The sequence below is a fragment of the Ochlerotatus camptorhynchus genome, unplaced genomic scaffold (genome assembly GCF_037179485.1).
Source record: "Ochlerotatus camptorhynchus isolate MF236.1 unplaced genomic scaffold, CSIRO-AGI_Acam_v1.1 ptg000191l, whole genome shotgun sequence".
Lineage (NCBI taxonomy): Eukaryota > Metazoa > Arthropoda > Insecta > Diptera > Culicidae > Ochlerotatus > Ochlerotatus camptorhynchus.
In genome coordinates this window covers 3,042,690-3,114,778 of record NW_027040681.1, presented here as the reverse complement: position 1 = coordinate 3,114,778, position 72,089 = coordinate 3,042,690, and the positions used below count along the sequence as shown (strand labels likewise).

The 72,089-nt window shown below is 39.0% G+C and overlaps 1 protein-coding gene across 1 annotated transcript; it reads left to right on the top strand.

Annotated features, from left to right (window-relative positions):
- The first annotated feature begins 32,881 nt into the window (after window positions 1-32,881).
- LOC135702295 (mitochondrial import receptor subunit TOM40 homolog) lies at window positions 32,882-43,055 on the top strand. The gene is made up of 4 exons (XM_065223323.1): window positions 32,882-33,211; window positions 33,279-33,607; window positions 41,649-41,873; window positions 42,905-43,055. Exons 1-4 carry the CDS (start codon window positions 32,888-32,890, stop codon window positions 43,011-43,013), a joined length of 987 nt encoding a protein of 328 aa, XP_065079395.1. The 5' UTR covers window positions 32,882-32,887; the 3' UTR covers window positions 43,014-43,055.
- The last annotated feature ends 29,034 nt before the right edge of the window (window positions 43,056-72,089 follow it).

Here is a 72,089-nt window from a genome sequence, read left to right as displayed (position 1 = left end):
TAAAAATTACCACTTTAGTCTGTTGTTTGAAATTAGCATCTTCAACTATTCTGAGACAAGTTTTAGAGAAAAAACCCGAATTTATCCACCTATGGTGTGATCAGACCCTTCTTACTTATTCAAGTTTATTTATTTTATTAACATTATCAGTAACCAAGCCCCCCACCCCCGTGTCATCCAGTGACGCTACACCACTGCCTGGGGGTACCCGGAATATATCCGGGTGTAGTCTATTTGGTGAGGCTACCAATCACCTTATCATCGTATTTTAATGTGATTTAATGGGTTTTAATTCAATTCATATTCAAGCAACTTCCCCGGGGTACCCGGAACATGTCCAAGTGTGTCCAATGTGGTCTGGAACACTTAACACGACTTGCATTGATCTTATTTTTGAATTCTGTAGTAATTTGATGTGTCGCATGATGGTTTTGATATGTTTTCCGTTAAATCCAGCGTGAAGGCCCATATTCACCGGATCTTATTCCGGCCATATCTCCGGAACCGGTACACCGATTCCAAAACCGTTCAATAGCGGACCCCAAGACCTATCATTTGGCGCCGAGTTTGTCCAAATCGGTTGAGCGGTTGCTGAGAAACGTGAGCGCATTCATTTCGTTACATACACACACACACATACTCACATACACACATACACACACACACACAGACATGTTCCGATCTCGTCGAGCTGAGTCGAATGGTATATGACACTCGACCCTCCGGGCCTCGGATCGATAGTCGGTTTTTCAAGTGATATCTATACCCTTCTTTGTAAGAAGGGTAAAAAGTAAAGTTTTCATCTCCCTGCTATGTGAATTAATCATGAAATGGCTAAGCTCAAAAGAAGGGGCTTTAAGTGCACAAACTTCTCCGAAGACATTATATGGCTTAAGGGGAAGTTCACCGCTACGAAAAAAAATAATGAAGTTTTGAATTTTCTAAAAATATTGAAAAAAGGTATCGAAAATCTAAAAAAACAAACACATTTTTTTCTAATTTTTCAAAAAAAATTCACGTGCAAAAATTTTTTTTTATAAGTCATTATGGCATAAAGTTGGACTCAAAAAACCACAAAACAGCGACTTTTCAGTTTTTTTGAGAGTCCAATTTTGTTTCATGATGAGATAGAAAAAATATTTTTAAATGTAATTTTTGACAAAAATCTAAGTAAGAAACTGATTTTCTTGGATTTTTGATAATTTTTCCCAATATTTTTAGAAAAATAAAAATGTAGCGAAAATATTTTTATTTTTTTTCGGGCCGGTAAGCCGGACCGTTTTTACATAAACTAAAAAACGCACGTTTTGGCACTTTTAGACCACTGTGCAATGGCGATAAACAAAAGTGCTGTATATGTGCAATACCAGATATCACAACCGAAAAATGTTACGGGTTTAAATCGTGGAAGTGCGATAGAGCCTTTTAAGCTAAAGGAGACTTAATATAAAAATCCCGGAAATTTATTTCCCGGGATTCAAATATCTCGGGAGTTGTAAACATCCCAGGATTTTTTATCATCCCGGGACATCCTACTCTACTTTGAACCCATGTAATTATTTATTATGATGACGTTCATAACTTGAATTCTCTCTACGCGTAGTCAGTAGAGTACATGGTAAAGCGAACCTCACACGTATCAATATATTGACGTGAACGAGAATTATTGAAAATAATATTGTTAATGTAAATTAATGTAAACAAGCACCACACTGCAAAAAATATTGTCAACAAGATATATAGCATGCTTTGGTCCATATAGACATATTTTAAAAATTTCTGTATTTACACCAAACACGGATAATGTGATTGGAATAAAGCCGATAGGTTGTATCTTTAACGAGAAATCGTTAAAAACGTAATCGCGAAAAAAAACCGTGTAAAAAAACCGTGTAAAAAAACGTGTAAAAAAAGACTTCACTGTATTGTCATTTCATTATTATTGTCAATAAAAGCAATCATGTAGTGTTAACTTAAGAGTATTATTAAATATTTTTTCTTCCTTGATTTGTTTTCCGTCGATCTTGTTTTCCGTGCTGAGTACCAATGCTACCGACTCCAGAGAGGCAGCTCCCTCACCTGGACCCTACCTATCGACCCATCACAACTCATGAGCCGGGGACCAACTGCTTTACTATTATTATTATTTAGCTTTATTTAGGAGGCTTTCAGCCTTAGGCTGGTTCGCCTCCAAACTGCTTTACTTCCCTTCCGAAGGAAGGCGTGATCAGAGATGTTATGCCTCAGAACATCCCGGCGGCGCCGACTGGGATTAAACCCAGGCCTGCTGAGGTAAGAGGCAATCATGCTTACCACTACACCACCGGCGCCGCTTTTTTATTAAGTATATTTAAGTATTTTTTCTAATGTACATGAATGCAAATCGCATCATTGTCATTATTTTAATCTTTAAAGCTGAACTGGATAGGATGAGAACAGGATGATTCTGCACAACTAGAGCGGTCCAACATACTCACACACTTCCAGATACCGTTTTGCGGTAAAACTGTAACCACCCAATTGCAGTATTGCAGATGAGCGCTTATTTGTTATACCTACATATACCTACCTAGATCAAACAGAGGAAGTGGAAAATAAAAATCTGGTCAATTTTGCTTTATTGCCTTGCTTTCAGTGCGGTTTTCCCGGACGATTGTGTGCGGCACCACTGTGACGACTGTAGTCTACTGGTTGTTTGTATACACGGAGTGGTGGTAATGGTGGTATCCGTATTCAGTTATTCCTGCTGACCGACATTCGAATGTAGTCCACCGGATGAATGCTATTGTTGAAAATTTGCGGTTGTGTTCGATGGATGTGAAAAATTCGATCAATTTGAGGGCTGGTTTGTAAATTTGAATAAAATTTAATTCAATATCACTGTGCGACAAACTGGAATATAATTTTCTAGGACTGATCAATTTTACTATATTTGGCTTTAATATGAAATCTGAAATATACTATGCACATCACGTTTTGTAGCTACCGTCATCTTTATGAATAGGGATATTACCAACGTTTCCAACATAAGCATATGAGAGAGATAGCAGGCTGTGCTTGTGAACGAACGTCACTTTTATCTTTGCTGTTCTAATTTTTTGTTTCTCTACTTGGGTGCTGCTCGAGTGAATTTTTTCGAGGATATCAAAACTTTGGCTCTACAACTAGAAGTGAAGCAAATAGAGATCTGAAGTTTGTAATGTGTCTGTGTCTACATCAACACATGTCAAGCTGCCTTCAGGTTCAATTGGCTAAACTTGTAATTTTTTATCTTTTCAAGCCAGTAACGTTGGGAGATCACCTTTTTGTTGTGCGTTACTGGTATAAGATCTACCACCGAACCCAAGTCGTGACAACTTCAATCAGGATTTTCCAGTAATCAAAGGATCTTATTTTATTTCTTCTTACTTTTTATGACTTGATAATAGTGACAAGACTCGGGTAGTGACCACCGCCGTTATGCATTTCTATATTGTATATTTCAAATCAAAAATATTGTTTAAAGGGTGATACGGTCAAAATTTGGTCAAGGGAAAACGCGTGTAAATCGGTGAAATCGTTTATTTAAAAAATCAAATTAAATTTCTTTTTCAAGTTCAATGAGTATAAAATTCAGGAAAAATATTCAGTTAGGCTTCCGCTTTTCCAAATCCGAATTGCCGGGCCTTACGCTTGACCCCTGCCATCAGATTTTGTACAGCCACCTTGTCCACCTTCTTCGCCGTAGAAAGCCAGTTTGCCTTGAACTGCTGCTCGCCCTTAGCAGTTTTTTTGGTCTTCTTTAGGTTCCGCTTGACAATAGCCCAGTATTTCTCAATTGGGCGGAGCTCTGGCGTGTTGGGAGGGTTCTTGTCCTTGGGAACCACCTGCACGTTGTTGGCGGCGTACCACTCCATGGCCTTTTTACCGTAATGGCAAGATGCCAAATCCGGCCAAAACAGTACGGAACAACCGTGTTTCTTCAGGAAAGACAGTCCCGGAAGCTATGAAAATGCTGCTTTTCAAGCCACAGGTACAGATGGCTTGCCAAACCAGATATTTCTTTGCGAACTTTGACAGTTTCATGTGCTTGAAAACATCTGCTACCTTTCCCCTTCCTTTTGCCGTATAAAACTCCTGTCCCGGAAGCTGCTTGTAGTCGGCTTTGACGTAGGTTTCGTCGTCCATTACCACGCAGTCAAACTTCGTCAGCATCGTCGTGTACAGCCTCCGGGATCGCGCTTTGGCCGTCGTATTTTGTTTATCATCGCGATTTGGAGTCACTACCTTCTTGTAAGTCGATAGTCCGGCTCGTTTTTTGGCTCGATGCACGGTTGTAGACGATACACCCAGCTTATATGCGGCATCTCGGAGAGAGAGGTTAGGGTTTCGCTTGAAACTACCGGCAACTCTCTTTGTCGTCTCAGCGGCTTCCGGTTTTCGATTTCCCCCCGATCCAGACTTCCTGGCTGTCGACAAACGTTCCTCAAACACTTTAATTACATTTGTAACGGTTGATTTGGCAACTTTTAGCGATTTTGCCAACTTTGCGTGCGAGTAGCTCGGATTTTCGCGATGCGCGAGCAAAATTTTGATACGCTGCTCTTCTTGCTTGGACGGCATTTTGACAACTGAAGAGTGAATTCCAAAATCAAAATAGGAGCAACATTCTACACACACACACCTTCAAAATGAGGGGTGTTCAGGTTTTTTAAATGCAAAATTGAAAGAAATACGTCAAGTTGATATTGACCAAATTTTGACCGTATCACCCTTTATGTTCATAGAGTTTACATAATCCTTTTCCCTTTGTTCTTCTCCTTTTCCTTTCCCTCTTCTCTTTTCAGAAAGCGAGTAATGGCGCTATAGCCTTAAGGTGTTTCCTTGTAGAGTCAATTTTTCCATCACACCTCGCAATTTCAAGAGCACACAACTCAAGATCTACGAGGTTTATATATCCGCAAATTTCAGACATTGCTTGCTGCTCCGCAGCAAACAACAACTAGTAGTTCCAGCTACGTGCATTCACAGAAAACTTATTATTTTTACATGTGAAATTGCGAAGTGTAACACGAAAAAGGACGCTACAGGGAATCACCTTAAATCATAAAAGGCTAGGACAAGAGTACGACCAACCAATCATATAATTACCAAAATCGGAACGTACGGTTCGAGATATCCACGTTTCATCCATTTGTTGGATACTGAAGCATCGTGTTTAAATCTTCGATTTAAACAGGCCCGATGTTTTTTGAATCATCTTGCCCCTTAAATGCTGCACAGTAGGCCTGGCCGTTTCGATATGTGTGACGCATCTTCGATGGGAAACATATATCAAATAGACTAGAAAAATGATGGAGGTATATCTATCATTTTCCAGGATGCTTTCAAGAACTGGCCGTGTTGGTGTTAGATTAGACTAGATTAGATTATTCCAACATAAGCATATGGCATTATTATTGTTCATTTGTAGAAGATAACCCCGGGATTATTTGACTACACCATTTGAAAACGCTATCTCGATGTTTCGTCCCTCATTTTGGTGATATTTCTATAACTTAAGCGGTGTCTTTCAGAACCTCCGCGTTGCAAACTCGCTAATCTCATAGACGCCAGTAGGGCGATTTAGTCGCGTACATAGAGAAGAACCTTCAAAATATGGTATAATTTTCCTGTTTTAGAAAGACATGCTGTTAAATTAATTGCAAAAGAACATCAACTTAGGCTACAGTCCTGGTATTGCTTCTTCAGCGCTTATGAATTGCCAAGTGCCGGTTTGAATTATTCGACTCTTTTGCAGTCATCTACGTCATGGCTGATACGAGCGAGTTGCTGCATTTCATGATAATCACCTAACGACACTGCAGCAGACAAAACGTGTAAGAGATCACGATTATGGATGAAAGTGCAGTTCAATGCATTACCCGGTCGTGTCATATTATTGTCAAGTTTTTTTTTTTAGTTCGATTGTAGATGCCAAGCATGAAGTATGGTTTGCAGCAGAGTAATATCGCAAAGTAGAAGCCAAGCAGTGCCAGCGAAGAAAGAAGGAGGGAAACATCGAAAAAAAAAAGAAGTTATTATTAATAATCGGAAACAGTTTGGTGCAGAGGACCGTCTGCCGGGAAAATCTCCGGGGTCTCCCATCAAGGGAAGTGGCGTTTTTTTCCATTTCTCCCATCTAGTCATCCGTGTCATGAATTTGGATGGCATGAAAAATTGAAAAGCGCCACTGTATGTACCTATTGGGCTGAACTGAAACAAAAGAAGGGGAAAATAAATGGACGCTATGCTGTGTTGTTCTACTTGCAGCAGCCCTGAAGTACGGATACTCGATCTGAAGAGGGCAAAGGAAAAAAAAAGTATAAATAAGAAAAATGTTATAACTCGGATCCAAATTTTTATCTGCATCCACTTTCAATATGAAGCAAGAAAATGAATTTATTTACGATTTGCCGTTCCCTCTCTACTTGCTTCGGTAGGGGCTTCACTTTTTGGTTTTTGTTCATATTGTTCAAAGTGAAAAGAGAAAAGCTGCTTATTGAAAATAAAATACTGCATCGTTTGATTCAGTATTCTTCACCTGTGCAAAGTGGTCTTTTAACAAAGAAAAGAGAGGTATAAATGATTTGGCTACTGCAATCATAAAACGTAACTGTTTGTCCGAATATTTGTACTTGTAGGTAGAAGGTACTTGTATTGAATTGTAGCTTGAAGTTCTTTAGACCGGATTAGACCTGGTAGGGTTAACTTCCCCTATTTCCGGCCCATTAAGCACAACCCGCTCTTAGTCTTTCTTAATATAGCGCAGTTTACCACCAAACGGAATCACTGATGGCTTTCAAATTTATTTACTTTTCCCCCTAATAAAAATAACCATAAAAGAGAGCTTAACGACGTGTTCGGGGTATCATCCAAACCATTTGTGGGATAGTTTACCCATCCGGGATACAGTTCGTTTATGGTATTTGTTTATTAGGGCCGTACGTACCTTAAGATTTGATAAAGAGAAACCAATTGTTGAGATATTGTCAAAAGTCTAACACTGCTTCTTGACGCCAAACTCGGCCTACGGATTCTAAACTTGGCCTAACGCATTGAAACCCCATTGAAACGCCAATGAAGTCACTTCGGCCTATCGGATGAAGATAAAAAAATGATTCGGTCGGAGCGCTTCTTTTGTTTTTGAGAATAATGGGTGCAAACCTTCATATCACGCGTTCTCATTGACTTCGTTCGGTAGCTTATTAACTAAAGTATCGTACCAAACGCATAACTGACTTGTTAACTATGAAATCATGGATTTATTTGATGTTTTCTGCTCGATAGGCCCAAAATGGGCTGGTTCACTATTACCCAGTCAGTAAAAGCATGGAATACCATACCCATGTTGATTCATCGTCGTTCGAAGCCGGCACCGGTGGTGTAGTGGTAGGCGTGACTGCTTTCTCATTATTATGCCAATGGTGAGAAAGCGGCTAGAAAATTTTTCTGATGGGGCCTGCTGCAATTTTCTTTTTTTGCTAAACTACGGTTAAATAAAAACTCGCGAAGATGCTATTCAATCTAATTGCGCATAGGCAACTTGTTTTTGGGAACATTTTTTCTGTGACCAATAATATGACATTGAGTTTTATTATTATTTTAGTAATCAATAAATTTGATTATAATTATATCATAACAACGATTTGGACCTTGATTAGAGGAGCCTTAAAATCTTGCTGATTTTGAAAAAGTAATGCAAGTTTGTTAATTGTTTGTAACGAAATTACATAGCGTCCGGGTCTCATAAATTTAAGCATCTTAATCATAAGAACATTCTCAGAGTTGGGTCATTTCATGAGTTGTGTAACGAACTTTTTTTTTAATATGTATCTAAATTGAAAACTAAACGAAAATTAAATTCAACGAGTTTGAACTTCATAATTTTCGAAAATTTTGGCTGTGTAACATGATAAAGTGCACACAAAATAAATTTCATACATTTAGGACTTAGGAAAATGTTCAAGACATATATCCATGCACAATTCTTAACATTCTGAAAGTTAAAATAAAAATTGTTTTGAGATCTCAAACCAACATGTTTTCAAGATTTTGTAACTAAAACAATAGATAGGGGAAATGGATGTATTGTTGGCCTAAATGCCCCTAATTTGAGCTCATATATAAATTCAGCAATCGACTAGATTCATCCATTAGTACCGTCCCAATGAAGCGGTCATCTAAACAAATTTGATGAATAGCAGATTTTTAGCAATGGGCCCAACCTTAGATCCATTGGCCCACATTAGAGCCATTTACCCTATCTCTGATACAGATTGAAAGTATAAATTATTCAAATACAAATGTAATTAAGAGTCAACGAAATTAGATCAATAGTTATAATTCTAAGACTAAGATAAAATTGCAAGATCCTTCCTAGACATTCATTACATACAAATTCTAGTACTTGAATAATTATAATATGTTTGACCCAATCAATAGTTTTATAAAAACTCCACAAAATAAATATACTTGAAAAACAATTTTACGAAATTTTGTGCAATATAAATTCCAGGGATTTAAAAAAAGGTTTTGATTACATAGGCTTGGATAAGCTTTAAATCTCCTAGACTACAAAATTCGTTATTCAAGATCTTGGGATCTCAGAAAGTATTTTTCGCGAGGAAAGTTCTTTTAGATAGGAAAGTAAAAAAAATGTAAGATTAAAAAATTTAGAAAAATTTGGGCAAAATTATGAAAAATCGGGTTATAATTTAATTTTATCGGGTTTTGATTGCCATAATTCTGATATTTGAAGAGAAAAGAAAGTAATAAAGCATTTATCCAGAACATTTTTTTTTTCGATGCATCGGACTAACTAACATTCGGAGTTATATATAAAATCAAGCTTTAATCAAGATTTTAATTCTAATTGAAAGGAATGAACTCTTAACTCGAATGATTGTATCCCTGTTTGGAACAGATATTAATTAAATTTGTTTTTTACAAAAGTATTGTGTGTTTTTTGTGGCGTAGCTAATGGATTCCTTTGGTTTTGTTTTTTCCGTCGATCTTGTTTTCCGTGCTGAGCACCAATGCTACCGACGTGCCAGGAAGGCAGCTCCCACACCTGGACCCTACCTATCGACCCATCAACTCATGAACCGGGGACCAACGGCTTTACTTCCCATCCGAAGGAAGGCGTGATCAGAGATGTTATGCCTCAGAACATCCCGGCGGCGCCGACTGGTATTGAACCCAGGCCTGCTGGGGTGAGAGGTAATCACGCTTACCACTACACCACCGGCACCGTTATGCAGGTATTGTTGGCCTAAGTGTCCCTAATTTGGACCCATACATAAATTCAGCAATCGACTAAATTTTCAATAGCAACCAAAAATATCCATTAGTAACGTCCCAATAACGCATTCATCTAGATACAATTGATAAATAGCAGATTTTTAGCGATGGGCCCAATATTAGATTCATAGGCTAACATTAGAAACATTTCCCCTACCATTCAAACTATCCTGCAGCTGAATTCCGGGCATAAATTGCATCTAAAAAAATGAAATTTTACATAATAGGTAAGTAATATAGAAATTTCCATCTCTTTGTTCAGATTTATTCCCGGAATTCATCTGCTGGAGTGCTAATTCTTACAGATATAGTTAAATCTCCAAGGCACGGGTCTTCCCATTAGATAATTTACAAACAGGTCAATACATCTAGATTCATCATTCAAGATTCCATCACCAGGAAAATTCCTGAACATCCTACAGTTGAAAGAATATTTGAATGTTAAAACAGTTGGAGATTCTCAGAACTTGAACTTGATCAACTTGAAAAATATCCTGAAAACTTTACTAATATCTTCGTCTACCTATATCTTTTGAATATTTCATGATGTCTGGTTCAACTTCAACGAAGTTCCTAAATTTATTCCAAATTCCTTATTTTTCCATCTCTCTTAATTCTACGAAAATCTTTGAACATCTTTGCACTTCTGGAGAGACACCTTAGACATCTACAATTATTCTAGACAATTCCTTGAAATTTAACAAAGTTCTCAAAATCTCCATGGAGCTCATGGAGCTTTTTTTTAATTAAGATCTGAACTGCAACGAAGTTCCCTTAAATGAAACGAGGATCCCTGAAGTTCTAAGAAGTTTGTTGAACTATTTTTAGAACTTCCACAATATTCTCTGAACTTTTCCAAAACTTCTTTCAATTATATGAAGTTTTACGCAGCTCCTCAAAATGCTACGAGATTCGTAAAATTCATACAAAGTTTGCTGCACTTCTACTTTTCTCGTTGATTTTCCGCGAAGTTCCACGAACGCAATTTCATCATGAGTTTTCCTCCGCAATCCGATCATGAGTTTTCCTGAAATCAAATAATGTTCCCTTCTACAAACTCCTCAAATTTGGCACTTCTACGCAGTTCTCCGAACTTTCCCAAGTGTCTACGATTTTTTTTTCTGAAGATCTATGAGGTTCCCAGAATTTCTACTAAGTTCCTTAATTTCTACGATGTAAGAAAAATCTTTGGGCTTATGGGCAATTTGTAGCGCCTAAATACGTCTTATTATACCATCGATTAAATATCGATATAATATAATTTCTCAAAATTGTTCCTTCTAGTCCATTAAATAAGAATAGTAGTCAACATAAAGGACTTTAACAAAATCTTTGTTTGTGGAACATTTTTTTAATTCTGTGAGTCAGAAAAAAAACAGCAAAAAATCAGGGGAGGGGGGGGGTCCTAGATAATTATGGAGGGGCCTTGCCCCCTTGGCACCTCCATTAACTACGCCAATGTTTCGTACCCCAATGGGTTTTGGTTCAATCCCAGCCAAGGTCGGTGGGATTTTACTGTGGCATACAAATTCCTTGTCACGACTTCCTTCGGAAGGGTCCCGGCCCATGTGTGTTGTTGAATGGGTGCAATATCATACGCAGGTGTGGAAGCTGAATTTTCTGCACATCCCATTGCCGTCAATGGATGGCAATCGATGTCCGTCGGTGATTGGCACTAGATTGCGGAACAGAGACCGAAGTTAAATAATCGAATTAATAAGAAAAAGAAGGAGAAATGCAATGTCGAAAATGAAAAAATAACATCGAAAAATACCAGGATGGAGCAACCGCGTATGTGAAGAAAACATGTTCCCATAAATGTGGTTACTGCCTCATGGGAACTGATCGGACCTTGTTCTACATACATGCAGATCGGATTCATGTCAATGTTATTCATTTGTCAACTTGTCAATCCCAACACAGTTTACCCATTTTTTGGTAGGTTCAGTTTTGATCGATCTGGGTGGATTCTACCCAAATTTGGGTAGTTTTGAAATAGCGTGTATACCTGATCGACTGTAGATGATGCTCCAATTGAGTAATAGTATCTATATAATAGTAATAGGATAAACCACCAACTCTATCTAAGATGCAGGAAAAATTTTGCTTTCCTTTTGTGAGATGCACTCACGCTTAATAGATAGGAATACAATTGATGATGATTTTGAAGATTTCCTGCAGAAAGATAGAGAACGATGGGAGTGACTGAATTTTGATGCAAAAGATGCAAAAAGATGTGTTGTAGATTGATTCGCTAGCATCATATTTTTCGACCACCAAAAATTGAGATTTAGATGTGTTTTCGGAGTTTTTCGGAATGGATATTTTCAAAAAATCGTCGATTTCTCTTCAAACCTTGCTTCTAAAGGCTGACTAAAACACATAACATATGTGGAACTTCATGCAAAACTGCTGTCTTAAAGGTGACCTCTTTTTCGAGTTGCCTCAGTGGTATAACTGGCATAATTGGACATTAGAGTGATGCAAAATTTGAAATTTTCGCTCCACAATATTTAAACGATTTCAAATCGGATCCTGACTAACCTCTCAAAATTTGAACTCATTTGGTGAGAAACTGAGATGGCACAAACCATTTGAAGTTTGTATGGGAATAACTATGGTAAAACCAAGATTTTTGTTCATGTCTATCTAATAATTCACCATATCGGTCTGCTTCAAAAGTTTTCATCTGTTCTTGTAGGAAATTTTTCCAGCTACAACTTTGCTCCAGACCACTTTTTAATTAAATGCAAGGATCGAAAGTTTTCAATGGTTCAATGCGCTGATGTCTTATAATCATGCTCAATCAACTGCTCAGCAGGCAACATTGGTGTTTCTGGGGCGTTGAATAGGACACACAAATCATGGCTACTATGTCACACTGCAAAATACAGTGTTGCCTACAGAGCAGCTGCTTGATCATGTCATAAGTTTACCAATCTCTTAAATAATGTTACCGTTTGGGTAGTTTACCCTATATCACCAGCACTGAGCAATGAGAGTGAGTGTAGGTATCGGCAATCCATACTGCTATTAAGTATGAACGAGCAAGGCCGACTGTTGCTAGCAATATGCTATTGAGTTATCTATAATATTAATCTATTTATTTAACGGTTATGCCGAAAGTTATTGTTTCTTTACTTAATTTCTATGTTATAAAACTTATTAAAAACAAATGAAAATATGTAAAGAAATAGCAAAACAGATTAAAAATACCACTCCAAAGAAACGGTCAAATTAAAATTATCAGAACACAATTTGTAAAACACAAGGTACACTTCCCATACAGACACCACAACCAGGATCGGTTAACAGAAGAGGGAAATAAATGAAAAGTATGACGGGTGGAAACAGGGAGTATGGTCAAATAGGAGGTTACTACTGGGTCAGATCGAATGGGCAAGTTCTTTTCCACTTCAGCTCTTCTCGAAGGAGGTTTGGATCATAGTTCACAGACTAGTATCGGTATATTTACAGACAAAATCCAAGTGTTCAAACATTTCAAGTCGAAGTGACTTTCCAGTTAAATAAAGTGGAAATAAAAACCTCAGGAACGCGTTAATCAAAGAATCAGGTAACATACCTAACCCAACTGCCCAGTAGTTTCCATATAATAAGACCTCCCATTGTTTTAACCCAAGGACCCATTGTCCTTAGTTTGAGTCTCCGCTGTTCAGCGTTGAGCCACCGAACGCTTTCTAGACCGTCGGAGCGGTCAACCCTCCCAGCGAGCGTGAAGTTCCTCGCAATCACTGGCGATCAACCGAACGCTGTCTAGACCGTCGGAGCGGTCAACCAAGCGAGCGTCGGGAGACACGAAATCGCGTCATTCCTAAACTAGCAGATCATCCGCCAGGTCATCCGCCCAGCGATCCACGATCCAGCACGCCGGCCGGCCATTCACACACCCACACACACCCGTAAGTAACGTGATATCCTAAATAAAAAGTGCCTAAAAGAAGACCGAGTAGAAGGTTATTTGCGCCCTGATCAGCCTCACCATCTCACTCTTTGTCGAGATACGACCTGGGGAAGAGTCGTGAGCTAAGCCAACAAAAAGAGGCTGGTGGAAAGCCCACCCCGTTGGTCCCCGCGGCTCTAGACCAGGGACCTGGGGGATTGCCATAATAGAGAGCTCTGCTCCCTCAGAAGTAACAATAATTAATAACTTTTTCCTGTCTCGTTTTACATAGAAACAATCTTCAGCAAAGTTGTAGCTGAGAAAATTTTCTATACAAATAGCTATCCAACTGTTTCGCATCTCAATATGGGAAAAGACTAGAAGGCAATGAACAAAAAGTTGAGATTTCCCATAGTAATTTACATGTAAACTTCAAATGGCTTGTGCGAAGTCTGTTTCTAACCAAATTAGTTGTAACTTTGAGAGGCTAATCAGGACCCGATTTGAAACCACTTAAGCACTGTGGAGCGAAAAAGTCAAATTTTGCATCAGTCTATTGGACATGGATGTGTCAAAATGAACTTTTCGTAATATTGACACTGAGCGTTCATAAGGACCAATGTCACAAACGTAAACAATGGCTTCTTTCGTAAATTTTTCGTAATTCAACGTCAATTCATGTAAACCAGCAATTCAATCAACCGGTCAGCACTCGTGTTTATTTCAGTTACCGTGGGGACATTATTTGTGATTAGCCCCGGTGCCTTTCAAATTGTATCATTATTTATGTACGGTCCTTATATTTGAAATGACATTTCACATTCATGTAGTGATGGCCGATTTTCATTCGAATAATCGATTAATCGATTATCGAACCGAAAAGTAAAATATTTGTAATCGGTTATATCATGCCGATATAAGCATTAACTTCTCCAGAGGATCATCACCCATCGTTTCAAACATTTGCTGCATTCTCACTCATTGGTGGAAAAATGACAGCACAGCGAACAAAAAATAATCGATTATTTGTTAATCGAGTAATTAAAAAATAGCATATCTCTGACTTTGGTGTGATTGTTTTGATAAAAAAGGGCGCAAAATTTCATCTCTACCGAGGGGGCATCAAATTCACAAAATTACCTTGCATACGGGGGGTATTCATTTGTTGAAAGGGACCGTGAAAGAGGACACTAAAATAGAAAGTTTTTCTTCCGACAGTTTCATCTTAGTATTCTTCTTTGATTTTATCGGCTAGGGGGACTTTCCCTATGCACAAACATCGTGCCGGCTTACTTGAGCGAGTTTTATTAGTATTGGATATTACGTCTATTTTGCAAGATTACTAATAAGGTGTTCCACGTGACGTGTGTTTGACGTTTCACAGTAAAGCTGACAAGTTGTTTGACAGCTCATTTGTTTTGGTCTGGCGTTGTTTTGTTTTTGTCATCGTCGGAAATCTGTTGTTGGATGAAGTCAAGCTGGTAACAATAAAAACATTCGTCCGCGAAAATAAAATGCGTGAAGTCATGTCGACAGTAAAATTGTGGTGCTTTGTGGCGAGCTACGGCTCACACTACGTAAGCAAAGCGTCAAACAACGAACTTTTTTTCCGCTTCCCAGACCCAGCTAGTCAGGACACCTACGTCAGCTAGCTGAAATCCGGATAACTGGTTGGAAAAAAGCTGTTTCTGTGAATACCAAAGAATCAGTGGCAAGCATTTTGTAACGGGGAAGTGGAAACTTTCTTTTTGGTTATCATTATGCACTTTAATCCGCGATTTTACAGGAAAACCCGCACCACTAACGGACACTACAAACGTAGATTGGGTACCCAGTCTATTTTTGATCAATAACTCTAACTCAGAATCTCTACTGATAGCTGGTCATCAAGCAGATTATGGTGAACGTACGTAAACCAAACATTTTTTTATGTGTAAATATTCTTCTTATCAACGTCCACCATTCTATTCCAGATAGCTATCATCAGTTTGGGACCGATCCTTCGTTGGAAATTAAAGAAGGCACTATCAACGAAAAATTTAAACCCCTTTTTGGAATGGGCCGGAGGTTACACGGAGCAGGAAGAAGCATCAGGTAAGAGCTTGTATGGTTTTCTCAAGTGTCAATTCACTAATAACTAGTTTATGTTTAGCCAAAATTCGTGATCTAAATCAATAGTCATCTTGTGAAACCTTAACGGCATCGGAATCTGGTGACCAAGAATTCGACATACAACAACGGAGATCCCGTCGATCCCGCTCAGTGAGAGTGCAAGCGACAGCCTCAGTAAGGAACAACTGGAAGAATTCAAGAAAAGACATAGAAGAACAAAGGTGGATATGAAAACTCTGCTAGATCGTCCGAAAGACGTGAAATTCTATACCGGTCTGGATGACTATATAAGGTTGTTGAAATGCTGTTTAAAATCATTGAACCGTACCTACTGACTCCATTAAAGCAAGTACTTTTGATGACCTTGCAAAAGTTGCGATTCGATTACTTTTTCAAATCGTTAAGTATTTCATATGAAATCAGTCCAACAATAACATTCAACGGTATACACAATTTATACTGGCCTGATAAGGAAATTGAGCAGAAACACACGCCTCAGTGTTTTAAAGATGTTTTTGGAGAGCAGATAACTATTATTATTGACGGCTTTGAAGTCAAAGGGCAAAAATCATCGAACCCAATTGCAGCGGCCAAACAATGGTCAGATTATAAAAAAAATCGAGTACGCTTAAATACTTGATTGGCATAAGCTCTACGGTTTATGTGATGTTTGTGTCACAAGGATACGGAGGCAGGCATTCGGATAAAACCATCACACCAACTTCCAGATTCTTAAACAACGTTGAAGAAGGAAATGTCATCATGGCTTACCGTGGATTTTTGATTGGAGATGATTTAAAAAATAAAAATGCTGCACTGAAAAGAAGAAGGGCAACTCTAAGCGATGGATGTGGAAAGAACAAGAAGAATTGCCACTGTTAGGATCCATGTAGGGCGTGTAATCGGAGTGATGAGAGAAAAATATCAATTGATTAAAAACATGTGCCTATGACACTCATAACAAGAAAGCATAATGGTTTTATGATGATGGACATAATTGTCCATGTGTCAGCTATTTTAGTGAACTTTTGCAAGCCAATTGTTGATTGAGGACTTCCAAGACGAGGATAAATAAAATATATATTTGTTAGGAATCGCGTTCTATATTACATCTTTATTATTCATCACATGTTTTACAGATGCAATGTATTATTAGATCATTACATTAAAAAAATAACATAACAAGTGCTCAGCAAACGGCATTTCAAAATTGCAGAAACAGCAAACTCTGGCAGAATAACCGCTTTGAAAACCTTATTCATAATATTCGTAAGCCAGCCTTTGAAGATGACGCGGGAAGTTGTGGAATTGCATTTTTTCTAATTATATTCATTGGAAAATAAAAGTCGTGTGTATTGGGGTTTCGTGATATGAAATCCAACGGTCTATCAGCGGTCGAAACGAGTTGAGACAGGTGGGGTACTAATGGCATCTGATTAGATGCCTCTTTCTCTCGAGCCCACGGGAGAACCTACATTTTGGATTTAAATCTATAAGTGAACCGAGGAGTGAACTGTTGTTCTGAGTTTCTCTGGTATATTCAATTAGAGGATGGTCCTGGGGGGAGGTAGCTCATCGATTCTTCCGGTTCGCCTCCTAGCATCGTGCTATAAGGTACCAGGCGATAACCAGGGTAGTTGATCGATAGCTCGATGACATCATTTCGTTGGCGTCTGCAATGGGAAATTCTCATAGCAGGCGTTGACGATGGGACGTTGCGAGTTGTTGAATAGCAACTATCGTGGTAACTCACCGATTACCTGTCGATCTGCCAAATTTGGAAAGACGTCTGCATTGAATTGTCTCATATAATAATATTTCGCCCACTATATCACAAGAAATTGCGAGTAGCTGAGTGGAATGGAGATAAGTTAAGCATTGGGTACAGGACCAAGTCTCCCCTGGGTGGTGCCAGAAGATGAGCGCAATAGAATCATCAAGTTGCCATAAGGCACGGAATGAGACTATTGCATGGCTGGGTAGTCAAAGTCTTCCATTCGTTAGTCATTTCAGGTGGATTAGAACAGGTTTGGATTTTTCAGATATAATCCTAAATAAGACCTAGATTATTTAATAAAGGGCGAACACGAAATTATTGCGACACCGAAAATGTCATGCCAATTTTCTTATAATGTTTAGAATCAAACCAAAATTTTAGGGTAGTTTTATACATATATTTACTTCAAAAATCAAAAGAAAAGTTAATCGATGGAGCCTTGAGTGTAAAATTGAACGCATTTTCGCTTGATGCCCTCCATCAAAGTCTTTACAGTGTCATCCGGTACCAGTTTCTCAGTTTTTTTTTCCATTTTATTAACATGTCTTCTTGCTCTTCCGAAGTTCCCGCTTCATTATTGCCCAGTACTGCTCCACCGGGCGCAGCTCCGGACAGTTTGGCGGATTCATGTCCTTTGGAACAAAATGGACAGAATTGGCCTCATACCACTCCAGGACACTTTTAGAATAGTGGTATGATGCCAAATCTGGCCAAAATAGCGGAGCTTCGTCGTGCTGCTGCAAGAACGGCAAAAGGCGCTTCTCGAGGCACTCAGATTTGTAGATCTCGCCATTTACTGTGCCTTTTGTCACGATAGGCTCACTCCTCAGTCCGCAAGAGCAGATGGCCTGTCAAATGAGATATTTGGAGGCGAACTTCGACATTTTCTTCTTCTTAAATTTGTCGTCCACATCGAACTTGCTCTTGCCGGTGAAAAACTCCAACCCCGGAATTTGCTTAAAATCGGCTTTTATATACGTTTCGTCGTCCATCACACAGCAGCTATATTTTGTCAGCATCTTCTCGTAGAGCTTCCGTGCCCGAGTTTTAGCCGTCGATTGTTGCCGCTCATCGCGGTTTGGGAAGCTCTGTACCTTGTATGTATGTAGTCCAGCTCTCTTCTTTGCATTCTGGACGTAGCTCTGCGACATGCCGATCTTTTTAGCCAAATCACGGCTTGAGACGTTGGGATTTGCTTTAATCATCCGCTTCACCTTTCCCTCCGTCTTTTTGTTCTCCGGTCCCGGTTTTCTTCCAGCTCCTTTGCCGTGGTCCAACGTCAACCGCTCCTGGAACCGCTTCAACACTCTGGAGATGGTTGAATGGTGAATGTTCAACATTTTTCCCAACTGCCGGTGCGACAGGTCAGGAAATTCCAGGTGTTTGGAAAGAATTTGTTCTCTCAACTCGCGTTGGTTCACCTCCATTTTCGTTGAATCGAAAAACACGACTTCAAGTTTGACAGCATGTACACAATACACATCAATGAGAAAGTGTGCAAAATTTGGTTGATTTTTACCCAATGGTAAAAAAGTTATGCCCTGTTGAATGTGTCGCAATAATTTCGTGTTCGCCCTTTACACTAGTAACCTCAACTTCTGGCACAATGTTTTATTGTGACTAATCAACACTCAATGGGTAAAATATCAAATTTGCGGTAAATTTAAAAAAAAGGTAACTTGGAGTGTAGAGCGCACTGCCCACTGGACGATTCTGAAGCCTGACCAAGTGAGTGGGTTACGGGTTTATTTGATTGTACGTCATTTCCAAGTTATGTATAGATACATTCATACCATTGGCATTTTGTATTTGAGATAAGACAGAGACAGGATGCGGAGGGCCCGCTTAGGGGGAGCGTAACCCATGTTATGGCTTCCATTTATTAAATAGTTCAGATAGGCTTTAAATGATAGGTTCATGGTGAGAAAATGTACCATATGGTGCCCGTTCTCTGATCAAAATTAGATTCAAATCGTCAGGCCCTGCCCTGTAACATGGGGATTGACGATGATTTGTCAAGTTTCATTTTGCATTTGCATATAATTGTAAGTTTAGGTTTGCTTTTGTAATTGTAAGATAGATAGTTTGGCTCAATTGAAACATTAAGTTGTATAAACTTGACGAATCATTCCTCTATTTAAAATAGTAGTAGTTACAGTGCCGCATTATCTAACAACCACTGCCTGCAACTAATGTTGGAGGGGTCAGCAGGGCTGATTACGGATCAAAACTAACATAACTCTAACACTGACATGATCCTGAAACTAACGCTCATTCATTGCACTTTGAGTCATAAAGTAGTTTTATTTATTTTCCTACTAATCTATCTACACACTTAGTTTTTTCTACCGAGCTCGGCTGTGCGGGTCTCGGCGGGGAGGGGGTTTCGCTGAGATCTCGGCGGGAGTGACATTTGATTGCTGAGTCTCGGATAATGCCTTTTCTAATAATCTGCCTACATTTCTTTTCTTTGTTATCTACTTTATCCCCTTTTTATTTTTCTGCCTTCTTTCCTCTTCTCTTCCTTTGTTTTGTTTGTTTACATATAACTAATACTAATACCTCCTTGTTTTCTCTCTAATTTGTCTACTATGTCCCACCATCACGATGAGAGATGAGCTACATGGTACACGCTCATATACACTCGCAAAATAGTATGCCGCAAGTAAGTATATCACAGAGGCAACTAAAGATCCATAATGAGCTGTGGTGATTTATATGACTATATAGTATTATTTATTTATACTAGCCTAAACACAACGTGGGGTAACCCAAATCCAAACGATCACTAACCAAAATAATAGACTTAATTTTTTTTTCAGCAGGTGTGATTTTGTATAGTTCTGTTTCTCTCTTTTCAGCAAAACAACAACAAAAAAACCTCTATAACTCTTCTCCATTCTTTTAATCTCCTACTATCCCCTATAAATGTATCGGAAATTAGTGGGACTGCCTGTGCAAACAGAAACAGGCCTGCTAGTGGAAGAAGGTCGTTATGCTATACGGTCTAGCATAGGCCTACGGCCAGGTTTCAGTAGGTACACACTCGTTTAACGGCAGATTGGTTTTCAGTGGTCGACCAGGGTGTGTGCTGATAAATTACAAAATTACAATTACATCATTATTTCATACATCAGCTTGAATTACGTTGATCGATATTACATTTTTTTTGCTGTGCACTACACCACCGGAGCCAGCAAAGTTCAACAATCCATCGTTGCTTATGCCTTTGTTGTCGTTTGGAACCAGTTTTGCGAGGTAGGCGACGATTGTGCGTATTTCTCGCGTAACTTTTGAGAAGGGCCTATTTATAGCCTGAACAATACGTAAAGAGCAAATTGAAACATTGAACGTCGCGTGAAAGTGGAACTTAATGAAGGCCTAAGTACTTTTTCGTAGTTTTTAGTTTTCGGATTTGAAAGATCGTCGGTTACAGTGGCCTGCTTACTGAGCAGAAAAACGCGGTCCCAGGTCCTTACATATCAAAGAGATTTATGGTAAAATCGCTTGTGTATCGTGTCTTTTGCGAAACTCGTTGTTGTCGTTGGTTCCGGGTTTGAATGGATACAAAAAGTTGAGCAACGGTATTATGTGATATGAGGGGCTCGGTGGCCTTAGAGCAACCGTTTTTGCTTACTGAGCAGAACATCATGAGTCTAATCTCAGGCCCATCCACATTCAAGATTCGTCAATCGTTTTATTTGTTAATATGACTACATGGTAATAACAGCAACTCGGTGAAAGGTGCTCGTCTGCCTAGTGGCAAACGTTTTTGCTTACTGAGCAGAAGACCGTGGGTTTAGTCCCAAGCTCCTTCGCGTTATATGATCGTTAGGACATCAATTCAGCTTATCGTTTACCAAAACGAACCCTGCTGCAAACCCAACCCTCTTATCCAACATCCCAGTGATTCCTCGAGGAAGTGCAGAGGTGTTCTCGGCTTCCATCAAAGCGAGTGTCATGTCAACACAATCCTTCCCATTCCTTTCTCGACCTGTGTTCGGGCGCGGCCGGCGCTGGTATTGCCTAATTTAAGATCATCAGTTTTTACACATTGAGGATGATTGCTAGTCCCAAGCATCGTCTATTGGTTCTCTGTGTAATTACAGCTGATCTGGCAATAACAGAGTAGCAACCGTGGGCGGTCAATCAAGCTCAAGCTCAAGCTCAAGCTCAAGCTCAAGCTATATTCAATTACAGGATGTTCCTGAATATACAGTCAAATAGCACGTAATGTTGTGAACAACTTCAATGACAGTCCAACAGTGCTTTCAACAAACTGTGCTGAGTGACTTACCCTTTGAGTTCAACACAGAGTAAATTTAACGGGACTGATTTCCAGGCCAGTGTGGGATTTCTTTAGTAAAAATGTATACTTATAATGTATTTTTTAGTTGTTTCCCAGTTACTCACTAGTTCACTGGAATTGTGAAACGTAATTTGTGGTGAAATTGGCAGAAAAGTATGTCACTGGTATTTCAATAAAATAATACATTTATTCACGACATTTTTACAACCCCCTACCCCCCCAGACCGAAATTCTGAATGCACCATTGCAACGTTGTGAAAAGGATGTATATGGTATAAACTCAGCACCGTACTCAGCAGGAGGCCACCAAAAAATCCTAAGGGACGCACAGTGGGGCAGCGAAGCTATTCGCGTGGCCAAAACCTCTAGCGCCGTTGGTTTGCTTTCTACAGCGATACAACGTTCTACAAAGTTGCTCAATACTAAAAGCGCCATCTCTTGAAAGTTTCATATTAGTTCATTTTTACGCCACATAGGTGGCGCTCGACTCTATCTTTTGAACGGAGCATCCTAGCCGAATGGTTTTTAGGGAAAAGTTGTGTAACTTGAAGTGTTGAGAAATGTTGTGCAAGACATCGAAATTCTATGACTCATATTAAGCGAGATATCGGGCAATTAGGAAAACTAACCTCTAAAATTGCGTTTTTTCCTTTCCTCCTATATACGTCAAATGTATAAATTTTATACTCTGATGGTTATCAAAATGGTTTGACTCATCCAATAAATACCCATTACTTTATATATCATGCTTTATTATACAGTTATTACAATAAATGTCTCAAAAAAGTGATGCATAAAAATGTAAATTACTCAAAATATAGCAAAAAGTAGCAGCCAATTTTTTTTACAGTGATTAGTGTAGACCTTGTTGGGTAAAATAATGACCACAGTTCAACAGGCAACTGCAGGCATTTTCATTTAACATCATTTGAATATTGCATATGGTAAATTCTTTCAAATTTGTTGAAATTTTGCTTTGTGTGTAAAACATGATAAGATGTCATTGATCTGAATAGATTACTAGGAGACTTAAAACTGCTGGTTTAAAATGTCCATCCTCCAACGTCCTCCATAGTGTCCTTTCGACTTGTTTTGCGACATTGGAGGCGAACCAGCCCAAGGCTGAAAGCCTCCCTAATAAAGTTAAATTAATTAATTAATTGTTTTGCGACAGTATCGTTCCCGAAATTTTCTGAAGTCTTTATTTCTGGCTTCCTGAGCCTCCTCGCTTAACATACCCATTGGAAGCAATGCAATTTGGATTGCTTGCGATCCGTGGATTAAAACCTTATGGACAGAGGCTGGCATTGGATACCATTTATAAAGGCTATCATAAAGACGAGCAGTTTCTTCGGCAAAATTTCGAAATGCTGTTATGTTGATCGAAAATCCGGAAGACAACGTACGAAGAATTGTATCGCAATGGTCAATTAATTCTTCATTAACACCAGTTATTGCATTTGTTTGGGTTGCATTAGTGAAGAATCTGCGTGCTTCTGTGCTTGTGTTTCTGATTGTTTGTAATCTATTCAGATCAATAACATCTTATAATGTTTTACACACAAAGCAAAATTTCAACAAATTTGAAAGAATTTACCATACACACTTAGAAATAACTAATTTTACACGAGACGGAATCAATCTTTGACATAAAGTATAAAAAGTAAACACAAATTTCATGTTAAATTAAGGTCTCCGAGACTGAAAAGTTCGATACTCGACGAAAACTACGTTTGATTGACTTGAATTTTGCGTCTGTTATGACTCAATTTTATGTCAAATTTGACGCTCGTATATGTCAGTCTCAGAGCATCTAAAATTACATTAATTTTTCTAAGTGTGTATGCAATATTCAAATAATGTTATATGAAAATGCCTGCAGTTGCCTCTTGAACTGTGGTCGTTACTTTACCCAACAAGGTCTACACTAATCACTGTAAAAAAAATTGGCTGCTTCTTTTTGCTATATTTTGAGTAATTTACATTTTTATGCATCACTTTTTTGAGACATTTATGTTAATAACTATATAATAAAGCATGGTATATAAAATAATGGGTATTTATTGGATGAGTCAAATCATTTTGTTAATTATCAGAGTATAAAACTTATACATTTGACGTATATAGGTGAAAAAAAGGAAAAAACGCAATTTTAGAGGTTAGTTTTCCTAATTGCCCAATATCTCGCTTAATGTGAGTCATAAAGTTTCAATGTCTTCGACAACATTTCTTAACACTTCAAATTACACAACTTTGCCTTAAAAACCATTCGGCTAGGATGCTCCGTTCAAAAGATAGACTCGAGTGCCACCTATGTAGCGTAAAAATGAACTAATATGAAACTTTCAAGAGATGGCGCTTTTAGTATTGAGCAACTTTGTAGAACATTGTATCGCTGTAGAAAGCAAACCAACGGCGCTAGAGGTTTTGGCCACGCGAATGGCTTCGCTGCCTCACTGTGGGACGGGAAAATCAGTCTCTTATAATACTTGAACATCTACAAAGTTCCCTTATCTTTACATCTTTAAACTTTTCCAGCTTAATCCAAGTCCCATAATCCGACCAAGATCTCAAAACATCCGTGTCCTTCTCCAAACATCAGGAAGACCTTAAACCTTTTCTACGAAGTTTCCTAAGTACCTGGGTGAAGCTAAGTCCCCAAATTTTCCAAATCAAACCCTGCAGTTCTACGAAGCATTCTGAATTTCTAAAAACTTGTATAAAGCTCACTGAGCTTCTACATTGTTTGAAAAATTCATGTAAGTTTCTGCGAGATATAGCGCACATGAAATTGACGCTAGATTTCGCGTAAATTTACGCGATATTAAGTGTAAATTTAAGCGCAATATCACATAAATTAGCAATATTGTATGCAAGCTTGTAAACGATTTCGCTGTTTCTGCCAACTATTTTATTTCCTCTGTTCGGGACCTAACACTACTGCGACCAGTAATGTGATCTATTGTAGTATATCCCTGTAGTGACCGAGTTTTGTCACCAAAACACAAACACGTCCATCCGTCCAAACAATAGTCAACAGAATAACGATTATTTTGCTTTCCCGTCGTTTCATCCTCATCATGGAGCAGGTGCCAGCCTGCTCTCACAGCAAACGCAAGGCTATCTCTATCTCCCTCACTCCCTCATGGATCTGAGCCTGCCTCCCGATATTATCGCCTCACAATCGTGTCTTCGAGAGCACGCTCGCCTCCTGACACGCATCATATTCGTGCTTCCGAATGCACGCTCACATTCAAGCAGTCAACCTACTTGTTTATATCGATCAATGTCGACTATACGCTAAATATAAACTACTTAAACCTTGTTTATTGTATGTCATTTTCGTAACCAATTTAATAGTTTTCTATGAGCAGGTACAAAATAATGGCTTCCTAGATAAGACGTATACTGAATCAACTCAACTAAATCTCTCATATTTGTCCAAGTAACCAACTTCCAATCCTATACACTACAATCCCGTGTCCTTAGTTTAGTGCATGTCGTATTACTCCATCACTATTGAGAAATGATGAAGTATTCGATTTTTTTACAGTTGCCACTCTTGCATTTATCGCAAGGATCCGACTCTAATTGAAAGGTCCCGCTATTTATACCCTTCGGAGTGTTGGAACACCCTCCAAAGGCACGCCCGTTTGTCAGTCAAAATTGAATTCCTTAGCAACAAAATTAAGGTATGACACCGATAATGACCATGCATCAGAACCCTAGTCTTAACCACTTAAAACTAGGGAACAACGAATAGAAGATTAGGAATCACATAGATGAAGACAACTAACTCATTGTTTTTCCTTGTTTCAAGATCATCCTCGGTAGACAAAGCCGAGTATTGTCACTATCAACAAGGCATAAAAAGTAACAAGGACTAAGATGTGTTCCTTGGATTACTGAAAAATCCTGTTCCCATAGTTTGAAGTAGTCAGGACTAGGAATCGGTGGTAGATCTAACATCCGTAACGTACCACGAAAAGATGATCTACCCACGTTACGGGGCCAACTATAGCTCAAAATTAAACGAAGGGTGATTTTACGCGATACATAAAATTCAGAATTTTTTTCTGTGTACAATTTTGGCTAAACTCCTTAGCAGATTCTTGAAAAAAAAATCTATGAAGTTTGCAGCACTCCTATAATGGCTGAATTTTTGCTAAAATGTGAATGATTGCTCATAACAAATAAAATTCACTCCGGTGGCACAAACGTCATCCACCAATATTTAGCTTGAAGCCAGAGTTGTTGATTCTGTGGCTCGATTATCTGCCAATCTAAGACAGCTGATGCAAACATAGAGAAGTTATGCTCCGTCCACATATATGTTTGATTTGTTTTGCGGCATCATCATCTTTGTAGTATGGCGTACAAAGTAGTGTTTTTGTTGAGTTGTGCTGTGAAAATAAATTAATAATTTCGTGTGAAATAGTGGCGTGTGCCGCGAAAGGATTATTCCAACGCGTGCCCGTGGTGTTTTTCTAACAGGATAAGTAGAGGAAAGGTTGCCTAGCAACTAGTTTTTGTTTAATTTTGTATTTTCCCCCCGGCGCGCTATTGATTTCTATAGTGAGCTGTGGCGGTAAAATTTTATTTTGTGTTCTCCTCCCCTGTATATGTCTGCTGCTAACAGTGTTAGCGTTTAATTTGGTAGAATGGATGTGTGTAATGTATGCGAGCAGTCTATTGCTATGAGTGGGCTCCCAGTTACGTGTGTAGGTCCGTGCAATGGAACGTTCCATTTCGCTTGTGCGGCACTCACTAAGACTGCGGCCAGGCTTATAGCAGATAATGCAAATATTCTGTTCAAGTGTGATAGTTGTCTATCAGATCAGAGTTGTGACGAGCAGAATGATCTGATCTCGCGTGTCAAAAGGATAGAGGAAGAGATGAAGAAGGTTTTTCAACTATCGGACTCGATCACTGACATGCGAGATCACATTGCTGCTCAGGTGGACATCGCGGTTAAAAGCGGGATGGCAGATATTAGAATAAATGTAAATGGTCTTGAAAATTTGATTTGTGAGAAATTGGATAATATGAAAAGTTCATTTTTTTAAATTGATGCGGAAAACCAATTAGCTGTAAAGAATGATCCGTGCAGTTCATCTAGGACGATTCAGTCGGAATCGGACAAAAATACCAGACGCAAAAAACGTAAATTAGTAATTAGTAATAGTGATCATGATGATGATGTTGTTTTTCAAGAAAATGCGAGTTTTGCGGATGTTGTAAAAAGACATAGTCGTATTAGTCAAAGTAAAACTAAAAGTAACAGTAATAGTAAAAGTAACAAACCAGAAAATCGTAAGACTCGTCCAGTCATTGTGATTAAACCGAAAGAGTCCAAACAACCTTGCGAAGATACTCGTAAGTTTTTAAAAACTCAGTTGGATCCAAAAACACACAAAATCAGTAATTTTAGGAATGGTAAAGATGGCTCCATTATTGTTGAGTGTGCAACAGGAGCAAACGTAAGTGATGTGAAAAATGGTATTGAAAGCAATCTGGGTGAAAAATATAGTGCTGTTGTTCCCACTTCGGTGCCAAGATTGAAAATAGTGGGCATGAGCGATCAGTTTTCCTCCGATGTCTTTATTGACTACTTAAAAAGTCAAAATGAAGACATCGCTATTAATGATGTAAAAGTAGTGAACATGTTTGAAAATCCACGCTTCACTTATAACAAGTTTAGTGTTGTAATTGAAGTCGATGTCGATACTTATAAATGTTTGTTATGTGCGAAAAAAGTAAATGTAGGGTTTGATCGGTGCTCGATAGTTCCCGCGATTAATGTGTTGAGATGCTTCAAATGTGGAGAATTTGGGCACAAGAGCATGGATTGCAAAAATTGTGAGAGATGCTCTAGGTGCAGCCAACAACACAAAACGTCGGAGTGTACGTCAACTGTATTGAAATGTATTAATTGTTTGAAAATGAATAAAGAACGAAAAATGAACTTGGACGTCAACCATGCCGCATTTAGCTCGGAATGTTTGCTCTATAAAAGACTTTTTGATCAGAAGAAAAGCAGCTTGCGTTTCAATAAATAGCAGCCAAGTTCCAGGAATGTGAATCAATTCGATTTTTTATATTTGAATATTGCGGGGTTGTCAACAAACTACGTAGCATTACGTCAGATTGTTGAGGAAAAACGTCCTCTTTTAGTTTTATTATCTGAAACTCATATTGTAGAAACTGAAGCTTTTGATCAGTATAGTATTCCGGGATATATTGTTGCTGCTTGTTTATCACATTCTAGACACACTGGCGGTGTTGCTATTTATGTCAAAGAATCAGTTCAATTCAACCTTCGTACCGACGAAGTTATTGATGGCAACTGGTTCTTGGGCATTACAGTTGTACGTGGCATGAAGATGGGTAATTATGGTGTTTTGTATCATTCTCCCAGTTCTAGTGACCAGCGTTTTGTTGAAGTTTTAGAGAACTGGCTCGAGACATTCCTTGATTCTAGTAAATTAAATATATTGGCTGGTGATTTTAATATTAATTGGCGTGATAACCATAATTCGAATCATTTGAAGCGTTTAGCTGAGTTTTTTAATTTAAAGCAAACGGTAAATGAATAAACGCGTATTTCCAGGAACAGTAGAACTTTAATTGACCACGTTTATTCCAATTTTGATTCCATTTGTTCAGTTACGGATACTGATTTGAAAATAACCGATCATGAGACTTTAGTGATTAATGTCTTAGACCATGTTAACTATAACGATAATTTTGTAAAATTGAAGTGCTGGAGGAAATATTCGAAGCAAGCTGTTTCAAATCTTGTTGAGAGAAGCCTGGATTTTCCATTCGCGGCCGGTAACTTAGATGAATCTACAGCTGTTCTTAATAACGCTTTGAAAACGTGTACCAATCAACTAGTTGAGCAAAAGTTTGTTTCTTTGAAAAACTCGAACAGCTGGTACAATTTGGATCTTTTGCGTCTTAAACGGAAAAGGGACAAATGGTACAAAAAGTTTTGTAGATCTAATAATGACAATCATTGGACTAGGTACACAATCGCGCGTAATAAGTATTCACAATCGATAAAGAAAACTCGTTGTGAATATGTTCAAAGGAAGATTGATCAGCATCAAAACAACAGCAAAGAGTTATGGAAAATTTTGAAATCTTTATTAAAACCTAGTAATTGCAAACCGCGGTCCATAACTTTTAATGGCACATTAGAACAGTCAGAACAAGTAATTGCATCTAAGTTTAATGATTATTTCGTAGACAGTGTTTCATTGATTAATCAATCTATTGAATTGGTCGATGAACCTGACGAAATAAAACAGCCAGTTAATAGTAGTTGCAGATTTGAAGTTTTTCACCCAATTACATTAGATGAACTTAGAGTTATTTGTTTTTCATTAGGAAAATCGGCTGGAGTAGATAATGTTAATGCTAGAGTTATTCAAGATTGCTTTCATGTCATTGGCCACATCTTTCTGGACCTTATTAATGAATCATTGCAGAATGGACATGTGCCACAAATTTGGAAGGAATCCTTAGTGATTCCTATTCAAAAAGTTGCTGGAACGATTAAAGCCGAAGAGTTTCGTCCCATCAACATGTTGCACACATTAGAGAAAATCTTAGAACTTGTTGTTAAAGGCCAGCTGTTGGAGTATTTGAATAGCAACTCTTTGTTGATACCAGAACAATCGGGATATCGGGAAGGTCATTCTTGTGAAACTGCATTGAATTTGGTGTTAGCAAAGTGGAAAGACAACTTGGAGCGTAAAGATACGATTGTTGCTGTTTTTTTGGATCTGAAACGCGCTTTTGAAACAATTTCTAGGCCCTTACTGTTAAGTACAATCAAGCGCTTTGGAATTACGAGTACTGCATATAAATGGTTTGAAAGCTATTTGTCTGACAGAACTCAACGGACTGTTTTTAATGATTCTGTTTCCAGTCCCGTGGGGAACAACCTTGGAGTGCCCCAGGGAAGTGTATTAGGGCCCCTTTTATTTATTATGTATATTAATGACTTGCGACGTGTTTTACGGTTTTGCGACATTAACCTTTTTGCAGATGATACTGTGTTATTCATTGCAGCTAAGGATTTAGAAGTTGCCGTCTCACACTTGAATGAAGATTTGCAGTATCTAAGTAGATGGTTGAAGTGTAAGCAGTTAAAATTGAATACAAGTAAAACTAAATTTATGGTAATTTCGCGGAATCGATTAAATGAGAACGTCTCTGTTGTAATTGATGATGAGAATATTGATCGCGTTCAGGAGATTAAATATCTTGGCGTGATTATTGATGACAAACTTAAGTTCAACTCTCACATTGACAATGTCATCAAGAAAATTGCCAAGAAGTATGGAATTCTATTGAAGTAATAAAATTGGGTTGTTAGCGGAATGCTAAATAAAACAGCAAAAAAGTTTATCTTCCATTTAATTCCACTTAATTAATTTTGGTATCCATGACAGATACGTATTTCGACTACAATGTGCAGTCTTCATCAGTGTCATTCCCACTAAAGAACTTATCAAAATCTAACCCCCTTAAGTACTCATCCCCTAGGTAAAAAAAGTCATTTTTATACCTATGATCTTGACTTTTTTTACCTAGGGGATGAGTACTTAAGGGGGTTAGATTTTGATAAGTTCTTTAGTGGGAATGACACTGATGAAGACTGCACATTGTAGTCGAAATACGTATCTGTCATGGATACCAAAATTAATTAAGTGGAATTAAATGGAAGATAAACTTTTTTGCTGTTTTATTTAGCATTCCGCTAACAACCCAATTTCATTACTTCATTATGATGGCTACCAAGCCTTTGGGGATTTTCCTTATTAGAGAGTTGTATAGATTTTTCTCCTTTAGCTTACTTAAATCTTTGGTTTTTATTAGTTAGGTAGGTTCCGATTCAACACATTGTAGTTTCATTTTTATACCTATGATCTTGACTTTTTTACCTAGGGGATGAGTACTTAAGGGGGTTAGATTTTGATAAGTTCTTTAGTGGGAATGACACTGATGAAGACTGCACATTGTAGTCGAAATACGTATCTGTCATGGATACCAACATTAATTAAGTGGAATTAAATGGAAGATAAACTTTTTTGCTGTTTTATTTAGCATTCCGCTAACAACCCAATTTCATTACTTCATTATGATGGCTACCAAGCCTTTGGGGATTTTCCTTATTAGAGAGTTGTATAGATTTTTCTCCTTTAGCTTACTTAAATCTTTGGTTTTTATTAGTTAGGTAGGTTCCGATTCAACACATTGTAGTTTCATTTTTATACCTATGATCTTGACTTTTTTTACCTAGGGGATGAGTACTTAAGGGGGTTAGATTTTGATAAGTTCTTTAGTGGGAATGACACTGATGAAGACTGCACATTGTAGTCGAAATACGCATCTGTCATGGATACCAAAATTAATTAAGTGGAATTAAATGGAAGATAAACTTTTTTGCTGTTTTATTTAGCATTCCGCTAACAACCCAATTTCATTACTTCATTATGATGGCTACCAAGCCTTTGGGGATTTTCCTTATTAGAGAGTTGTATAGATTTTTCTCCTTTAGCTTACTTAAATCTTTGGTTTTTATTAGTTAGGTAGGTTCCGATTCAACACATTGTAGTTTCATTTTTATACCTATGATCTTGACTTTTTTTACCTAGGGGATGAGTACTTAAGGGGGTTAGATTTTGATAAGTTCTTTAGTGGGAATGACACTGATGAAGACTGCACATTGTAGTCGAAATACGTATCTGTCATGGATACCAAAATTAATTAAGTGGAATTAAATGGAAGATAAACTTTTTTGCTGTTTTATGGAATTCTATGTCGATTGAAAAACGATTTAACTATTGCCAGTCAAATACAGCTATACAAATCAATCATCTCTCCTCATCTAGACTTTTGCCCATCCATTTTATTTCTGTCGAATGCAACACAAATATCGAGATTACAGCGCTTGCAGAATAAAATAATGCGTTTGATTTTGAGATGTAATAGATTCACTTCCTCAACTTTGATGTTAGACGCCTTACAATGGTTGTCGGTGAAGCAAAGAATTGTATATTTGACTATGGTGTTCATTTTTAAAGTAGTTAACGGTTTGCTGCCTCGATATTTGTGTGATCGAATTGAAAGAGGAAGTGACTATCATAGATATAATACTAGAAACGCGGTTGAAATAAGAACACCTCATTTTTTGACTTGTGCTTCACAAAATTCATTATATTATAAAGAAATAAATGTTTTCAATTCGATGCCTAGACATATCAAACGTTTAGCAACACTTACAGAATTTAAAAGACACTGCATTTCACACGTTAAAACTGTATTTTGAACAGTTACCCAGTGATTTTTTTATGAATTGACAAATTATGTATCTTGACGAAGTTATTTTTAACGGATTATTTTGTATGGATAGCTGTTATAACGACTTTTTAATAATTATTGTAGCACTGCAAAAACTATTTCTGTTCGCCACGAGGGTGATGATGGATTTTAGATATTTGATTTAATAGTAGTAGTAAAAAAAATAGTAGTCTACAAAGGTTTGAGCCTCGCGCGCGTATTACGGATATAGAGGACTGAATTTAACATTTGATAAAAAAAAAAATGCAATTTTGAAGCTTATTTGGAAGATACCTTGAGTTAGTAGTAAGTTTTCTGGCAAATGTTGGGGGTTCGTGTGCATTCCTGACATTGCTGAAAATTATGATAGCATCAGATTGCGGGGTTACTAGTGTAATAGGATGCTTTGTTGTTCATTAACTCTTGATTGCTTGTTATACTTATGAATATTTTAGGTGGACAAAAAGGCGAACTAAGAGGTGGACGCCTGAGCTTTTCAACATTTATATCGCTGTGAAGCAACTGTAAACTCTAGAGGGAATTTATATCTGTAACTGAAACCAGTTCGATTTTGTTTGCCAACCTGGTTAAAATGTCATATTTAATTATCTTAAAGATAAATCGTCCAGCTCAAACCTTTGTAGGGGTAAGAGGTGGGACCATCATCATCATCAAAATAATCGTGATAAATGTTCAACAAACATGTTAGAGTTAAATATTTATTATATTAATTTTTAAATGAGGCAAGCTAATCATAAAAAAATTCAATTATCATTAATGATTATTCACATAAGATTTTTTAACGCATACGTGTCGTCAATGCTCAATAAACATAGCATAAAAACTGTGGGATGCAGTGCTGACACCACCAATGGTGAAATCTTCAGCAACCCTCCTTCTTGGCAGATGATTGTTAAAATTATGCAAAGTGTAACGCAAATCGAGAAGGTCGAGTTTATCCAATGCGTCCAATGTCGTGGAACTGGTCCACTAACTCCGTTACCGAGGTTATTACAGAATTTACCGTATTCCGGTGTCCAGTCTTGTCAGTCTCCCTGCAAAACATCATCAAAGCAATCCGGCAGCGCATCTCCCTCAACTAAATACCATCGAAATGTCACCTCGTCATCCAGATCCTTGCTACGAAGAACCATGCTTCCCGAAAGCCCGCCCAGGCAAACAAAGACCCCATTTCCCGAAACCTCTTATAACGGTCGATGGTATTCCACGGGTTGCGCTGAATCCTGGAGACTTTGCAAGCCTTCACCAGCGCGCATACGATTTGCGGCCGGAATGGTTTGAGGGTTTCCAGCTGAACACCTTCAAAACGCTGACCGTGCATCGAATCATATGGGCCAGCTGGAATCTCAGTCACATAACACCGACTGGTTTTCGTCTTGGAGCCCAAGTGCAGCGAAAATGCAGCGACACCGTATTGGTAAGAAGTGCTTTGTTAATGCTGTATTTTGGATTATAATCTTTGTTGTTCTTTGTTAATTTCTCAGAAGACACCAGTGGTCGCTTTTGATTTGAATCCAGGCACTTTGGCATCCAATCTCTTCTTACTGTACCGCCCGGTTGCATCGATCTGCAGTGAGATAAGTATCCAGCTGAAACCGCAAACCCAATCGTCCCCGGTAATAGATAGACTCTCGCTGCAGCATACTGGTACCAGCACAACTACTACCTTGCGCTGCTACAATCCCACCAGGCAATCCTGCCGCATGACACTGGACCACTTGGTGAGCTACAACGATAGATTGGCATTCGGGGCGGAGCTGCTGTACGAGTGGTATCGGGACACAACTAATGCCCAGATGGCAATCGCCGCAAGGTACGTAAATAGGTTGATTTTGGTTGATGTTTCGCAAAAGTGATGACCGGATGTTTACATGCCATGCCTTTCGTGTCAATGACATGTCCATCCTTCAGGGCATTGGGTCTGTAACTTGAGGAGATGATGCGATAAGCATCTGTATTTGATTGAAATGGCATAAGTAGCTGCACCGCGGTAGAGCTTCAGTGGGTTATTGGATTACATTCTGCAACTTTGATGTTTATTTTGGAATCTCAGATGCCCTATCGCAACATGTAAGTCATTCCTATTTATTTTCAGAGCTTACCACTGGCCAATCTTTCTAGTTCATTAATATTGTTAGCGTTGTGGCTATCAACATTCATTTAGTAAGGTGGGAATTGTAACATATTTTTTTAATGAAGTCGAGTGCAGGACTCAAGTATCCTGGATCAAGGTGGATGATGCTAATGGAGCCAAAGTTATTTGGATAGCAGTTTATTTTTATTTTTATTTATTACTTTATTTGATTATACTCAATTGAATAAACCTTACTGAGCCGAAGTTTCCTTTACAAGAAAATAAATGCAATAAATTTAAAAACTATTTGCAGCAAGTGGTTTCCAAGTATGGCAATATCGACAAAGAGGGACATAGCGCTTCGATTCAAGAGATGAACAAAAATTGTGGTCTTCACTTAAACACTCATCACGAAATGTTTGTTGCGGGCCAGCCTTCCGGTGACCCTATGCCTTGAACAGAAAGTATTTATTATTATTCCCCAAGTAGAATATGTTTACCTTCCGATTGGGGAAATTAAGCGAGAAAGGAATCTCCTTTTCCACGTCTATGTAAATACAGCTATCCCCCCAAAGAACTCGTTACCCACTGAGTTGCACCCACCGCTATTTCTCGGCGGGGTTTCAACCAGTCGGTCAGATTTGTTACATGTGAGTAGGGTCAATGGAGAACCAAATTGATATTTTAAAGCAACCATCAAAATAAACAGAATATACATGAAAAAGGCTAGTTGCCAGTTGGTTTAAAGGCTAGTTGCCTCCCTAAGTGGCCCTCCGCATCCTAACTCTTTTGTTAATCTACTTAATGTTATAAGGCTGTCTAAATTTTCTTATTTAAGTTCGTTTGATGATTATGATATCTCATTAGCCTTATTTAATAAATAATTGAAATCTCTAATCAACCTAATCAATTATAACCCATGGTTTATTAAGTATTTGCACTTGTGCATGTAATCTAATATTTAACGTGTTTCAAGTTGTTTATGACTTTGACCTATATTTATTATATATTATTTCGTCCCAGGTGACACCTTCAAAAGATTAAAATGCCTCACTTTGAAGTTAGTTTTCTAACTGATTTTTAAATTGTATAGGGTATATGCTCCAACTACGCTCACACGTTTCCACTATGTTGTCCCACAAAATTACGTATGGATATGTCACAATAGAAGCACGCCACAGTGAAATCCCGAGCCACAGTTCAAACACTTATCCCAAACCAAAATGAAGCATATATAAGGTTAGTTACAATACCATGTACGAAAATTGTGTTCAACATTGTTCCCTGAGTAATGCGGCAATGAAAACAACAATGCAAGCTTGTCACGCAAATAGAAGAATCACTGTTGGGCACTTACTGAAATATAATTCCCGTGCAAACCCAAATAAATCTATCAGTGTAAAAATAAATAAAATAAGAGTGATTTGCGGAAAAAAAACCCACCAGTATCGCATCCAACATCAGTGCCTATACGTAAGCGTACTACGACGCGGCTCTCAAACAAAGGAGTAACAATTGTGATACTATCAATGCTAGACTAGATCTTTGGTTTTCTCATTCCCACGGCATGAGCCAACGATGCCGGACCTAAACTAACCGTCTTCAACGCTCCACTATGAAGCATAAGATTAGGCCCGGCCACCAACGTCCAGGTTAAAAACTAGCCAAGGGGATGTTAATAACTCGCTAGATTTAACGTTTATCGGTGCGTTTGCTGTTGGTTTTGATAGCCAATACAACCTGTTACTACTCTGCATTGAACAAATTCTAGAAAAATGTTTCACTTAGCTGTAGCAATGCAAGGAGAAAATCGATGAAGAGAATCGATCATGGCGTATTCGCCCTTATGCATGCTCACTGTCGAACTGTATATGTGACTTGTTACAGATAAGACAATTTTTAAATTGCTGCCGAAAACATCGTTGCAACGTTTTGGAACACTATTATAGGAAGTGGTGGTTTTTACATTAATTATAATTATCCTGAATTAAATTGCTTAATCAGGTACGGCCCGTATCAGCAAACCCAAGACGGTGGATTTAACTAATGTTCATCTAACGCCAAATTCAATTTATGGATTTACTTCAACATTCTTTAGGGAGTCTGACCACTTGCTCTGGGGTACTTGTACCCAGTATCTGTTTTTATCACTTACCATCACACGCAAGGAGAAGCGCTTCAACCCACTGTAGATGAATTACGTTCATTTTGAATATCTTCGCTGTGACGTACGAGAGAAATGAACAATTGAGTTCATTATACATCATCGAATACGCGTTTGTTGATATTCACCAATACTTGATTATTCATCTCAACATTTTCAAAATAAGAAGCAATTCCTAAAAGCAAAATAATCAAATTCATTTCAGGCAAAATGATTATTTTGAATATCGAACCTCGATATTATCATCAATTCTGCATGAGGCAAAAATTTCCAATAGGTCTGTGCGTAAAAATCAAAATTATAACAGCAATTTATAAAATAACGAACATTTTGGATGGCTCGAGGGACACTTGCCTTTGATGAAAAAACACGTCTACTGGGGATTCATATTTCTAAAAATATCATCTTTCAATGAAACAGTCATCATTGAAAAGCAATGCAACTATGTTCTATCAATCTAATTGAAACTTTTATTGGCTCTGTTGTCTTGTGAATTTTAGCTACATATAACGGCCTCTTTTCTGATTTTTATCTCTCAATCTATAAAATCTACACGAAAACTATGTTTGAACGAAATTTCTAGAACAGTACACTTCTTCTTCTTCTTCGCTTTTTAAGCTTATTGCATATCGCATATTAGCTTGTTGCGTGCTCTCAACTTAGTGTTCTAGATGCACTTCCACAGTTATTAACTGAGAGCTTTCGATGCCTGTACCATTTTTGCATTGGTATAATTGTGTGGCAAGTCCAATCATACTTCTATGCCCAGGGAAGTCGAGAAATTTTCCAACCCGAAAAATTCCTATACCGGACCGGGAATTGAACTAAGCCACCTCCAGCATGGTCTTGCGTTGTAGCTGCGCCTTTACCGACTGAGCTAAGGGAGGCCCCAACAGTATACTGGAACCTCCATTTACGAACCAAAACGGGGGTTCGTAAATCGAATTAGTGCGTAAAAAAATCTCGTTATTTGGGATTTACTTCGTAAAAGAAAACTCGTTATTTGGGATTTACTTCGTAAAAAGAGGTTTTTGAAAATATTGTAAAATACCCCACAATATGGGTATTTTTGGAATCAGGGTGACGTGTAGGGAACGGAAATCGATGTCTGACGCCTTTTGAAATCCAAGATGGCGGCTTCCGGTTACATAAAAACTTGGAAATTCTGCCAAATAACCCACAATATGGGTATTTTTGGAATTGGAGTGACGTGTAGGGACCGGAAACCGATGTCTGACACCATTTTGAAATCCAAGATGGCGGCTTCCGGTAACGTAAAAACTTGGAAATTCTGTCAAATAACCCCACCATATGGGTATTTTTGGAATCGGAGTGACGTGTAGGGACCGGAAATCGATGTCTGACGCTTTTTTGAAATCCGAGATGGCGGCTTCCGGTTACAGGAAAACTTCGACATTCTGTCAAATACCCCACAATATGGGTATTTTTAGAATCGAAGTGTCGTGTAGGGACTGTAAATCGATGTGTGACGCCATTTTGAAATCCAAGATGGCGGCTTCCGGTTACAGGAAAACAGAAAAATACCGTTAAATACACAACAATATGGATATTTTTGCAATCAGGGTGACCTGTGAGAACCAGGAATCCATGTCTGACGCCATTTCGAAATCCAAGATGGTGACATCCGGTTACAGAAACACTAGAAAATACAGTCATATACCCCACAATATGGGTTTTTTTGGAATCGGGGTGACTTATTAGGACTGAAAACCCATGTCTGACGCCATTTTGAAAGTCAATATGGTGACTTCCGGTTACATAAAAACATAAAAATAATGTTAAATAACCAACAATATGGGTATCTTAAGAATCGGGGTGATGTGGTGGTATTTGCCAATTTTTCTGTAACTGGAAGCCGCCGTCTAGGATTTCTAAATGGCGTCAGACATAAATTTCCAGTTCTTACACGTCACTCCAATTCCAAAAATACCAATATTGTGGGGTATATGACAGGATTTCCAAGCTTTTCTGCTACCGGAAGCCGGCATCTTGGATTTAAAAATGGCGACATACATGGATTTCCGGTCCCTAAACGTCACTCCGATTCCAAAAATACCCATATTGTGTGGTATTTGACAGAATTTCCAAGTTTTTATGTAACCGGTAGTCACCATCTTGGATTTAAATATGGCGTCAGACATTAATTTCCGGTCCCTTCACGTCACTCCGATTCCAAAAATACCCATATTGTGTGGTATTTGGCAGAATTTCCAAGTTTTTAAGTAACCGGAAGTCACCATCTTGGTTTTAAAAATGGTGTCACATATCGATTTCCGGTCCCTAAATGTCACTCCGATTCCAACAAGACCCATATTGTGGGATATTTCACAATATATCCCAGATTCCCAAAATCACAAAAAAAAATTCGTTATTTGGGATTTACTTCGTAAAAAAAAATAGTTATTTGGGATTTACTTCGTTAAAAGAGGGACGTAAATTGAATACTGCGCAAAAAAAGACTTCGTAAACGGAGGTTTCAGTGTACACTGGAGTCGCTTTTGACGCGAGGGATACGTGCCGCGTAAAAAAAACCGCGTAAAAAAAAAACTACCGAGATTATGATTTTTCACATGCTTGAATATTTTTTATAAATCGCCATTCGTTATTATAGCATGTTATGGTCCATATAGACATATTTTAAAAATTTCTGTATTTACACCAAAAATTGTGATTTTTTTAAAAGTATGCCATTCGATTACCTATAGTTTTAAACGGATAATGTGATTGGAATCAAGTCGATAGGTCGTATCGTTGTCGAGAAATCGTTAAAAACGTACCGCGTAAATTGCGACTCAGTGGATTGTCGGGATTTTTTTGCGATAATCTTCTGTCAGCGTTTTGGCTGGTGGCGCTACGCCATCCGGAAGAATTTTCGTTTGAATTATTTCCAAATGTATAGTCCAGTTCAGTTTTTACGTATTCAGTAACCGTGTTGTGCCAGTGTTAGTGATTTAGACCGTGAAATCAGCATGGAAAGAAAAGATTCCCATTGGTTAAACCCTGTTAAGCCGTGCCGTTCTTTTCTGGATACTAATTTGGTGAGCTCGTTCCTTAATTTTTGTAATTTTTTTAATCATTAAATACGCGTCAATCAAATTTTGCGCTACTGTTTTATAGAAAGTTTCAGTACATTATCAGCATCGATACTGTACCGGAGCGGGGCTTATTGTAAGCAAAATCTTCGGAAGCATGCGATCTTGAAATGGGCTAATGGGTATACGGTAAAGCTATCACCTTCGAACTCCAGAGTTCAAACTTTTTGCAGTCATAAAAAAATGGTTACAGGTAGATTTTATACATAATACCACTGCCAGACCACTGCCAGACAGGAGTGTGATTGTAGATACATACAGTACATACAATAAATGAACGAATGAAAAATTGCATCAGTCAAATGTGTCAAAATTAGTCTGTTTTTTTTTTATAAAATCTTTGTCTTACAAGCTAAGCTATTCTAAACTAATTACAGGCATTTATTTCTAAGAAGAATTTGAAGCTAGGCAAGGAGATCATATGTCGTTCTGTTTCCAAAATATATTGACTAAACTGAACAAATTTTCTTAGAATCATAATTTTGTCATCCCTGCTAAACTCTTCTAAGGTTGGAGCTATCAAACTGGAAAAGGTTAAGAAGCGCATTAAACGAGGATCAAATCTGTTTAGTAAATGTCTAATAAAATAGTTCCATGACTGATTGACCGAAAAACGTTTACAAAATATATGCTCAAGATCTTCGAGGAATCCGCATGATAAGCAATTAGGGTTGTCAGCAATACCTATGCGATACAAATGAGCTCTGTGATCATTTTTCCTATTATAAAGTAAATAAAGAATAGATTTTTCATTTGAGTTCAGGTTCTTTAAGTTAATATTATTCCAGACACGTGGCCAATTGTTTTGTTCTTTAATTTCAATAGTTGGTCTAGGCAATGATCCAATTTTATCAGAATATAGTTTTGTCAAAGAAAAAGGTTGTGTTAGACCATGTTCGTAAAACAAATTCATGAAAGAAGGATACATATGTGGTAATATAGTAACAGGTTTCCTTATGACTACTGACTACTGATATTAGGCAGAATATAATTTTTCAACAAACACGTGTCGGTCGAATTAGGATTTATCCCAGGCTACTATTGTAGAAAAACGTAATTGATTGATATTGGGCGGAACGCGTCGGAATGTTTAGAAAAATAGGGCGCACGCTTGATCCGGTTTAAGATACATTGTTGACTGCTTTCGGGAACGTGATTTCATTTTAATAACTTGTTTACTTGTTTAACCATTGAACGTCGCGTGAAAGTGGAACTTAATGAAGGCATCAGTGCTTTTTCGTAACTTTTAGTTTTCGGATTAGAAAAATCATCGGTTGCAGGACAGTGTTACCGATTTATATTGGATAATCCAAAGCTATGTTGATCATTATAACATTAAATTTTGAATAACAAATGATAAAACAATCTTATTCAAATGTCGTAATAATACCTCTGACCAAGGAAAAATGATTTATATAGTTTTCATAAAAGTTGACGATACAAATACTAATGAGGAAAGGAATTCCGCATTTCCTTTTCCCAAGTCCTTTTCCTCTCCTTCCCTTCCCTTCTTCTCTTTTCAGAAAGCGAGTAATGGCGCTATAACCATATGCCATAGGACAAGAGTTAGTGCTCAGGTCCCAACCGCTAGAAGAAAATGGTAGCGAGCAAGGGCGCTATAACCTAGGCGAATACAGCATTCCCTCCGTATAGGTAACGTCCGCACACCGCTCTCTGTTGTCCTTCGACTGAGGTCGGCTGGATCGATTGAGGGATGGCAGTGGGTTGGCGGTGCCGTCCACGCTTGTACGGAAGGAGGACTGTACGCTCGAACACAAGGGGTAAATACCTGTGTTCCATCCCAGGAGATCGGACAACCAAGGAGTGTACATTAACTTTCTTAGCTCTGTCACTCCCAACGATTTATATAGCCTATTTTCAAATCCTGCATACGGAGCGGCTGGTACGGTATGTCCCCGCTCTTTGCTTACCTGTGGATTAAATGTTAACCACTGTCTATACTTATTAAGTAGACATGGTAAACATTCACTTCCACAAAAATTAACTAAACGCTACACAGTAGGCCTGGCCGCTTTATTGTTTGTTTCACATCCTTGATGTGCAGCAGGTATTTATAATGACAAGAAAAATGATAGATGTATTATTTTCCAGGATTCTTTCAAGTACTGGCTGTGTATGTGTAGACCAGACTAGACTAGACTAGACACAGCAAAAAATAAATTTTAATATTATATCCAAGAGGATGCACTTCAATCATGCCGAAAATCTCATGGCCACAAAAAATAAACAAATACAGTTAAAGCATCGTAATGTCAGTTCATGCACTGCATTAATGATAATTTTGTCCTTAGTCATATTACACCATATTTTCGACACGATTGAAGTGCATCCACTTTGATGTGATCTTAAAATTATGTGCTTGCCGTGTTTGTTTTAAAGGAATGCAGATCGTATGACTGCTTTTGAATTTCTTTCAGAATTCGTATAGACAATGTATTTTTAGAAGCCGAAGTTAACATTAAAGAGATGTTTTTTTTTTCAGATACACCGGCGACAAGTATTCTCTTGCCATAACCGGCTCGAAGGAAGCCTTTGATCTTAGCTACTGGCGAAAGGTTAACAATCAGCTGCAAATCGGTTCATCACTGGCCTGCAGCCATCGAGAGGGCAAAGCCATAGGTACCATCTATTATCTGATGGAGCGGCCAGATTGCACCATCCGGGGTCTGTTTGATTCGGATTGGTCCGTAGGATTCACATATCAAAGGTAAGCTTCTTGTTTAGTACCGTAATCTGGGGACAAATTGACTACCGGGGTGAAATGGATCAAGATGGCTTGCAGGTCCTGTATAGTTGTGGCAATAGCTATCTATAGAAATCTTGATAGTATAAACAAAACAGTATATTTTGATGTAAACATTTCAATCTAATTTTACTGGTGTTCCTAAAATATCATTATTCAAACAAACGATTCAAAAGCTGGAACAACTGTTGTCATTAGCTTCTAAGTGGTTTTTTGACTCAACTAAGTGTCTATGAATTTAAATTATTTAAAATACAGTAACTCTCTAAAACTCGATATTGAAGGGACCATCGACTTATAGAATTTTCGAGATATAGATTAATAATCCCATACAAAACCACTAATCAAAAAATCATTGTTATTATGGTTATATACCTCAATATCGAGTTAGTGGACATCGAGTTGTGAAGAGTTGACTGCATTACAAAAAAAAAGTTTTCAATATCAAGAAAACATGGGATTTTCGACAAATTTCTAAAAAATTTCAAGAAAGTACCTACATTTTGGTGTGAATGCGAATTTAATTAAATGAGTTTTGGCATTGCTTAAATACACTTCGCACAAGGACTGCTTCGGGTTCAGGGGACTCAAATTCTTAAAAGACATGTACTAGGTATATATGCTCTAGAAAGTTTTTTGAATGGTTGAGCAATTTCAACCCTAGTAGAAATTTAACAAAACCTCCAATATGATAAGTTGTCATGAACACTCGTTTTAATTTAGTATTCTTTTTTTGTAGAAATTTTTATCGATATTAACGCTACAAAGTGATCAATTTCCCCCCGGTTTACGGTAGTAAAAAAAATCGCCTCAAAAGTCCATCCAGGCTTATGAAGATCCGTTCGTCCCTTCCAGTTTATCAGATCCGCTTAAAACGGATTGAATGCTGAATTAATTCTTCTCTTCTTTTTTATTCACACGACTCTATTTGCATACTTCAAAATCGGATTTGCACTTTTTCCCCCGCAATGGCACACTCTCAAAACCGAGCACAGGAAGCTGTCGCAGATGCCAATCGGCACCGGTATCAGTCTATTATTCTGCATCCCGAAAAACACATTCCAGTGCGGGTTCAAAATTGATTTGGACTCAAATTTGCTTTAATCGGATATCGTTGATGGCAGCCTTAGTTTAAATTCATGCGAATTGACGGATCATCGAATCAACAAAAGAAATAATGAAACCAAATGAACGGATGCTGATGAAAACTAACGATACAGGAATTTCGTTGCAGTACCCGGATGGCTCTCCACTGATTAACCGAACTACCGGAATCGTCAACCAATAAATGTCAATTTCATGTCCGCCATGCGCCTACCAACCTCGTTATGGAGTCCATCAACCCTTTCGTTGTTTAAATTAAATGCTCACCGAAATCCATGAGGCGTTTCATTGAATATTCACTTTTGAAAATGCCTCCGCTGACAGGTTGAATAGTGAATTCAATAAGTACCGCTCGATCGCTTTCGAAGCAGATGGGAAATGATGCAGGGTGCGTGCACTATTCAATCGACTGTGACGCAAACGTATGTGTGTGTGTGTGCAGTAAGAGAGTGCTGTTATCGATTTTTAATTCATTGGTTCGCTTTGCATTTCTAGGATATTGCAGATGAGAACAAAAAATAAGATGCTACACTAGTAGATAAGTGTGTGATGCTGTATCTAGTACTGTTATATTCCCAGAAAAAAACACACATTTTTCCTCAGACGAATGGCCGCAGCACTCAATACACACGGCTGATAAACAAACTAAAACTTTTTGTTCCGTTCACTCAAATTCTCAAAAACGTAGGTTATTCAAGGACTGAGTAAAACTTTCTTCGATTACGCAGGAAAATATTTTCGAATATGGGGAAAATCGAAAGTCTATTTGTATACTTCTTAGACTAAGTAAAATTCTCATCAATTTTCCTCATATTCGAGCAGAGTGCTGAAAATTTCACTCAGTCATGAGTCACCCACGTTTTTGCGATTTGAAGTGAATAACCACTTTATTTTGAATTGATCTCTTCCGCCGTGCACCGCGTATTTCTTGATTTTTATTAATCAAAATCATCAAAGTCCCTCGTGAGATACGGCCGTTCGTTTGAGGCAAGGGGGTGCTGCGATGTTTCTGAAACGCAGCACTTCTAAGGATATTTGTTAATATGCCTTCAGAATTCTTCTATCTTCATATCGTCCATGTGAAAAGCCACGAACCCAAAACTCATGGCCTCATTCAAGTTCATATATTGAATCATTGGCGATGGTCAGGCCTTACATACGAAATGTAATTTTTCCCGGCACCTTAAATAACTAACCAAATCATTCCTCGCCGATAGCTTGAAGTAGCCGGACGTAGTTTGTTCGTGTCTCCGTTGCGGGTATTGGTTTCGTAGCCGGTGGAGTTTTTTTTCCCACCACAGTGGTTTTTTATATCGCGCGTTATTCCTACCGTGGACGAAGTTCAGTGCCCAAGGCAACCGCAGTCAGCAGAGGAAGTAGCCACCTTTAGCGACGCTATAGGTGGACTATCATCTCACCGTCATCATCTCATCACCACTCCAAAGCAGCAAGCAACAACAACAAAGCAGCAAACGGAGTGGCTGCATCAGCTCACACAGCCGGCACCGGCCGGTGTTAAGTATACCTACTATACAATAGTCTTCTCTAGCCCATTGCCGCGCTTTTGTTATTCAATTTTGCGCGTGGCTTTGCCCTCTCCCCTGATAGGGTTGTGAGGGCTATAGTGGTGTAACTTCTTGCAACTAATAAAAAGTTTTTTTTTTGTTTTGTTTTTTTTTTTTTTTTGATAATTTTTTTATTGTTTTTTTTTGGTTGTTCATACACTGGGCAACAAAATATTAACAACTAGTAGTTAAGTAGATTAATTGGTGAAGGTTTTTTTTATATATTTTTTTTCCTTTTTAAGCGGTTGTGCACCGCTTTTGCGCAACACTTATGGCGTCTTCGGATGCCTACGTTGCGCGAACCAGGTACTACCAACCGTCTTCGAAAGGACCATGGGTTGTCTTTTTTCGGCCCAAAAATAAACCTTTGAAAACTCTCGACATTTCGAGAGATTTGCTGCGTAAGTATCCGGGAATCTTGGTACATAAAGAGAGATTCAATAAACTGCGTGTAGAAGCACCGACTTATGATGTGGCAAATAAAATTGCTGAACACGAGCTGTTTAGTGTCGAGTACAACATCTACATCCCTTCTCGAGATGTGGAGATAGAAGGTGTGGTCTCCGACGCGAGTCTGAGTGTCGAGGACTTAAAACGAGCATCGGGTTGGTTCAAAAACTCGAAAATCGGAGAGCAGGTACAGATACTGGATGTCAGGCAACTGCATTCAGTATCTTTGCAAGATGGCAAGAAAGTTTATCAGCATTCAGACTCGTTTCGGGTGACTTTCGCTGGTTCAGTTCTCCCAAACTTTGTTAAAGTTGATGGGGCTTTTTTCCCGGTGCGGTTGTTTGTACAGAGGGTATATAATTGTACCAACTGCAAAAGGCTGGGACACTCGGCCAGCCATTGCGGCAACAAAACTCGTTGTGGCAAATGTGGTGAAAACCACAAAGAGGATTCTTGCCACAAAGAAACAGTAAAATGCGCATATTGTGGCGAGAATCCTCACCCCTTGCAGGAGTGCCCGATGTACAAACAGCACTCCGATAAAGTGCAGCGTTCAATCTCTGGACGCTCCAAGCAGTCATATGCACAAATGGTGAAGGCTGCATCAGCCGTCCAAGATGAAAACCAATTTTCGATTTTGTCAGCTGAAGAATCGGACTCTGACTCATCCGATGAGGGTGACTCTACGGTGGTACACGCACCTTTGAAAACAAATGGATCCTCAAAACGAAAATGCTCCTCCCCGAAAGTGCGCCGTAAGAAAACTAAAGTCACTCCCAGAGGATTGCAAAATTCCCAGGGTAATGGGGATGAAAAAATTAAATCGAAGGCTCCCACTGCTCCACTTCCTGGCTGCAGTAAGGATTTTCCGCCATTACCCAACAAAGATAAGAAAAACAAAAAAGCTGCTCCTCAAACTTCTCAAAAGAAATCCAAGTCCGAACGAGGTTTGCTAGCTTTTTCGGACATTGTGGAATTCATATTAAATATGTTCAACATACAAGACCCTCTTAGAAGCTTAGTTTCTGCCTTGCTTCCAACACTAGAATCATATCTTAAGCAATTGACTGTTTCATGGCCCCTCCTTGCATCAATCATATCTTTCGATGGATAATTCGTCGAACAAGGTTGAAGATATGATCACTGTGCTACAGTGGAACTGCCGTAGTCTAGTGCCTAAACTAGACTCGTTCAAATTTTAACTTCACAATTCTGATTGTGATATATTTGCTCTCTGTGAAACATGGCTTTCTTCCGATAAAGAACTCAACTTCCACGATTTTAACATTATTCGCCTGGATAGAGACGATTCTTATGGAGGAGTACTTTTAGGGATCAAAAAGTGCTACCCTTTCTACAAAATGTCCCTTCCTGCTCTATCAGGCGTCGAAATCGTCGCTTGCCAAATAAATGTGAAGAACAAAAATCTTTGCATAGCTTCAGTTTATGTTCCACCAAGAACCTCCATTAGCCGTAGTCAACTCTGGAATCTTGTCTCGATTCTTCCATCTCCAGTATTAATTCTGGGTGATATGAACTCCCATGGTACTGGGTGGGGCGATCTATATGACGACAATAGAGCGGCTATTTTTTACGATTTATGCGACGATTTCAACTTGACTATTTTAAACACTGGTGAAGCGACACGTATAGCAAAACCTCCGGCTCGAGAAAGCCGACTCGACCTATCTTTGTGTTCTAGATCGCTATCATTGGATTGTCTGTGGAAGGTTATCAATGATCCCCATAGTAGCGATCATTTGCCAATCATCATTTCAATTAAGTGTGCCCCTCACTCTGTAGAACCATCTCGAGTTCCATTTGATCTTACAAGGAACATAGATTGGCATAAATATGCAACGGCGGTGACAATCGGTGCCGAATCAATAGATACGCTTCCACCATTGGAAGAATATCGATTCCTCGCCGATTTGATATACAAAAGCTCACTGGAAGCACAAAAAAGAAAAGTTCCAAGTGCGCCCTTCAAAAGGAGACCAGCCACACCTGGATGGGACGAAGAATGCACAAAATTGTATGTAGAAAAATCTGATGCTTTCAAAGCTTTTCGTAGACACAAAACCTCCACATACTTCGAGGAATATTCAAAGCTTGAGACAAAGCTGAAACAATTAGTCAAAGAAAAGAAACGCGGTTATTGGCGCAATTTCGTCGAGGGACTCTCACGAGAAACCTCAATGACCACCTTGTGGAGGGTGGCTCGCAACATGCGTAACCGCTCATCTTCTAATGAGAGTGAAGAATACTCCAACCGATGGATATTCGATTTCGCTAAAAAGGTCTGTCCGGACTCAGCTCCAGCACAACACATTCTTCGAGAAGCGTCTCCGAGCGGCAGCTCTCTGGATAGACCATTCACAATGCTGGAATTCTCTATGGCTCTTCTTTCATCGAACAACTCCTCACCGGGAAGCGATATGATTAAATTCAATCTTCTGAAAAATCTCCCAGATATCGCTAAAAGACGCTTGCTAGACTTATTCAATTCCTTACTAGAAAACAACATTATACCGCCTGAATGGAGACAGGTCAAAGTAATAGCCATTCGAAAACCTGGCAAACCAGCGTCTGACCATAACTCATACCGTCCGATTGCGATGCTTTCGTGCATTAGGAAATTGTTGGAGAAAATGATCCTTCGGAGACTCGATCAGTGGGTCGAAACAAATAACTTGCTATCAAATACACAGTTTGGGTTCCGCAAGAGCAAAGGAACAAACGATTGTCTAGCGCTGCTTTCCACAGATATTCAACTGGCCTTTGCGCACAAGGAGCAATTGGCTTCAGTATTCTTGGACATTAAGGGGGCTTTTGATTCAGTTTCCATTGAAATTCTGTCAGACAATCTGCACAGATGTGGACTTTCCGGAATTTTAAATAATTTCTTGTACAATTTGTTGTCAGAAAAGCAAATGAACTTTTCCCTTGGACAACTGACAACTTCCAGAATTAGCTACATGGGCCTGCCCCAAGGCTCATGTCTCAGCCCTCTTCTTTATAACTTTTATGTCAAAGATATCGACACATGTTTGGCAGAACAATGCACGCTAAGACAACTTGCAGATGACGGTGTGGTTTCCGTAAGAGGTCCACATACCGTGGACTTGCAAGGACCATTGCAATGTTCCTTAGATAACTTGTCTTCTTGGGCTAGGAATCTAGGGATCGAATTCTCGCCGCAGAAAACTGAACTGGTAGTGTTTACTCGAAAGCGGTACCCAGCCCAAATGCATCTTAATCTTTTGGGCAGAAACATTACTCAATCATTGTCTTTCAAGTACCTTGGGGTCTGGTTTGATTCAAAGTGCACTTGGAATACCCATATTACGTATTTGAAGCAAAAATGTCAACAGAGGATCAACTTTCTCCGTTCAATTTGTGGCACATGGTGGGGTGCTCATCCGGGAGACCTCATAACGCTTTATAAAACAACTATTCTCTCTGTTCTAGAGTACGGCTCTTTCTGCTTTCTCTCGGCAAGAAAATGTCACCTAATAAAATTGGAACGAATTCAATATCGTTGTCTGCGTATTGCTCTCGGCTGTATGCACTCAACGCATAACATGAGTCTCGAGGTTCTGGCAGGAGTAACACCCCTCCAGAACCGTTTCTGGGAGCTCTCTCTCAGAATACTAATCAAATGCGGAGTGACAAACACACTTATAATTGAAAATTTTGAAGAAATTCTTGGGCTGAACACACAATCTCGATTTATGAGAATCTACCACCACTACATATCGTCAGATATGTGTCTTCCTTGTTACACTCCAGACCGTGCTCACTTCACCAATCGCAGTTCCTCAATTGAATATGATCTGACCATGAAACAAGCAACTCATGGGATTCCAGATCAACTTCGAACTATTATTATCCCGCGTATTTTTACTGAAAAGTACCAACACGTCAATTGCGTGAAAAGATATTTTACAGACGGGTCACGTCTCAATGGATCCACTGGCTTCGGTGTCTTCAATGAAAACTCTAGCGCCTTCCGCAAACTTCAGGAACCTTGTTCTGTTTATGTTGCTGAGCTGGCAGCAATCAACTTCGCATTGGGGATGATTTCCAACATGCCCGCAGACCATTACTTCATCTTCTCGGATAGTCTCAGTTCGATTGAGGCTATTCGGTCGATGAAACAAGGTAGGCACTCATCTTATTTCCTTTCAAAGGTAAGGGAGCAGATGAGTGTACTGGTCGAAAGATCATATATGATTACCTTTGTATGGGTCCCCTCACATTGCTCAATCCCAGGCAATGAGAAGGCGGACTCTCTCGCAAAGGTGGGCGCGCAGGAAGGCGAATTTTATGACAGGCAAATTTCACACGATGAATTTTACCATTTAGTGCGTCAGAGTACCCTTTCGAGTTGGCAAACCGATTGGGACAATGGAAATCTTGGACGGTGGTTACATTCAATTATTCCTAATGTTTCTCCGAGAGCGTGGTTTAAAGGCTTGGGCTTAAGTCGTGACTTTATTCGCGTGATGAGTAGACTTATGTCCAACCACTACTCGCTAGATGCGCATCTCAATAGAATAAACCTCGTGGACAGCAACATATGTCGGTGTGGAAACGGTTACGACGACATCGATCACGCAGTTTGGCAATGTACGGATAATGACGCCGCCAGAGAGCGACTTTTGAATACCCTCGAGGCCCAAGGAAGACAACCCTGTATCCCTATCAGAGACGTGTTGGGTACCCGCGATCTCTGCTATATGCAGTCGATTTATGTGTTTCTGCAAATGTCTAGTATAAGAATTTAATTCGTTTGTCTTTTGTATCTCTTTATTAGTTTTTGTTTGTCTTGTCCCCCGTCTCGATGAGCCTCATCGTCGCCCACTGGTCACCATAGCCGGTCGAACTCCAGACGAATCTAGAACCACACTACCGTTCACACTGGCGACAACGCTCTGATGAGGCAACGATACCCTACTCCCAAGCTCCTCCCCTTTTCCTATCCTTCGACAATGTACCCCTCTAACCTCGAGTAAGCCGCGAGTATCCGGCCCAACTTCTACTAGACATAGAATTAAGTGAATTTTGTTACAAACAAAGAACAATGAATTATCGGCTCCGTAAAGCTAACGCGATTGAGCCTTACAAATAAACGAACTAGATAAAAAAAAAAAACTAACCAAATGCGTATTTCAATTAGTTAGGTACTTGCCTACGCTCGCAGCAAAGCACATCCCGGATTCTGTTAAACACCTAATTTAGCCGAAATTTATTCAAAAACACATGCAGAAAATCTGCATCTAATTTGCTCCTGGCACTCGATTAACAGCTAATCAATACCAACGCCAATTTGGTTGACCTACAACACGGTACGGGACGGTTGCGGAAGAAACGGACTTGCCATAATGTATGTGCGTGTGTGTTATTGCATATAATTATCCTCCCTGGGACCTTCTTTGCTACATCCGACCGAAACCTGGCGCATCCAGCCAACATGAGCAAACGCTTGCTTGGCTGCGACATGAATCCGGACCGGAATTGGCAGTAAAATTAACGCACCGTTGATTGCACATCAACGAATGCAAATTTATCGGCATACCACGCACCGGTCCGTGAGAGTATGACAGTGTATGTGTACATGAACATGGGCGCATTGTTATGCAAATTTTTATACAGTAGGAATGCAAACAATTACTGTTCGAGAATGAATAATGCATATATGTGGTTTAGGAATTTGAATTATAAAACGGGCTGCGATAAAATGCTGACGCCTGCATGTTGACGTGGTATCTTCGGAGAATATAATGATGTAGTTTTGGTAACTTCCGATGAACGCTTTATGATGTTGTCCACTTAATTTGTGAAATCGTTGAGATGTAACACATTTTTTTTGCCATAGGTCTCGGTATAATGAAAGGCTACAATATCACTCATTGGATGCCTGAGAGCTACTGGGCTCTGGCATAACCTTGAGGATTGCTTAACTGCAACCAGAGTAGCTTCCACTCACTTGCTATAAAACTATTGAATGTTTTTTTTTTTTTAAATTTTGAAATCATTAGATGATAATGGTATGCTGTACTTGTAAGCAACAAGAAAAACGTGTAAAGTATGTGTTTGACTCATTAAACCTGTCAATTTCACTTTCAGAGCGTCACAATCAGCGAACTAATGATTCGCGAGCGTTCACTCAGAGTGAGCGCTCAAAATTCGTTAAATCGCTGATTGTGACGCACTGAAAGCAATATTGACAGGTTTTATGTGTCCAAAACATAATTCACAACCTCTTCTTGTAACTTACAAGTACTAATTGTCATAACATCGAATGTTTTCATAATTCGAAGAAAAAAAACAATGGGCTTTCACTACACGGTGAAAAGGAAGTGATACTTGGAATAAGAGCCGTGATTGCCGTACAAATCAAATGGGAATCACTTCACCATGACGACAAGTGACAACCCAAGTAACAGTCTAAATGCTTGGAAGATTTATTCTTATTTTATCATTGTTTTATCAAAGCATCCCTTGCAGTCTGTGGTTGTATTACGGTTTTGTGTGCTGGTCATAAAATCAGGACGTCAAGTCGTCTATAAAACTGTTTTATGACTACTAAATTAAAACTCAGACTTCATAGTTTAACGGTAGCTGTAAGGTGGTTCTGTATCACTACTTATAACTGCAGAATAAAACCAAAACAAAACATACAATTATGTTTTATGGCATACTTTTTATGACCGATATACAACTTGAAGCAGTCTTAGACCTTCATTAAAGCCTCATTACAACTATCATCTTTATCAGAGGCCTAAGATTCACAGAGAAGACATATATTCTTCTTCTTCTTCGCATTTCAAGCTTATTGCATATCGCATATTAGCTTATTGCGTGCTCTCAACTTAGTGTTCTAGATGCACTTCCACAGCTATTAATTAAGAGCTTTCGATGCCTGTACCATTTTTGCATTGATATGTTTGTGTGGCAAGTCCAATCATGCATAGGCCCAGGGAAGTCGAGAAATTTTCCAACCCGAAAAATTCCTCGACCGAACCGGGAATCGAACCCAGCCACCTCCAGCATGGTCTTGCTTTGTAGCTGCACCTTTATCAACTGAGCTAAGGGAGACATATACTACAACAATAACAAAAAATACTCTGAAAATTGTTACCAATATAAAAAAAAATCTATTCAGTCGTAGCAACCGTTTTGTCTGTATCGTTGGTTGGTTTATGTGTTTGGATTCGCTGGCTATGACCCATTTGGCATGTTAAATTATTAGTAGTGAATATATTCACACAAAAAATGCTTCTAGAAATAAAATACTTCGTAGCCTGAAAATAGCAAAAAAAAACTTCATGAAATGGGTTAATATATCAACTTTTGATTCTACTTATTCAATGCTTTGGTTGTGGAAATTTCGATTATGATTTGGTGCTACCCACAACAACTTGCTAATCATTTTCCTGCTGACTGATAGAAATGTACCTTTAAGTTTACCATCAACCTTGACGAAAGATTATGGTAAATATCTGATACAAAATAATTTTAGTTTTCAAAAGATGAATAATAATATTATAATCAAGATTAAGATGGCACTAACAAACCTTGAAATTACAAGTTCTAATAATCAATAATTGCCGTCAGGTACACGGTAGCCTTCCTTAATGGTTTTGCTCTTACTGTTGGTATCCATTTTCCAATTTCGTATATTGATTCGGCCCTTTTCACACATCCGGCCACCACTTACAATGTTTTAAGAGTTTTTAATTTATAGATTTGAATAATAATAAGAATAAGAACTAAGCGCAAAACCAATTGTACATGGTTCTTCATCAACCTTCCGTTCGACCAAATATATTTTGATTTCTTAGAAAATCATTCGTGAGCATCGAAAGTTATATACGATAAAAATTAAGCCATGGAAAAATCAAAGCTACATTTTACACACCTTCTTGGCAACTGTGTGTAAAAATGTAGCTTTGATTGTTCCATGGCTAAATTTTTTTCGTACATAACTTTCGATGCTCACGAATGATTTTCTCCTTTTCCCTTTAACAGCTAACAGGGACGTACGTCTGCATCCACTTTGCTCAACATGGAAAACATAATTTTCATACCCTACCGACAAGGATGACGATGCCAGCCGACGTGATGTGTAATATGATTAACTCTTAAAAGCATTTCATCATTCTTTATTAGCAGCCTCTCTGACGACGACGACAGTTCCGTGCCAGCTGGCGGCAGTTGATGGATACGATATGCATTTGCTCCAATTTTTCCCTTTCATGTTTATGCGCGTGTAGTAAGATGGTTATAATTACGAAGTAAGGAAACACGTGTATATGGCATAGACCTATTGGTATTTCAGAAACGTTGATTATGCGCTGGTTTGTTGGTAGCTATGAACGATTTTATTAGCGAATGGAATGGCTTAGCTATTTTGTTATTTTGACTGCTATGAATATTGTTAGATGAATGTTCACAGAAATATAGTTTGTTCGTTGTACCATACTGAGCGGTCTGGAACCATACGTGAAAAGGCACCTGATCACCGGAAACCCCATAGTTGATGTGGTTAGAAAGTTTGTTGGGGCCAACTAAAAACGGGAAACATGTTACCAAGCATACGCATGAGCAGGAGGTCATGTCGGTATGTAGTAGCAAAAGTTGGAATCAAATTTACCCACTGGATAACCAGATATTCCTGCAGGTCAGTTTGTCAGATTTCCATAATGCAATCCTTGGATATAGCTTTTTGTCGGTCCCTCAGCAGAAATTAGGTGAAAAGTTTCGTGGCTTGTTCGGAGAGGCAACTTTCAACCGTTGGAGTCAGAGGAGATTAATATATGCTCCTATCCACGATGAACAAGGCTTAACTCTTACATTGGTAGTTGATGATTACAAGTGAGGTTAATTGACTTTGTGTTAGGTTCAAATATTGAACATCAAGAATAATTCTCATCGATACGTGTTTTTATATTTTTTAAACTATGGTACAATCCTTTGACATACCGACAAGTCGTACCTCGAAGTGGGATTCTTAACCACCTCCTTACTCGAATAACCTGTGTATCACTTGGGACCACCTTATATAGAGCATGTTGTTATGCTACATTTGGCATAACAAGGAACTTTTTTTCAGAATTGTTCACAAGAGCATATATCCGGGGGCAACCGCAGCTGTCAAACTAACCCTTTGCTGTATATTGGGACCAATTTGACCCCAGAACACTTTGACAGACCTGAACTTTTTTTAAATTTTGTAATGAATTTATCTTTCTTTTGTGATTTGGTGTATCCGCCTGCAATCTGTAATACTATATTAAATCTGCTCCTATATAGGGAAAATGGCTCTAATGTTGGCCTCTGGATCTAAGATTGTGCCCATCGCTAAAAATCTGCTTTTTATCAATTTTATCTAGATGGACGCATCATTGGGAAGGTATTAATGGATATTTTTGGTCGCTATTGAAAATTTAGACGATTGCTGAGTTTATGTATGGGCCCAAATAAGGGGCTTTAGGTCGACATTACATCGATTTCCTCACTTGACAAAATATCTCATGCATCCTTTTTCTTCAAAAAGTAGAAGGGTCTGTGCCTAGGGGCACGAACGGAAGCTTGACGTAGGACCGCTAGTGGACGGAAAAAATGTGAAGAGCATTTAGTTCTTTTAATTGATCAATTATTTATTATCTCAACTCTTTCCGTTTTTGTAGTATTTTTTTTTTTCAATAGAAAGTTGATTAAGAGAATCAATAAAAATCACTTGCAACCCTGCTTCCAAGTTTGGTTACAAGATTACAACTCTGGAGAGCATTTTGTGTGGTCGTTGGGGGCTTGTGGTTCTGAATATGGACAAACAAGCACAGATAAATTCTATTCCAACTCTTTACTGATGTAAGCTTGATGGCCCTGAAAAGGGCCGTTTTATTGAAGAGGACATCCATGGCCACTTACGCTTGGCGTGTTTAGTGTAGGTGACAGCATCACGAACCTCATTTTCCAGAAACACCTCGTATATCAGGCCGGAGATACGTTTGGCCCCACCACGGCGAGCCAGACGACCGATGGCGGTTATCTCGAAGAACTTTGCGATGACGCTTGGCGCCTCCTTTACCCAGCGTTGCCAGGTCATTTTAAGGAAAATCTGGACCAGGTCAAATATAAAATCTGGAAAAATCTGAAATGCTCAAAAAAATCCTCTTTTAACATAATGCTATTGAAATCAAAGTGATGTGCCAATCTCCCGTAAAAATAGGTCAGTATGATCATCTGGAATTTATTTAAAGTACTAGAATGGTTATAAATTACATGTTTAAATAAATTTAATAAAGCAAATAATTTGTTAGTATTGCTAAAATCATCCAAAAGTTCAAAAGTATGAAAAGTGTGCCCAAAAAGTTCGAATATCTATTACGCACTATTTCAAAAATTGAGTTAAATGTGGGTAAAAAACAGCAGAAAATATGGTTGGAATTGTTTTTAAACTATAACTTTTTTTTTAAATAATGACAAGCAAAGAATCAAGGAAATTTGATGGGATGGTTTTTTTTTGAACTAATAGTCGATGTAGTCCTTACTATTTGATGCAGTACCAGAATTTAAAGATTTGGTTAGTTCTAAATAATTCTTATATTACTCTGAGTTTGATCAGATTTACAGTTTAATTCTTGACATCATACAACACACAACACCCAGCAGACCAGTGAGCAATTTTATTTTGAAGCAAAATTCACCGGGGTGAAGTGGAAATCAAAGCCTAGCATCGTGGAACTCACACACAGTTATCCTAAACTACGGGTAACTCCACTATTCGCATGAACATTATGCCTAATAATAATTTTATTTTTCATTTTATAAGTCTCAGGATCTTGCAATGGTTCTAAATTCCGGAATTTACTTGGAACTCTTCACAGGATATCTTCGCCTTTTTTAGTTCTATTCGAATCATTCTAGAATTCCATCATATTTCTTTACTTTATTCCGCTTACATAATCTTGAAAATATCTAAACTTTTCCAGTAACATTCTACGAGTTCTTGGCATTACCTTTTGTAATCTCTTATAAATCACTCTCTAATTCCACAACTCCCTCAGATTGGTAACAATTCCCAAGAATTGGCTCGATTTTGTGTCCATTTTCTCTCTATGAAATTCTTAAAATATTCTTTACAATTTCCTTGGTACACTCTTCAGAATGATCAGATTCACCCGAAAATTTCATTTAAACTGCTTTGTAGGTAAGGTTAGAATTGTTTTGAAATCCTTTTCAGTACTACCTAAGTACTCAAGTACTTTGCCAAAATGATTTTGAAAGTCTCCCAGAAATTGCACTTAATATTTTATTAAAATTAATATCCATAGAAACATTGGACAGAGTTCCATTGAAATTATTCTCACGATTTGTATCAGCATACTCCTTAAGTTTCATCATAAGAATTTTCTATGATTTCTCTTCCGGATTGTATTTCCTTTATTGACAACATCTCCATGCAATTGTCATCAGAGTTGACAAGACAATTGAAACCGTCTTCAACCAGAGGTTGCACAGACTGAATATTTAACACTAGACAACGTACAATACACCACACCCATTAGACCAGTAGGGAAATTTTCAGGTTGCCAAATTTTACACCCGCTGGAGCGGGAATCGAACCCTCACTTCGTGGAACTCACAATACGCCTAAATGATAGGTGACACCGCACGACCCCGAAGCCCACAAAGATGGATGTAATTCTACTCAGAAGTAGCTTGAAATTCTCCTTTGTTTTCACAAAGAATTCGCCTCACACTTAACTGTGAACTATTTTCAGAATTACTTTAACATTCCAATAATGTCCAACGTTGAGCCTTCAAAAATTAAAGTTGCAAGTTTTGCTTTTTATTTTTTTCTGAGAGGGTTAATCAATTGCAGTGATATTTTTAATGCAACATGTTTAAAAAATCTGGGAAAATCGGGAACATATTTAAAATATCTGGAAATATACGTGGTCTGTCTGTGTATCTGGCAAGACGACTAGAAATCTGGAAAATCCAGATAAATCTGGAATACTGGCAACGCTGTTTACCAGACCTTTTCCTCCTTTGCCACGACCAGTCAATTGTTGCTTGTTAGGTGTGAAGGAGTGGACTAGCCACCACCTTCCTACTGCTGCTATTGCTGTTCACCACTCCGTCCGAAGCGAAAATGAGCTAATTCTTTTTTAGTTTAAATGATCTTTATTTCAGTTTAACTTGGATGATTACCATATACATTTTACTAAGTGATTTAATTGCTTTCTTCATCTTTAGGTATGGGCAAAATTCAAAATTTGTTTTACAGAATTAGTCCTAGACTTAGTACACGGTCGACCACCTTGGTGGGATTGGTTTGTTTTGTTTTTAGAATTTGAAGAGAAACTACTTAATACTACTATTTACAGCTTAAAACTAACCTACTCTACTATATACACTTAACCTACTATGTACAAATTGCTTATTAAAGCATGTTCAGAAAGATTGCATTTTTGGATAAATTTGGTTGTCATATCTTCAATTTTGGAATCTACTTTGGGAATTTCTGCCTCTTGATGGTGGTCTGCTATTCTTGTGTCGAATGGACGATCTAGGATCATCCTCAACACTCTATTCTGTGCAACCTGGATTTTGTTCCTGTGGGTCTGAGCGCACTATTCCCACACCGGGGCGGCATAGAAGATCGCGGGGGCTATGATCTGTTTGTAGACAGCCAGTTTGTTTTGCCTTGAGAGGCGGGATCTGCGGCAAATGAGCGGATACAAACACCTAACCAAGGCGGAGCACTTAATTAGGGTTTTCTCTATGTGCGAGCGGAACAGGAGCTTCTCGTCGAACAACATCCCAAGATAAGTAACATCAGTGGACCACTCGACCCTTGTACCATCCATTATTACGGTACAGGAGGGAGACGGTTTAAGTTTTGGCGATTGTCTGTGAAGGAACATGGTCGCTTGGGTTTTCGAGGCGTTGATTTTGATTTTCCACGTGGTGGCATAATCAGTAAAGGTGTCAAGGCATCGTTGGAGCTTGTTCGTAATTTCACGAGGCATCCTACCCTTGACGGCTATCGCGATGAATCTAAAAATTCTGCAGGGCGGAGAACGGATTGTTGCTCAGCAGCTTTTTTGCTGCCGATGCGGTGGCGCTGCTGTCTTCAGGTCTGGGTCGTTTAGTTCCGGGAGGCCCCGGCTGCGGGTCCGCAACGCCTGTCGGGACGGGCAATGGGGTTTTCTTCTGCTTCTTCTGGGCTGGCTCGGTGGTCGCACCGTCTCCTGGGAGAGTCTGTTTTCCCGGTAAACCGGCACTCGCGCTACCGCGCGATTTCTTACCCATGACTGGGTCAGCGAGAGCGTCACTACACAACGCGGAGCTAATTCGACTTGCGAACGAACGAACGAAACTAGAGAGAATTCAAATCGACTGAACTGCTCAACAGTCTGGCAGCGAATATCATCGTCTCGTTGAGCTAATGCCATACAGCAGCGCTCTTTTATATCTTTTCAGGTTAAAGCAGAATGATGTGCAACCAAGTGGTATAAAAGCTACAAAGACCCCTCGCATTATAAGTAGTTTGCTATCAAGTAGCGACACTTGCTCTTTTCCTTTTGCGTACACGGCGAATGAGAACGACTCAAATTTGAGTTTAGTTCACTCATAATCGCCAAAAGTGCAGGAACTCAGCGATGAGTAAATTTGTCTAATGGTTTCCTGTGGAAAACCTAAAAAATCTGCCAGAAAATGAAGAAATTGACGAAAATTTTATACAGTCTCGGAGTAGTACCAAAAGACTGAGTGAATCCAATCTTTAACATTTAACATCTCAAATTCGGGAAATTTTTCCCTGGAAAATCCTTGAAAAACCTGGAAAAACATGAGGCAAATTTACTAATCGCTGAGTTCCTGCACTTTATTTCTTATTTCTATGATAACTAATCTCAAATTTGGGTCGATCTCATTCGCCGTGATATTACCTTGAAAGATATCGGTGCCGGTGGTTAGCGTTATTACCTACCACCCCAGCAGGCCTGGGTCCAATCTCAGTCGGCGCCACCAGCATATTCTAAGGCATAACATCTCTGATCACGCCTTCCTTCGGGAAGTAAAGCCGTTGGTCCCCGGTTGAGTTGATGGGTCGATTGGTAGGGTCCAGGTGTGGAAGCTGCCTCCCTAGCGTCGGTAGCATTGGAGCTCAGTACGGAAAACAAATCTCGCGTCACTTTTCAATAGGTCCTATCTACATTGATCGATTCTCTTCATCGACACTTTCTTTCGTAAATAACTCGGCTTCACAAATGTTTCCTGCCGTCTTCGTCGAATTAGATGCTAGATTGTTGCTTCTTCCATTGAAAATATCCGGCCGTGGCGATTCAAAGTTGATAAAGGTTGATCAAAATAATGTGTACCCCTGCTTCCAGTTTGTTTGCATGAGCATTTTGTGTGATCGTTGGTTCTGAATATGGACAAACAGGCAGATGAATTCTATTCCTACGCTTTACTGTAATAAGCTTGGTGGCCCTGAGAAGAGCCGTTTTGTTGCCAAAGTTGGTGATGATTTAACCTCTGAAACCAAACAGAGTGCGTCTCTGTCACTTCAAAACGTAGATGACATCCATGGCCGCTTAAGCTTGGCGTGTTTAGTGTAGGTGACAGCATCACGGATCTCATTTTTCAAGAACACCTTCAGCACACCTCGTAAATCAGACCGGAGATACGTCAGACACCGCCACGGCGAGCCAGACGACGGATGGTGGTTATCTCGAAGAATTTGCATTTGGTTCTGAATATGGCGATGAGTTTGCATAATATTACGCAATTCCATCCTCCCTATTTGCACGCGCCCGAGGATCGGAGGCGAATGCCACTTCGACTTGTTTCGTCTACTTTCTACTCTCTGACGACTGTGCTGGGGAAGCAGCATATGCATGTAGGTAATTGGTGGATTTGTTAGTTAATTCGACGCTTTTGGACAATGCTGGACATTTACCAGTTTTTCAACAGTTTTTTGTTGAAAATCAACATTCGGAAGCATTGTTATCGATGCGTAGCCATATATCTGATCGATTGGTGATAAAATTATTGATAATGGACCAGGGGCAGCTGAGTTATTAACGTTCAAAATATTTCTTAATTTGATACATGTTCCATTTTCGGTTTTCACAAAGTGTACCCCCATATAGAAATCAAAGACGTAGTCCTACGTCAAAAACTTTCCAAACTAACCGTACATGGACAAAAAATGTTACTTACATTTGAGTTCAGATTGCTCAAAATTGCTAAAACGTAGGTCACTCATAGTTTGAGAAAATTTTCCAATACTTTCCCGTGGAAAACTTCTCGAATATAGAGAAAATTAAAAAATTAAAATTGTACACAGTGTACTAGTAGACAGACAAAACCACAATCAGTTTTCGTCATAGTCGAGAAGTTTCCCTCGGAAAATCGTCGGAAAATTTACTAACTTTTACTCAATTTTGAATCTTTCTCATTGGCTGCCCATGTGAAATTTGTTTAGAAAAGTATGTCAAGTGATTGTTAAGATTGCAGGGGGTGAAGTCATATGGCAAAGAGTCACAAGTTGCTGCTTCATTTTTAAACGAGCGACTAGTTGCGACTGATCATGAATGCGCAAATGTCATGTCAATGTTTACTTTTTCACTCGTGTTGCTTAGCACGCGTTTGGAAACGAACATGAAAATGTTATATCTAAGCAACATGTGTATTTTCACATTGACTCTATCTGGGTGTGGCAAATTCGGTCCAGAAAACTCAATATTAGCACCAACGACCTTAGTTTTGAAATTTCATGACATTTTAGGTCTCATTTGATGAATTTCAGCCCAAGACGGAAACTGACCACTTTCCCGGGGGCATCTGAAACATGTCAAGCTATGGTCAATTTGGTCCTAGACACTCGGTATGACGTTATATATTCGTTTTGAACTGTAATGTGATTTGATGTGTAAGATCTTACATCTTAAACTTTATCATCTTATCATAATAAGATGATAAAGTTTAGGACAATTTTGTGATGCTGGCCATGTACATCGTGGACATATTCTGGTCATATTTCAAAACCGAAGGACCAAATCAAAATAGTAGGTGATCTTAAACTTTTAGAAGAAATTATCTTTAATTTGACACATAAATTTTCCAGATCAGTGCACTCGTAGCAGAGATGCTTAAATCTGAAAAAGCTGTTTTTATATTATTCATAAGTGCAAAACGGGTGAAAAACTAAAATCCTTTTTTTCAAGTTTTCGCCGATGAAATATTTTCAAACTGTCACAGTTTGTTTTTAACCCTATTGACTAACTATTGATGAAGAAAGATCCGAGCTTCATGCAAGTTCGATAAAGTTCCGGGCGCGGGAGAAAGCAAGCAGGAAGCAGTCGCTTCCCAAGAAAAAATGAACACTTTTATGACTCCTTTTTGAAATGAAAAAAATGTAATAGGAGAAATGAATGTAATGTCGGCCTAAATGCCTCTAATTTGGGCCCATACATAAATTCAGCAATCGACTACATTTTCAATAGCGGCCAAAAATATCCATAAGTACCGTCCCAATGACGCGTTCATCTAGATAAAATTGACAAATAGCTGATTTTTAGCGATGGGCCCAATCTTAGATCCATAGGGCAACATTAAAGCAATTTCCTCTATTTAGCACCGCAAAACTAACGTGGTTGAGCTTTCCAAAAAAATGTATGGTTAAAAAAACACCTAGGGTAGGTGTTCCAGTAATATTGGTGTTCCTATAGTTGCGGTATGGAGGTTGTGTCGGAATAGTGAGGAGGATCCGGATAAGATTATTTTTTATCGGTAGCTCTCCTAAAATGAAACATATTTGCATATTTAAAACTTAAAATATGCCCAAAAGTGACGGAAAATAATTAATTTTCCTTAGGATTTTCACTCCTTTCCACCTATAGTTGTGGTCAGGCATGGCAAATCATTTGCATTTATTTCGTGCATTCATTTACATTCATTTGTCCCTAACTTTTTTATCAACAGAATTTCGATGTGATGTATGGAAATTATTCACTGAAAAACAGTAGCAAGTTCTGCACGCTCTAGTTCGTGATGCATAAGAGATACAGATTTGCGGAATGCTGTTGATAAAAAAAGGTAGAGGCAAATAAATGTAAATGAATGCATGAAATGAATGTAAATAATGTTCCATGCCTGGTTGTGGTAATGGAACCCATAAGAAACCAACGCATTCCACTATTATAGAAACCAAAGTTAGCAACTACCACAACTACTGAAACAGTGTTCCTAATAATGGAGGACGATCTTTCTAAAATGTTATGCTATTTTATTACAATGTAATGTTTTTCTATCAAAAAAGAGGTTGAAAGCTATATATTAACGTATAACATTTGTGTGTACATCGTATATATATATATTTTTTAAATTAATAAATTGGCTTAGTACCTCCACTACTGGCTCACCCACCCTATAATCTTGAGTAAATCATTCGAACGATACTTAATATTCTCGTAGTTTGTGTTATGATTCATTCAACTAATTTGAACACAACTCGCTCTTTAAGCATCGGATTTAATAAATGTTGTGGTTGACATGCAATCCCCAGCACCCCAATTTGAATATATATAAAAACATGTTTTCCTTTATCTTTTGGCCAGCCGCTCATACTGTGCTGCCATTTTCAGATTTTCCAGAAACAATCCAGTTGTCGCAGTGCTCGTCAGTCGGTCGTCTGCCCCTCAGTTTTCCCCTGCTGCTGTGCATAATTTATGATAAGCACTTCGATACTTCAAATTACGAATGGCAAAACTGGAAAATCTCTACATCGAATAGAATAACAATGAGGGTGAAAAGTTTGCACTTCGCTGACGACTTGTTTTACTCTGCAGAAGGCACCTTCCGACGAAGACGATGCGATACATATACGAGACGCTACCGTTGGTAGTCTACTGACTACCTGCTTCGGACGGAAAACTTGTGATGCGGGAAGGTGTGAGTTTGACGAAAAAAAGGTGGAAGATTTTATAATCTACTTAACATAAATTACGCTCCGTATTGTGAGTTTTTCACCCGCGATGCGCACAGTGTTAAAATTGCTTTTCACTTCGGGTTGGTAAATACACACTTGACAGCTTTCGGGGGATTGCTGGCTGCTGGCCTGTTCACAGCGCCTGAGTTCAGGCATTTCTTGGCACGCTGCGGCCCTGTTTGTGCTCGCTCTGGAACGGGGGAGCTTTGCCAGGAGGGATTTTGCATTTTGTTTCTTGATTTTTTAATATAAACTTCATTGGTGCCGTACCACGTTGTGGCCGGAATAATCAATGCACAAGCTAAGCTGCAGGAGAATTATTAAAATTTTCGTCCTTTTCGTAAACGGCAGCTAGTGCATCTGGTCGTAAAAATGACACGTGAAGATTTATTAAGAATTAACTGTCATAATACTGAACCTGCGAAATGCGCGTCGATGCTGTGACACAGCACGACTTACAGTTGCCGGGAAACGAGCATGTACACAGCATCAAACGGACATTTTGCATGATCGGTACTATGACTGTTAACTGTTGACTGTTGAAAATTCACTTGGTCCACATGATGCTACAGATCCAGCAAATTGATTGAATCGACGCAAGACCGTACTCAAAGAGTTGGCGATCTTCTCATGTAACCCAAACTTCTTTGAATAGCGCGCAGTGTAACGGCCAATAGTGTCTCCAGTGATAGTCGTTTGAAAATGTTGCTCGCAATGTTGCTGTTTCCTCCTGGGAACGTAGTGGTTTCTCCGCCATCTCCTCGATAGCTCAAAATTTCTCTATTGCTTTGTCGAGTGGTTTCACAGTCGCTAGATGATAAGTAACCGTCGGACTTGTGCCAGGCCATTCGGATTCACCAGCAGCTACCCAACCAAACACGGTATTGACGAAAACCGGAAGCTTACTGTTGAGCTTACGAGTTTGAACCCGACCACCATCGAGAAGATGAAAATCGTAGAAGAATTGCGACCCAAGTAACAGATCTACTGGTCCTGACACGAAGAATTCAAGATCAGCAAGTTCGATGCCAGCTGGCGGTGCCCAATTTGCCAATGCATGGGAAGAAGAGTGATGATCAGGTGTGAGCTGTCCCAGAACCAGAAAATCCATTGACATAGAAAAGTCCTGAATACGTGACGAAATGGATGTCGATACTTCGTGTGCAGTGTTCAGTCGTGTTTGATCGATGCCACTGATCTCCACTCGTTGTTCACGCCTTTGTAACTTGAGAGACTGACAGATTGTTTCTGACATCAAGTTTGCCTGTGATCCATAATCCAACAGGGCGCGTGCTAGATGCGTCCTACCTAGTTGTCCTTGATCTTAAGTAACATCGTGAGCAAGAAGACGTGATTTCCAGGATGCCCAACCGCAATGTTTGATGAAATCAATGCCAACGAGTTAGTAACCGTACCACCAGAACTTGTAGCACCTTCCGAAGTAGATGAAGTCGAAACATGTGTCCTTTGTGCGTTTGAAGCTTCTAATTCAGGAGAAAAAGTAAAACCGGATCCAGGGAATTCAGGATGAAGTAATGTGTGATGTTTCCTGGAACAAGTTTCACACCGAAACTTACAGGGACAATCACGTGCCATATGTTTTCGACCTAAACAGGTACTGCAAAGATGCTTTGAGTTGGTTAGTTGCAGCCGCTCGTCGACCGGAAGTTGATTGAAAGAAGAACATTGTACGATCGAATGCTGCTCCCCACAAGATACACAATATTGAACCTTTCGTTCGGTCGAAAATTAAGGAGGTGGTTGGACTCCAAACGATGAAGACTGTCCTTATGACCAACTGCATGGAGTATCCTACACACTAAGAAATAACTAATTTTACACGTGACGGAATCCATCTTTGACATAAAGGATGAGACGTAAACAAACATGTCATTTGTTTGATTGAGTTGAATTTGGCGTCTGTTATGACTAAATTTTATGACAAAATTGACGCTTGTCTCAGAGCACCTAAATTTACATGATTTTTTCTAAGTGTGTAGTTTTCTTTTTAGAAACACCACAAAAGCACCAAAAGAAGGTTTAATCTCGCCTGACACATATTCTTCCAACGCTTTTGAATGACACCATCAGATGTGTTAGCATTGCACCCCAACTGCTTGTTTGCTCCCCGAACTGCACACCTAGAAATACCTATTATAACACGTGACGGAATCCATCTTTGACATACACACACTTAGAAACAATGATGTAAATTTAGGTGCTCTGAGACTGACATATACGAGCGTCAATTTTGACATAAAATTGAGTCATAATAGACGTGAAATTCAGTTCAATCAAACGTACTTTCGAACTTTTCAGTCTCGCAGCACTTAATTTTACATGACATGTTTGTTTACGTCTCATCATTTATGTCAAAGATGTATTCCGTCACGTCTACGATTAAGTATTTCTAAGTGTGCAGGATGAGACGTAAACAAACATGTCATGTAAGAATAAGTGCTCCAAGACTGAAAAGTTCGGTACTCGACAAAAAGTACGTTTGATTGGGCTGAATTTCGCGTCTATTATGGCTCCATTTTATGACAAAATTGACGTTCGTATATGTCAGTCTCAGAGCACTTAAATTTACATGATTTTTTTAGGAGAACCGTGCTACCAAGCCATTCCAAGCAACCTCGTAATTACACGCTTAGAAATTACAAATTTTACACGTGACGGAATCCATCTTTGACATAAAAGATGAGACGTAAACAAACATGTCATGTTACACACTTAGAAAAAATCATGCAAATTTAGGTGCGCTGAGACTGACATATACGAGCGTCAATTTTGACATAAAATTGAGTCATAACAGACACGAAACTCAACTAAATCAAACGTTGTTTTCGTCGAGTAACGATTTTTTCAGTCTCGGAGCACTTAATTTTACATGGAATATTTGTTTACGTCTGATCCTTTATGTCAAAGATGGATTCCGTCACGTGTAAAATTAGTTATTTCTAAGTGTGTATATTAAGTGCTCCGAGATTGAAAAGTTCGTTACTCGATGAAAAGTACGTTTGATTGAGCTTTATTTCGCGTCTACTATGACTCAAATTTATGTCAAAATTGACGCTCGTATATGTCAATCTCCGAGCACCTAAATTTACATGAATTTTTCTAAGTGTGTAACCTTGATCATGCACACTTAGAACAATTAATGTAAGTTTAGGTGCTCTGAGACTGACACATACGAGCGTCAATTTTGACATAAAATTGAGTCATAATAGATGCGAAATTCAGCTTAATCAAACGTAATTTTGAACGCCTCAGTTTTGGAGCACTTAAAATTACATAACATGTTTGTTTACGTCTCATCCTTTAGATGGATTTCGTCACGTGTAAGATTAGGTATGTATCTCTAAGTTTGTGAGATAAGAATCAACCTACTTCAACGCATCACCCCTCTAAGATGCCCGTAAGTAGTGAAATTTGTGGATGTAACACACTTAGAAATTATTATTTTTACACGAGACGTAATTCAGCTTTGACGTAAATCATGGAACGTAAATATAAATGGCATGTAAAATTAAGTGTCCTGAAACTAAAACATATGCAACTCGACGAAAAGTGCGTTTGATTGAATTTATTTTCTCGTCCTTTTCAACTGATTCTTATGTCAAAAGGGCCGCTTGCATGTGTCGGTCTCAAGGCATGAACATTAACCGACTCCAAAGAAGGAACAGATGAAGAGTGCAGTCGTGTCGATTGAGTTTGCGTATGTTACGGTAGCTTGCTAGCTAACCCTGCCTTTTTATCGAAATATTTTTCCTCGAAATTTGCCCGAAATTTGGTGCTCATCCGCTGCCTGGCTGCTGTTCAAGAACTTTTCCGTACATGCCAAGAAAGCTACTATACTGTCCCTCAGGTGGATTTTGGGCTTCAGTTTCTTCCCCATAATGAGTACCGTTGATGATGATGACAGACCGTCGAAGAACCAGGGAATGTCCTGTGAATATACGTGACAAAGCGGAGAACCTTTATAAGTGCGATGTACTGATTTGGACATGTACTCCTGTCAAATAGGCCTTGTACAAATTGTCTCTCTGAGTCTAAGCGGAGCACCTTCCGACACATCAAAAAACATATGCTGACTTTGTGAGTCTGTCTCTAGGCCTTGTATTAATTATAGGTCGTAGCAACTTCTTCAGAAACGTTGATACTCGGTTGACGAATGAGATTCGAACCAGAGTCAAATACCGGATACGTAGATCGTTTTCCTATACCAATCGATCCAAATGCACCAGTTAAGTTCAAGTCGCACCATCCAAACAGCTAAAAAGTTCTCAGAATACCGTCGAGTCGTCAACGATTGGGTTTTGACCTGCTGGACTTGCTTTATAATGTCAATCCAGGCCGAATTACCTTGTGAGTAAGGGGCCTTGTATACTGACAATCTACTGGCTATTCCAATAGCACCACCAAGCTGGCGCCGAACAAGCAATGTAATGGCGTATGTCGTTTATACTCCGAGTCAATGCACCAAGTCGCAATTATGGAGTAATGGCGTAAGTTCTTTGTCGGCTGAATCAATGCACCAAGTTGCAATTATGGGTTAAGACCTTTGTCCGTAGATTCAAAGAGGATCCTACCGACGCCTCGTAGGTTCTTTAGAACACAATCCTGGTCACGGCACCAATGTTGTTACCCTTACCAAGTGTTCCACCAGAGATTCCTGTGATCGTATCGCTGCTTCCGGTAGGTTGAAGAGTTCCACCAGTCTGTAGGCTCCCCAGTAAGTATGTAGGTGTTCCGTAATGTAAAAATGGCCCTAATTACCGATGTCACTTCACGGTGAAGACAACTTATCACTCACGGTGAAGTGATTCCCATTTGATTTACACGGCAATCACTGCACCGTAGGTAACAAATGGTCACTTCACTTCGTTTTCACCGCAAAGTGGCACTCGTAATAAGGGCCAATGTATTTTCCAGGCACTCCAGATGAATTCACTGACTTGAACTTTAAAACACTACATTTATTACACTCTACATTAAAACATTTATTCACTCCACAGACAATACATTTATTCTACAACACTACAGATTAAAATTGAACTGATAGGTAATTGATCCTCCTAGTTTGGTGGCTGGATATAGAATGACGATTACCTTAGTAAAAGAAAGACTTCAAGATCCTTAGTATCAACTGTTCAGCGACTCCACGTTCGACAAAATGTATACTTGTATTTTCAAATTCATGGTCTGCAATGTCCTCACTATCTCATACAGATTTAAGTACCTTGGTAGCAATACTATGACAGAGTAACAAAGTGTTATACCAATCTAGATGTGAAGTAAATACCAAATACGTAAACAGTCATTGTACGAAGAATTCTTGGAAGTTAGTTTTTTTTTCTATAATTGCATTTAAAATTCACATCAACATTCGTTAGAATTCCAGTGCAATTCATCCCCCAAAAATATTGCAATTCTGCTCAAATTTATTTAGGAGCTCTGCTAAAAAAGATTTCCGTGTTTACAGATTCGTGAATGCTTTATTTTTATTAGTCACAAACATTCAGCTTTTTTCGTATAAAAGCCATCCGTAAATTTATTATTCCGTGACCCCGTGATAAATTGGCTTCCTTGAAGCATATCCGTTCTTGTTTATCAGTGTTTAGTGATACATTTCGAACATTTTTGTTTTTCGTCATTCGTGGTGATTGTTTCCATTGTACTACTGTACTACCGTGACGCTTTCGAAATCTTCATCTACTTAGCTGGTTACCGCCCAAGCTTTTTGCTCGTCGATCAACTTGAAAGCATATTATACGGTCTAAGCAAAGGCGCATCACCATGGCAAAACACTGCGCTAAGTGCTCTGATGCTATTACGGGCATCGATTTCGTAGTCTGCCGTGGCTACTGTGGAGCAATGTTTCATATGAACGCTTGTTCAGGAGTAACACGTGCGTTGCAATCGTACTACACGTCCACCAGAAAAAAAAACCTTTTCTGGATGTGGGACAAATGTGCTGAGTTATTCGAAAACTCTCATTTCCGTGCGATCTCGTGTCAGGCCGATGATAAATCTCCTCTTAGCACGCTTACGACTGCGATTACTGAACTGCGGTCCGAGATAAAGCAAATGAACTCAAAGCCCGTAGCCCAGTTTTCACCAGCTGCAAACATTCGCTGGCCTGCGGCTGACCAACGTAGAGCTACTAAGCGACCTCGTGAGTTCGATGTCGGTGCACGGGCCCCTGAAAATTGCCGAGTGGGAAGTAAAAAGGCATTGGGAAACGTTGTTGCGGTCCCAATTTGTAGCAATGACACAGATCAAAAGTTCTGGCTAAACCTATCTAGAATTCGCCCTGATGTCGCCGCAGAATCCTGCTATGGTCAAAGCCAATCTGGAGATTGAAAGTGATCTTGCCGTAGTGAAGCTCGTCCCAAAAGGAAAGGAAAAGCACTGGATGCATCAACATGGCCTGAGGGATTGCTGTTTCAGGAATTTGAGGACTACGGATCTCAAAAATTTCAGGTTCCACTGAAAGTAAAGAAGCCAGTGACACCGCTGCCCCCACCAGAAGCTTTGTAATCCCCAATTACGCCTGTTATGGATTTGAGTTAAACTCTTCCAGCCTGGGACGCATCAGCTTAAGCCATTTGGAAGCCCCCCACCACAGTCGTGTCTTTCCCGCCAGCGCACAGCAGTCGTCCCGGACCTGTGTTTGGGTATGGAAACGGGGTCTTCCAGTCCGTCCCTACAGGCAAGTACAGTTCCTTTGCATACAATTACGTACCTGATACTCGATACGTTTCTAGCCAAATTTCGTCACCAAACAATTCACCATCATATAGTCAAGGTTGCAAAAACTCATTTCAGCTAAAATAATGTTTTTCGGAATAATAAAACCAAAGATGGTATGATGGCATGTTTTACTTGTAACTTACAAGAAGAGGTTACAAAGTATGCGTTGGAAACATAAAACCTGTAAATTTTGCTTTCTATGAGTCACAATCAGCGATTTGCTGATCGCTGAGTGAGTGAGTGAGTGAGTGAATGAGTTTGTGAAAAATCGCTGATTGTGACTCTCATGAAGTGAAATAAACAGGTTTAATATGTCAAACACATTCTTTGCAACCTCTTCTTGTATCCTACCAATTCAAAATTTGAACATGGCTTCTAATTATTTCATAATTTAGAAAAACATTGTTTTAGTTGAAATGAGTCTTTGCAACCTTGCATATAGTCATCACCTATCCGGTCATCAAAGTTTGCAGATAACGGAATGCACGTTAAGCAGCATTATGGAAGCCCCTAAGCCACCCGACACAGTCGAGAACTGCTGCTTTTCTGCTGACTATTCCTGCCATCCAAGCCGTTCCGTTCTTGTGTTCGGAGTTGGTGAGGGGGTCTTCCAAGTTGCTAACCTAGGCAAGTACGATAATACAGGGTGCGTGACGAATTTTTGCAGTAAATTTCAAATAGTAATTTCTCATGCTTGTGCATCATGATTTAGATATATTTGGCAGCACTGGATAGCTTATACTGTTAGGTGTAAGATTTAAACAAACAATGTTGAGTAAACGTAAAGATGTCGAAACAAGAGAGCAATCTGTCTGCCGTTGTCGCTTTGTTGCGCGCCGGAGTATGCATGAAAGAAATAATTCGGTCGCTAAATGTGTCTGAAAGAACAGTGAATAATATTAAAAAAGGCTTGGGAAAGTGATAAGACGGAGCACCTGCTCATACTGCTAATAAAGCACAGAAATGGCTTACGGAAAATATTTCGTAAATTTGGGAGGAAGAAATTTGGCCCCCAAGCAGTCCCGATATCAATCCGTTGGATTATTTTGTATAGGGCGTCGTCCAACGGGATACCAATAGAACCCCTCACGCCACACTTAAGTCGCTAAAAGCTAAAATCAAGGCAGTGATGACATCTATGGATCGAAACATTTTAAAACGTGCATACTGCAGTTTCCGGAAGCGTCTAACTACAGTCGTCGAAAGGGAAGGCAATTTTTTTGAATAAATTTACTTACAACTTCCATATGTTGCGAAAGAAAATAAATCGCACAAAATTCATTGCTAGAATAACTAACTGGTGTATTTTTTCTCAAATATGCCATTTACTGCAAAAATTCGTCACGCACCCTGTATAACCGCTTTGTCGCTTCCTGAAATCTGTCTCATTGACAGCGCCGCTTTTATGAATGGAGTGGTTGATACTGTACCACGCCCAGATGCTCAGCCGTTACCGGTCATCGAACCAGAGCAAACAGCATCAGTATTCCTTCCAGCCAGTGGACCCAATGCCACTGCTTGCACATCCTTCCTGACTTCTTACTCCGCTACTGATTTCGATGGCATTCCAGATCTTCGTCCAGGTAGCGCTAGAAATAGTATATGTCCAGCCGAAGCTGAGAATGGTACTGCACGACAATCAAGTAGATCAAATTTCCAGAACGATTCTTCTGTGCCTACTCCCGTTACACTTGCTTGCAACGAACCGGTCACAGATGATAATAACAAACTAAGGGTGTACTACCAGAATGTTCGAGGAGTGCGTACAAAAATTGACGACGTTTTCTTGACTGTTTCGTCATGTCATTATGACGTTATAGTGCTTACAGAAACATGGCTTGATGGCAAAATATTTTCACCACAGCTTTTGGAGATTCCTACACCGTTTACCGAACAGATCGCAGCAATATTAACAGTCATAAATCACGTGGCGGTGGAGTGTTGATCGCTATTTCGACTAATTTCAACAGGTACATTGATCCCACTTCGGTAAATGTATCTCTAGAACAGCTTTGGGTTAAATTGAAACTGCATCAATGTTCAGTTAGTATTGGTGTAATTTACCTTCCACCTAATTGCAAGAATGATTTACTTAGCGTGAATAACCATATCGAGTCTATCGAAGCGATACATTCACACCTTGGGAATAACGGTCATGCTATTCTTCTTGGCGATTATAATCGATTGGGACTTGTCTGGAACACACCAAGCAACGATCGCTCTTCCGTAGATGCATTTTCAGTCTCACATCTCTATTGCTTGCGCCTCGTTACTCGATGGCTTCAATCT

Coding starts and splice junctions, on each gene's coding strand:
- LOC135702295 (XM_065223323.1), top strand. CDS start 32,888: ATGTCACCTCGTCATCCAGATCCTTGCTACGAAGAACCATGCTTCCCG. Junction 33,212..33,278: donor AATGCAGCGACACCGTATTG/GTAAGAAGTGCT, acceptor TTAATTTCTCAG/AAGACACCAGTGGTCGCTTT. Junction 33,608..41,648: donor CAGATGGCAATCGCCGCAAG/GTACGTAAATAG, acceptor TTTTTTTTTCAG/ATACACCGGCGACAAGTATT.